The sequence below is a fragment of the Vulpes lagopus genome, chromosome 17, assembly GCF_018345385.1.
Source record: "Vulpes lagopus strain Blue_001 chromosome 17, ASM1834538v1, whole genome shotgun sequence".
Taxonomy (NCBI): Eukaryota; Metazoa; Chordata; class Mammalia; order Carnivora; family Canidae; genus Vulpes; species Vulpes lagopus.
This window is the reverse complement of record NC_054840.1, coordinates 403,621-475,709: the sequence shown is the minus strand read 5'-3', so window position 1 is coordinate 475,709 and position 72,089 is coordinate 403,621. Positions and strand designations below refer to the sequence as shown.

Genomic DNA, 72,089 nt, shown 5'->3' with positions numbered 1-72,089 from the left:
CACTGTTGGTGGGAATGCCAGTGGGCACAGCCACTCTGGAAAACAGTGTGGAGGTCCCTCAAGATGTTGAACTTGAACACCTAGACACTACTAGGTGTTTTCTTTTTAAGATTTTATTTATTTATTCATGATAGACATAGAGAGAGAGAGAGAGAGAGAGAGAGAGAGAGGAGAGAGAGAGGCAGAGAGAGAAGCAGGCTCCATGCCAGGAGCCCGATGTGGGACTCAATCCCTGGACTCCAAGACCACGCCCTGGGCCAAAGGCAGGCGCCAAACTGCTGAGCCACCCAGGGATCCCCACTACTAGGTGTTTACCCCAAAGATACAGATGCAGTGAAACGCCGGGACGCCTGCACCCCAATGTTCGCAGCAGCCATGTCCACAACAGTCCAACTGTGGGAGGAGCCTCAATGTCCTTGGACAGACGGATGGACAAAGAAGATGTGGTCTATATACATATACCATGTGGTATGTTTCTAAGCTTATTTGCACATGCACACACGTGCACACACACACACAGGAATATCACTCAGCCATCAAAAAGAAAAATGAAAATTTTGCTATTTGCAAGGACATGGATGAAGCTAGAGGGTGTTATGCTGAGTGAAATAAGTTAATCAGAGAAAGACAATCAGCATATGATTTCACTCATATGTGGAATTTAAGAAACAAAACAGGAGCTTACGGGAAGGGGAGGAGAATAAAACAAGAGGAAATCAGAAAGGGAGACAAACCATGAGAGACTCTTAATCATAGGAAACAGAAAGTGACAGACGTAGTGTTGCTGGAGAGGAAGAGGGTGGGGGCGGGCAGCTGGATGATGGACATTAAGGGGGCACGTGATGTAATGAGCACTGGACATTACACAGGGCTGATGAATCACTGACCCTGCCTCCGAAACCCAATAATACGTCACATGTTTATTAATTGAATTTAAATAAAAATCTTAAAAAAAGAAACCACAAAAAAATAGCCAAAATTTATGAGCTGTTTGCTGTAGGCCGGGGTCTATGTTAAATACTTGATATGTGTCATCTCATTTAATCCTTACACTGACTACAAAGACACGAAAGGCACAGAGAGATTAAATGAGTTGGTGGGGCCACACCGCTGAGAGGCGGGTGAGTCAGCTTCAAACACAGGTCTGCCTCCTTCCAGAGCTGATCACGTTAAATCATCATCTATGTCGATAACTAGGGAAATATGCTCCTTTTGTCTATTGGAAACTAATAAAAACCACCCTGTTGTCACCCATGGGAGACAGGAAAGGCAGTATGGAGGGGTGGAGGGAGTGTGGACTCTGGGGCCACTTCACTTGAATCCATATCCCACCTCTGTCATTTACGAGAAGTGTGGTGAGTTACTAATTGCTTACAACCCCAGTTTAAGACACATCCTGGGATCCTTGTCTATTGGTGCTCAAATGACACGTAGTCTGCGGCTTTTCTGCATTATAAACAGGTGTTGGTGAGGATGTGGAGAAAGGCGAGCCCCTTACACTGCGTTATGTGGCGTTTGGTGCACATCTCTGCTTCAGCAGCTGCATCATTTTATGCTTTTATGTATTTACTCATAATATCCATCCATTAGGCACCTGCCTGATGTGCCAGGCCCTATTCCAGATGCAGGGTCACAGTTGTGCAACTCACACAACAGCCCTGCTCCCATGGAATTTAGGTTCCAATAGAGAGAGAGAGTCAATAAAGCATAAATAAATGAAATAAGCATCTATATGAAATATGCAGCTTTAGGTAAATGTATGCAAAGAACTAAGATTGGACGTCAAGGGCCAACTTGGTAGCTATTTTAGATTGAGGAATTCAGAAAGGCTTCTCTCTCCGAGGGCAGCTGAAGCTGCTAACCGCATCGCAAGAAGGAACCAGCCTTGCAAATACTGGGGGGAAGGAGGTCCCAGGCAGATGGAAGAGCGCGTGCAGAGAACCAGGCTTCCTCCTTGCTAGACGTGAGCCACCCAGAACCGTTTTCATGTTTCTGGTGACTTCCCTGTGGATGATTTTAGCACGTTGCTCTGCTCCTTAGGCGGTGATGAGCCATCGATGCAATGACGCTATGCAACAAGTCATACAGTTTATCTGCTTAAATTCCTCCCGTGACGTCTCCTGGGACTCGGACTAAAATCCAAACTCTAAAGCAAAATCTTCACGAAGAAGAGAGTCACGTACGTGTGGCTTGCCCCATGGCTCCACTGCCCGTCTTGGCGCCTGCCCCGTGCTGTGTGGGTGGAGTGACAATAAAGGGAAGGGGGGAGTGAAACGGGGCTCTGCACCCAGCCCTTCCCTCCCTCCGAGAGGTTATCATTCAACTCTCTTCTTTATATTTTAGCCATTTCCTTACTAGCACTGGCCCTTTGGCCCTCAGCACCTGCCTTTTCCTAAGTAAGAACAAATATGAACAAAAACAATGAATGGCAACAGCAGAAAACCCTTCTTCGGTTCTTCAGCGGCCCACCCTTTGCCCTTGCAAGTGGCACACTCGTCGCTCACGCCCGGAACGCCACGTCCACCTGCTACGAACTGCAACCTGTGGGCTGCCCGCAACACGTATGATTGTTAGCCGACGGGCACAGTCTTCCCTCACCTTACCAGACCCCCGGACCTCCTCGGAGGCCGCGAACCTCATTTTCCTGTCGGTATCCCACCGGCCCCACTGTGGTCTCGGCCACCGCGGCCACCGGCCGGACAGAATGGCACGATGACCTGTCGGAGCCCCCGCCAGCCCCGGCTCGGTGACGAGGCCTTGCAGGGTCCCGGGTCGGGGCCCGCGGGGCCGTGTGCCTTCTCGGCAGCTGGGGTGCGGGGGCCCGGGAATCAGTGCAAGCCACTAGCAAAATGTTTTCCCCTGTTTTTGTCATTTTACATTCTTCTGCTGCAGACATTCTAGCTCCACAGAAGGTGGTAGTTCCACCGGGACACGCGGTGGTTCTGCGGAACGGGCGGCGGAGACTCCCGCCCGGCCACCTCGGGCTTCTAGGCCCCCGAATCAACAGACAAAGAAGGACATCGTGGTGTCGGCTGGGGACACGGTCCTGACCGCAGAGGTGAGAGCGTCCGGGATGGAGGCCACCTCCTAGAGCCCCCAGCCCTGTGGCTAAGGTCGATGGAAACCACAGCCACCCGATCCAGGCAACACTGCTCGTGGTCCAGACCCTTCCAGAATGAAGGTTTAAACCATCCCGCCGGGTGAAGAGCTGCCACCCGCTACGGTGCTTGTTGAAGGCAAAGGAAATGCAAAACGTGTGGCAGACGAAGGCGGTCATAAACGTCAACGAGGGCCACACGACCGGTTGCAGAAGTAGGGGCCGCACCTGTCGTGAACGTGTCTTGCTTTGTTCTGAACACACCTGTGCGTCTTTGGACACACATTGAAGTGGTCTTTGTTTTCTTACGACGTAACGCGAGCGGTAGTGACACTGTACCAGCCCTCCCCCCCCGTACTGCGGATTGTACATCAAAGCCTAAGCTATGGGGTATCGAGGGAAGAAGCCGACACCACTAAAGGACTTTACCTCCTTTCTGAGGAAAGGGTTGGTGCATCTTCAACTGTATGCAGAAGGGCCGACTCCTGTTAGGATGATCACCTTGTGCAGCGTCTGTATTTGGAGACTCAGTGTGGTTTAGCCCATGTACATGGGCGCCACGTTGACAGGGGGCACGTTGAAAAAGTTGATTTTATATGTCAGCTTGATAGGGCTAAGACACAGCTGGCAAACCTTTACTCAGGGGCGTCTGGCGGGGGTCTCCAGGATCGGTAGACAGAGTAAAGATCACCCTCATTCACACAGGCGGGCGTCCTCCGATCCCTGAGGACCTGAACGGAAAGAAAAGGTGGAGGAAGGGCTCATTTGTTCTTCTTTCTTGATCTGGGCCATCGCTCTCGTCCTGGCCTCGGACATCAGCATTCCCAGTTCTCAAGCCTTCAGACTCAAGCCAGTACTAATGCCATCAGCCCCCACAGTATCAGGCTTTGGGATTTGGACTTACAGTATCGGCTCCCCGGGTTCCCAGGTCTTTGAGCTCAGACTAAATGACACCACCAGGCCTCCTGCTTCTGCAGCTTGCAGAGGCCAGACTGTGGGGATTCCTGGCCTCCAGGATCATGTGAGCCGAGTCTTGTAGTAAATATCCTCATATATATTTAGTTCCTTCAATATCTTAATATACTCCCTCCTTCCTATGTTTCTAATTTTCTTTTTTTTTTTTTTTTCCAGCCACCCCTTGATCTTCCTCACGGGCTGTTTCCTCCGCATTCTTCTGCCTTAAATGGTTTATCCTCACCTCTCTGTTCTTTTTACCTCATGCATAATCCCTGAAAAAATAAACCTAAATTCGTGGCAATAACTAATAAATACATGACTATGATACTCATGTCTGAGCATTGCCCTAAATGTACCCCCGAGCATCACAGACTTATATAATTATGGATTACTTACCGATTGCTTATTACAATACAGAAACTGAGCTCAGAAGTTTACACGTTTGATTTATTCCTCCAAACTTTTGAAGCACACAATTATTTTCATTAGACAGGTTAAGTGACTTGTCCAAGGCCATACAACTGGCAAATCTGGGATTCGAATCCAAGTTGCCTGACTCCAGGGTCCATGATTTTTAATAATATACTGAATAATCATATACTGCTTCATTTTCAAGGGTTATTATAGCTAATTACTTAATTGCAGATGTTAGATATAATACATCAGGATCCAAACTGAATTTTATGTATTAAACAGAAGCGTTTTCCTAAAAAATATACGTACTGCCTAGAAAACCTTATGCCGTACCGTCCCCTTTGTTTTAAAATTGTTTATCTTTACCTCCCTTCGTGAAGATTCTTATGGAAAAAGAACCTTCGGGATAAAACAATATATTAAGACACAGAATGTATCTGCTTTGATCAGTGATTCAAGGCTAAAATTTCCAGCCTGACTCTTTGTTTTGCTTAGTTTTACTTTGATTTCGGTTAATGTTCTAATGGGCTATTTGCGCCAGGAAATGGTAGATAACCAGTTTATTAATGTCCGGATTTCTTTTCTCTGTCTAAGGGATTAGGTGACACGGGCATGTGAAGAAGAGATCCTATTAGACAAATGGATCAAATGTCTGGGGGCCAGGGGCAAAAAGGTGAAGCAGGTGATTCAGGACAGGAGTCGGATGATCGGTGCCCTGTGTCCATCTCACAACCTGCCCGTGGGGAAATCATGTAAACGAGCCTCCTAGTTCCCACTTGTAAAATAGAAATGACAGTCCTACCTACGTCTCGAGATTCTTGTGAGTGGTGACAAGTCCTGCTGTGGAAAGGACACAGATTTCCACCAAAGTCGGCGAAGTGATCATTCCCTGTGCTTTCTTCACGTCCCCAGCACCACGCGCCTCCTGGGAGGTCACCTGCTGGACACTCGGGGCCGCGGCCCGTAGCCTGGCATTGTACGAGGCATGACCCCCCCCCACCCCCCGCCTAATGACCGCAAACTACCCGAGGTTCCTGCACACTTGCCGACCTGCTACAACACGTGCCACCACCACGTCAGTCCCGCGTGGGGCTTGCGCTTGCTGTCTGGATGCGGACGTGGCATGGAGGCTGAAAGGCGAGGGCAGGGCAGCCTAGAACATCATTTTGTGTTTTTACACAGAATATTTAAGGCTTTGAGGAAATTGGTTGCGACAGACCCTTCCTAGCCCTTTGCGAGGGTGTTACAGGTAAACTACGATATGGAGATTAATTAGAAGCCGAGGGGAGACGCGTTGCCACTTTTCAGGTCCTAATTTAGTGGTGGGTAGTGACATGCAATTCAACATCACCTGAGTAATACTGTATCACACTTGTATTTACTGCGTGGGGAGATTTTTTTTTTTTTTAATACATACGAGCTAATTGGATCCTAAAGAAAAATTCTGTTGGTTAAAGAAGCTGTCATTTACCTCCCGCCACCTGACAAACTCTAAATATTGTCACTTTTGGGAGGTTGGTGCCATAGCGAGTGTGCCACAAATAGCGCTCACCCCAGAGCTGTCTCATTTAAGAGACTGACTTTCTTCCAGAAAATATTCATGGGTTGTAAAATCCGAAGGCGTGAATCTATCCGTTTACTGTGTAAGAGCGAGAATGACGTGAGGTTGCACAAATCCTAAATCTGCACCTTATGGGGAGTGAGGTCCTATCTTTCCATAGTATTTACACCCTACAGCCGCCCAGCAGCTTCGGTCAGGAGTGTTGTAGGACCACACCACAAGGCAGTCCTCGAGAAAGAAGGAAGAGGTAACTACTGGCTCAGGGAAAAGCCATCTAACACCCCCCCCCCTTTCTCCTCTTGTGACATTCTTTCTCATTTTGTATATACTTCACCTGGCAGCTGTAGAGCCGCCCTGCTAGACCTCCTCCCCACTTAGCTGCGATAGAAGATGCCCCCAAGTAAACGTCACTGATGTGCTCACACTTCTGTGAAACAGCTGACCAGGGACCAGGGGGACCAGGGACCACGGGGCAGGACCGGTAAAGGTGCTCCCAGCAACATGTTCGGCGTCTTGCCTCTGGATGTCTCTGGCATGTGACGTCCCCTCCTGAATGCAGCTCAGCTGGTCGGTCGCCGCGTGTGAGAAGGTTCCTCGTGACCAGCTGTTCATTCAGTGCTTCCCTGGCCTGGACCCGACAGACCAGTGAACGTCTCTTGCGTCCCTGACCACGTCCAAGCTCCCTGGCCACCTGCGTGGGACATAGTACGAACTCTCCTTTCGCACATTTAGGGCAAAAGTAAAACACTCAACTGTACGTATAAAAATAATGCAAATCTTCCTCAAATCTAACCAATGCAACTCTTTCTCAACTCACATACCTATATTTTAGAGAAGTAAATTCATCCAAATGGAAATATATTTTAAAATCACTTAATGCATATGTAAAGCTACTCTTTCCCCACATACATTCTAGTAAATGCCATCCATGATTAATATTATCCATGTCACTTTGAGTTCAAGTTCACTAATCTACTCTTTTACACAAAAGCTCACAGCCCATTCTGACAAAGTTGGAAGAACTTCTATAGAATAATCATATTTGGGGATGCCTGGGTGGCTCAGCGGTTTGGCGCCTGCCTTCAGCCCAGGGCGCAATCCTGGAGTCCCAGGATCGAGTCCCGCATCTGGCTCCCAGCGTGGAGCCTGCTTCTCCCTCTGCCTGTGTCTCTGCCTCTCTCTCTCTATGTCTATCATGAATAAATAAATAAAATATTTTTTAAAAAGAATAATCATATTTACATAAGGAAAATGAAAACATTAGAATGACATTTTCCCCTCTACTTGAAGCACGACTTTTCATATACTTGAGTGTGGCTGTCTCCCTTTAGGGATCAGTGCAAGATCCCACGTGATTCACACACGAAACAAGTATAGCATGCTTCAATTAAAAGGTGTTAAAATTAACGATTTTTTTTTTTAATTTTCACTCCATGTGCTAAGATACTAACGAGTGACCTTGTAGGATGTTTAAGGAAGCTTCCCATTTCTGATAGTCTTTCTGCTATTGCTACTGTGCTCACTATGTAAGCATGGAAGTAAATGGAAGGGGAAATCCTCGGTAGGGAGAAGCTGTTCTCCCTCTGGCTCCAGGACAGGTACCTACAGGGCATCAACTTTTGCTTTCCTAATAGTATCATCATGGTCTCTGCCTTCGGGAAAGCAATGCTGGGTCATCTCACAAGGAGCACCCCTCACCACCACCCCTACCCTTAATTAGAAAACCAGCACAGGGATCCCTGGGTGGTGCAGCGGTTTGGCGCCTGCCTTTGGCCCAAGGCGCGATCCTGGAGACCCGGGATCGAATCCCACGTCGGGCTCCCGGTGCATGGAGCCTGCTTCTCCCTCTGCCTGTGTCTCTGCCTCTCTCTCTCTCTCTGTGACTATCATAAATAAATAAAAATTTAAAAAAAAAACCAGCACAGGTACAACACTCTTATTTACAAATTGTTTTCATTTATATTGTTTGAAATCTCCCCCAAATCCTACAAGGTAAATACTTGAAAAATTAAAAGTCTCTTACTTTATGGTCCAGAAAATGGACTCAGGAAGACGATTTGTCAGGTCAGAAAGCACATTAGTGGTGGAGATAGAATTCAGAACCTCCAGACTAGAGCAAAGTCTATCTTCCTAAAGGCCCGGCCCTTCGTGCTTACACACCACACAGAACCCCATCACAGGATTTACTCCCCAACAAGCAGCCGACTTGCACCTATTAATTGTATTATCATGAAATATTTTTACCAAATTTTGAGCAAGTACAATCCTTTATGCCAAGTTAAACTAAGGAGCCGTCGTCAGTAAGTCTGGATCCCTCTCCACGCACCACCTCTCCCTCAGCTCTATCAACCCAGTTAAAGACTGCATTGAACAAAACTGAATTAGATCCAACCAGAAAGAGGAGAATGCTCTTTATATTTCTCAGATCGCTACATCATTGTCATTGTTTGCTTGGGGAAAGAGGAGAGATAGTGTTTGTTCAACACTTTTTAGTACAAATAAGACGCAATACCTGGCTCAATCGTCCTACTCACAGATAAAATTAAGCGGTAGAGTTCTTTGCGTGTGTTTTTTTTTTTTTTTAATTTCTCAAATGAAGGTACCTGAAGTTCAGGGATGCTAAATAACCTGCTCAGATTCCTCACATTCATGAGTGCCACAGCCAAGGATCCCAAAATGGGCATCTCCTCGGGCCAAAGTTACTTCTTTCTTACCGCAGCACAGGCCCGGACACCCCGCTAAGGGGGCATGAGGGTAGGACGGGAGCTAAAGGAATGGGGGAGGGCAGGCTTGAATCTTGAAAATCTGGAGCCAAGGCAGGAACTGGACTCCTGAATTCTCATCTCCTTTGTTGAGTTCTTTGTCTGTCCCAGCCTGATCATAGCAGCAGATCCTGGGGAAGGAATAAATGGAGGAGAGGTAGCAAGCTTTCAAGAGGCGTCTCTCTCAGATGACTTAGTATCTGGAATAAAGGGCAGAGGAGAGGTGCAGAGAGCTAGCTAAGGTGGCTTCCGTTGTCGCAGTAATTCTCATCATGTCTTCACTGCAATAAAGATACGGTCAGTTCCGGGGCCCCTGGGTGGCTCCGTTGGTTAAGCGCCTGACTCCTGATTTCAGCTCAGGTCATGACCTCTGGGTCGTGAGATCGGGCCCCACGTCAGGCTCCTCGCTAGCGGGGAGTCTGCTTAAGAATCTCTCAAAAAAAAAAACTCTTCTCTCTCTCTCCCTCTGTCCCTCTCACCCCTACACACTTGCTTTTTCTTCTTTGTCAGGAAAAAAAAAAGGTACAATCAGTTCTAAGTAGAAGGTTTGCTTTGATGCAAACACAGCTTCCACACAAGCCCCAGACATACTCTTCCTTCAATTCTTTCAACCAGGTTATCACCCCTAAACTTGTCCATATAGAAATGTTGAGACTATCCCTGTTCCTTTACACTGCAGCTAATTTGTCTTCAGTTCCTGGGGAAGGGTCTCATCCCACCCTGGAACCGTCCTCTATATGCTGCTTGGGTCCTTATGAGTCCGTGTAACATAGAGACCGATTCTCAGTTATGGACAAAGGAAACCCTATACAAAAATGAGAGTAAGAAGTTGAGATAGGAAAAGGGCAGACGAGAATTGGAGAAGTCATGGAGTATTAATAGAAAGTATTCCTAATAAAACGCAAACACAGATGTACAGGGTCAGATTCCAGAAGGAAAAACATCACTAGGAAAAATAAATCATTTGAGGGGGAAAAAAACAAAATTAAAAATGGCCTCATTACAGTGACAATCTGGGGCCAAAAAAAAAAAAAAAATCAGAAATGGAAAGAGCTAGCAGGCCTTCACACACTACAAAGCCCAAATTAGCTTTCGGTTTTGGAGAAAGCGCAGGAACAGATGCCAGGTTCAACAGAAACGCCTCTGGCAATGGCAGGAGCACTCACACAAGCAGCCCGCAGCTGAGAAACAAACTGCCAGGCCATTAAACAGAGAGGCCCACATCCTCCAGCCCCGGCTCAGTCAATAGGACCAATGTCTGTGCGCTGGGACGTCGTAGGAACTTTCCACAGAAAGTGCTCCTTCCTGAGATCCGCGGAGCTGCCACCATCCAAACCTCTGGGCCCTAGAACTATAAACAAGGTAAAAATAAAGTCTGTATGACACTTGGAGCTACCTAAGTAAAATTTAAGCAGGTTACGGTCATTTAACCTGTTGTGGAAGGATTTTTTCCCCACACATCTCAAGGAATATGGGCATATGTAGGAAAGAATTTAATTCTGTTAAGAAAACACAAACCTAGAGGAACTGGGTCTATTAGTAAACATGTTCTGTGCAATATTGAAAGATTGTATTATTAAAAGGTGCATGTTTCTAGAAATTATGAAATGTGTTTATCAATTGGCCAATCTAAGGAATGTTGATATAACGGACAGTTCACAACTGCTTACCGTCTAGTTTTACTCAGCTAAGATTTTTGAGGGTTAAAAATTCTAATTGGTACATGTAACTAAAGAGACTACAAATAATAAAGGAAATATCTTCTTTAAAAAAAAAGAAAACAAAAAAAAAAGAAAAGAAAACACAACCTACTTTTTTTTGTTAAGATGATCACGAAAAGCATCTAGTGCCTCATTAATTCATTTATGCCTTCAAATATTTTTTTTTGCCTTCAAATATTTAATAAGCACCTATTACGTACTTATTGAGCTCTGTGCTACACACAGGGAATATAAAGAGAAATATATCCAATTTTTTAAGATGATTCATCTCGCTGTACTCTATGTTGATTGAATCTGACTCAGAATTTGCATTTGGTTTGGAGCCGCAGATTCTGATAAACCAGAAAGGAAACATGGGAAGTTCTGAGAATAGCACCCTGGGAGGAGCAGTTACAGCCTGGAAATCCTTCAGGCGCTTGCTCTTTTCAAACATTTAAAGAGCTGACTTGTCAAAGAGTAGATGAGCGCTGCGGGGGCTCCGGAAGGTAGAACCACCGAAGTTACGGGAAGAGATATTTTGACCCAATAAAAATAGGGAGCAGAAGGGGCTGCCTTTGCAGGAGCTTCCGGACTCTGGAAATATTCAAATAGACACTGAACCTAGAGTTGGTTAGAGTTCTCCTAATGGGGTCTTCAGCTCTTATAAGGTATAAGGTTAGATTAAATCTATTAATCTGAGTGGTTTCAGAAGAATTAATCTTATTGGTCATTTTATACTGAAAAGTCAAAGTTAGCATTTTATAGTTTTTAAACTACACCATGTTGTCTATACTAGGAATTGTCTCTAAGGATAAGGTCATGAGAAGGCAGAGCCTTAGTAGGCAATAAATGTGCCTACGTTTGGGATTAGGAGGGAATAGATCTCTTTAGCTCCTGAAGCTCCTAGAGGAGTCTTGGTCTCAGATATTTTTTTGGAGAGTCCATTTCTCCCACCTGTGCCAAAGATCTCCCCCTGAACAAATAGCAAGGGCAACGACGGTGAATCCTCAAGTACAGGCCTGCCTCCTTGTATTTTAGGTGCCATATGGTCACTAGCTGTACATTCCTGTTTTTAGACAGAAATAGCTCATTACCACTGGTTGGTCATGAAATACAAGGTTTGAGGACCTTATGTCCGACTCTGCAGCATTTGTATGAATGTTACCTATTTTAACTGAACGTCTGGCCAGCCAATAGTTATTTTGGTCCTGGGTATTACAAGGCAGCTTTATGTAGGCTATCGAATTGCTTTCCAAATCTGTTGAAGTGGCAGTTGTTATAGGATTAACCGGATCAACAGAGTCTAGAGAATCTGAAGTTGAATCGGGGTCGGATTCCTCTGCTAGATAAGCTTTATCCTTTTAGAAATCATCCAGAAAATCTCTGATAAGAGATAGTTCTTTAACACTAAGACCTTTTGGTTGTTATTTTCTGACGTTTTGGTTTCTTCCTATAGTTGGATAAAAAGTACAGTAAAAAAGAAAAAAAAAGAATGATATGGTGAGGATATTATCTATCATATATTAGGGTAATTTAGGACTATCCTGTCTGGACAGTGTGGTACTAAGTGTATGAACAGACAGTTCTGAAATAGAAGCATGCAGAGAATTTAAATGTAATCCAGAAGATATCCCAATGAGCGGTATTGGGAAAACTGGCTATTTGGAAAGAAAAAGTTAGATTCCTACTTTTTACCGTTATAAATTTCATCAGGTTAAAAGAATTACATATAAAGAGAGTAAACCATCCTAATGGTAAGAGAAAATATTTGTTTACTTTGTATGACATCTCGGTGGAGAAAATCTTTCCATTCATGACACCAAAAGCAGAAACCGAAAGTAAAAGACTGATCAGTGCAATTACCTAAAAATCACAGCATCCCATGTAACAAAGGAAATGATCAACTAAACACAAACAAAAACTAGGGAAAGTATTTGCAACACATATGATAGAAGACATAAATAGCTCCCAAAAAGATTATGAAAAAGACACAAAAGCATCCCTTAAAATGACCTTAGGATATGAAGAAGTAACCAGTAAAGAAAAAATAAAAATGGCCAGCAAGCATTTTATTTTATTTTATTATTTTATTTTATTTTATTTTATTTTATTTTATTTTATTTTATTATTTTTCCACAAGCATTTTAAATGCTCAGTCATTAACAATCAAAGAAATAAAAATTATTAAGCCAAGAAAATTCAATATTAACCTATTGAATTGTAGGGAAAAAAATATACGTAATGTCCAAGAAATGAAGAAATAAGAACTTTCATACTCTGCTGGTAGGAGTATAAATTATTGAACCGTCCCTCGGTTTAAATGTTTCAGAATCTTTCTGGCATGCAGATTACAAAATATATTGAATCAGTTAATACATCTATATCCTTTGACGCAGTAACTCTCTTTCAAGAAGTTTATCCTAAAGAAAAAAAAATTAGACATACATAAATGCATAAAATGAAATAGCGCCCGTTAAGGACTACAATGTATGTGTACATTATTTGCATGGAAGATATTTATGTGCCTTCCAACAATTTCCTGTCTTAAGAGATAATGTAATAAATTTGCTTCCATATACACTGGTTTATCTTTGCTTCTGTATATATTGGTATATTTATTCACAAAGAGTTAGCTTCTTCCTTAGGTAAGATCCATCATCTCATGCCCTGACCTTCTCTCTATATATAGATGTCGCATTGGCCTCATGCAAGTTCCCGATGGCCTTCCCTTTGATCTGTCACTGCGGATAGCTAGCTGTCTGTCTGTCTATCTATATCTATCTATCATCTATCTATCTATCATCTATCTATCTATCTCTATCTATCTATCATCTATCTATCTATCTATCATCTATCTATCTATCATCTATCTATCTATCTATCATCTATCTATCTATCATCTATCTATCTATCATCTATCTATCTATCTATCATCTATCTATCTATCATCTATCTATCTATCTATCATCTATCTATCTATCATCTATCTATCTATCATCTAGCTATGTACCTATCTAAGACAGCTCAATCTAGAATTAATGGTTGGATCAGCATGCTGACCAGGGCCCGCCTGAACCCCAACCATCAGATGCAGAGCCAACAGAATGGTATCAGCATCTGGACCAATAAACCAGTCCAACCACACGTGCAAATACAGGAGGAACACCTCTACCGTCGTCTGCCATCACTTTGGACTATTTAAAGGGCACATCAAGAACATAGCTCTGTTCCTCCATCTAAATAATCAACAATTAGAGACCAAGATGACTTTTGCAGTTCCTTATATTAAGACTCTATCCCTTAAGGTTTATATCAGTCCCTTAATGCCTTACCTTCAGTATAACTCTTAGCCAATAATTATTTTCAGCTGTTACTGATGGAGGGGCTTAGAGGATTGGAGGAAAGTTTAAGAGAGAACAATGACAAACGTTTGCTCACCCTCCCACACTATCGGTAAAGCATCTCGGTGCCTAGGATTTAGGTTGGCGATGGTCCCCCTCCTTCACTTCTAACCTCTACTTACGTCACCTGGGTCTACCTGTACACTGGTACTGAGAACCTCTACACATTCCGTGCCTTTACCTCTTCACGTTACTCTTCAATCATCTTTGCCAAACCCCTTCATTACTAATCCTGTGTAGGGCAGCCGCAGGTGGCTCAGTGGTTTAGCACCGCCTGCAGCCCAGGGCGCGATCCTGGAGACCCCGAGATCGAGTCCCACGTCAGGCTCCCTGCATGGAGCCTGCTTCTCCCTCTGCCTCTGTGTGTGTGTGTGTGTCTCTATGAATAAATAAATTTTAAAAATCTTTAAAAAAATAATCTTGTGTATTCTTTGGTGATGGAGTCCTGTCTCTCCCTAGCTGGCCCACGAATGTGCCTTCTATATCCTACCACTATGAAGACTTTTGGGGAAAGTCAAGTTTAAGGGTAAGGAAACACCTAAGATAGATAATAACCTCAAGTGTCCTACTATTGATAATGGATTTCGCCATCAGAAAGCCAAGTGTGAGGGCAACTGGAATGTCTCTGGGATGTCTTCAGTAACAGGGTCAGGAAAAAGGATGCAAGCGAGGTACAAATGTGTCTGAATCTTAAAGCTAAGCAGGTGGGGTCTTCCTTCCTCTGACTTTATCTAGTTGAAATTCTCCCTCTCTGAGTTTTTCCTACTCTGAAATCCTTATTCTACTCTTCAAAGACAGAATTCTGGTCACATCTGAGAGGGAAGGCCAGTCCCTGCACAAAGCCTTGGCATGCAATACGTACTTGATAGCATTTGATGGATTAATTAATGTGAAGGGATAAGCTAACTTTACTTTCTTCTTTTTTGGGTCTTCCTGAGGAGACAAAGATCCAATTTTGTGCAGATAATTATAAAATTTGTATCTCTAGTAAGGAGTTCAGTTGAACCTAAAACCCACCTTTCTTTCTCTAAAAGTGAAAGACTATCCAAGCAAGACCCATGAGCCTAAGTACATTAGACCCTGCAGGTAATCTCAAAATTGTTAAAAAAAAAAAAAAAAAAAGGCTGTGTTGAGGAGGCGATAAAAGACAAGCCATTTACAGACACATACACAACACAGACAATATAAATAAAAGAAGAATATACAGAAATAGGTGTGTTCAGTTTCAGGAGACTGTTAGTGATCGGGGAAACCGGTAACTAGCAGGCTAGAGAGAAAGTCCACACGGCGCATCACTCTGGGCCCTGCTCCTTGGCTGTTTTCCACTGCAATTAGTTATCTGGCAACCTTGCAAGATCTTAATAAAAATAACTCATAAGGTTTAGTCACATCAGAAAGGCCATCAAAATGAGTGATCACAAATGTTTGGAAAGGGACATGAGCTAAGTCAGCATTTAGGACATGCTTTTAAAAATTGCGTATCTCTTTCATCTCCAAAGAAAACACCAGAAGGACATTGTCACAATTCTGACAATCTCACTCCACCCCCCCCCCAAGTCTATTAATATCACATTGTAAAGTTTGTGCCACTGTCAGGAGCCCATAAAATCCCTTAGCATTTCTTTCTCGTTTTCCTTTCTCAGAGGTACGACTTTTTTCCTAATCTTCTAATACACATTTCCACCCTTTCTAATGCAGTCCATACCAGACGTATTTTTACCTGTAATTACTTTAGTTTTCATGACCTGAAAGACTTTAAAAGGATGCAATCACACTATTTATATAAATAAGGACACTCAAGAGATCATGTAAAGCATCTCAGAGTTCACAAAACCCATTTACACTTAGTTGTCATTTAAAAGGTTAAAACCACCTATGACTTGTTTGGACAGATTATGGTGTGGGTTTTTTTTTTTTTTTTCCTCCCATTTTAGGGAGGAGAAAATTGCAGTTTAGAAAGGTTAAGGGAAATTCTCAAAGCTAACAGTACATTAAGCGGTAAAGCGATTCTCGAAAACCGCGTGTCTGCCTCTCAAATTGTGATAACCCTGTACTGGTATAAGGGATACGCAGCGAGCAAAAGGGGGGCGAGGTCAAAGTCCTCCCAGCCCCCCTCGGATGGAGGTCTGGAGGCCAAATGATTTACTAACCTCAACATACCATGATACCTAGAACTCCATCCATTACCTCTTCCTTGTTTTTGTACCTTTTCTCACTTTTCAGGTAAGACCAGTTAACAATTTTAGGATCCAAGGCCCTGTAGTTAGTGTCTTCTGATACAAAATTAAAAAAAGAGATAAAATACATTCTCGAGATTTTATTATTAACACTTTGAGTATCCTTCTCAATTTTTGGATACTTCTGCGCACCTCATACCCTCATACTCCCAGGGCAATCCACCTGAACTACCCTCTCTGGGAAGAACCCTACACGCTTACTTTTTGCCATCTTCCCCATGACATTAGAAAGAGGCGAAAAAATGAGTTCATGGTAAGACATTAATGATAGTAATTCGATAAAGAGAGATCTCTCCTCCAAAGGCAAAGGCATTTCTCTTGTGGATCTCTAACAGGGTCGTTTCAGACACCAGTGACAGGCTGTGAGGCGGACAAAGGGGAATTATTTGGAAACAGTCTTGGTAGCCACTGCTAGCCTTAAACCTCACCATAAATATTAATCTGGATATTTTCAAGTCTACAACCCTGGGTTTAAATAATGCATCTATATTGCTTTAAAACGAATGATTGCATTTCTAGGGTGTTTAGACTATTATACTGGATCCCTGGGTGGCGCAGCAGTTTGGCGCCTGCCTTTGGCCCAGGGCGAGATCCTGGAGACCCGGGATCGAATCCCACGTCGGGCTCCCGGTGCATGGAGCCTGCTTCTCCCTCTGCCTATGTCTCTGCCTCTCTCTCTCTCTCTCTCTGTGTGTGTGTGTGACTATCATAAATAAATAAAAATTAAAAAAAATAAAGAATTAGACTATTATACTGAAATATCATCTTATAGAAAATAATACTGTTATTCCCAAATAATTACTTTTACTTTCCCAAATAATTACTTTTACTGTCAACATGTTGAAAGAGAAGACTGTAAGGGGGAGAGCAAAGGGATTGGGTTTCGTGGACGTTCCCAAGGGATCTCCCAAGGGAAATATAACGGCTCCCTTCTCTGAGCCTTTTTAGGCCTTGATCCCATTAACTTTTAGAAAATGCAGAGAGGAAACACTATTTCAGAGAAGGCCCTGAAATTAGCATATTTCTTGGAGCTCCGGTCCTCACGGATGACAGCATACGTCAGTGCTCGCCTTGTGCTGTTTCTGAACCAGGGTCCAGCATAGCCTCCGAGGCCATCTGCTTTCTGTGGTTGTGAGGCCCAAAAACCCGACATGCCGAGTCCCGGAACACATTGTTCCTCCTGTTTTGATTAGAAAAGCGCTTCCCTCCCACCCCCCCCCCCCCCCCCCCGTAATCAATCTTTCTGTTTTAACTTGATCGTGTATTGGACAAACTTCCTGGGTTTGATTCCTTAGTAAACACGGAGGATTTCGAATTCCCAGGTGATATTTGGCACCGGGGCGTTTGCGGGCACGCGCAGTAGGGTGCCATCAACGTGCACTTGCTTCGCTCCCTGTTCACCGGGACAAGGATGTGTACTGAATAAAACTGAATAAAACCACAAGGGCAGGGCTGTTAGGAAGGCCTTGTGCTCGTGTTTTCTTTGAATTAATGCCTTCAGCATCCTCCTTAGTCATTTGGATGACTCTGGTATGTGATTCTCCTACATCCCATCCTACATCCCTTGCCTCTTCAGATGGCTCTTTGTGGCTCTGCTAATTATCTGCGTCTGCTGGTTGAGGCTCATCATCAAAAATGTGCTCAAATGGTGCAAACAGGGCATTTGCAAACGCAGAACTAAGGCACACGGATTTATGATTCAAAAGGGCCATCCTGGCCCCAATTACAGAGCCCACTTGAGGAAGGCGGCTGAAACGCTGTTGCCATAGAGAGACTGTTTTTTAAGGCCTCAAAGCTCAGAGAATAAGAACATAGCGGAACATCCAGGAAGAAGGTGACCCACTAAGTCACTGCGTTTGGAAATCTTGGAGCCACAGAGAATCGCTTGGCTTCGGAGCCGGACGGGGCCCCGCGGAAATCCTCCGGGCCGCCTGCCGCCGCCTCATGCACCGTCCTGTGGTTCTGAGGGCCCAGGCGGGACCTGGGAGGGCATGTGACCCGACCTCGGGGGTGCGCTGGGGCCGAGGCACCTGCTGGCCTCGCGGCAGGGCGGCCTCCGAGCTGGGCGGCCTCTGACCTGGGCGGCATCTAACCAGGGCGGCCTCTAACCAGGGCGGCATCTAACTGGGCGTCTCACCTGTCGCAGCTCCAGCATCAGGGCCTCATTCCCGTGGAAACGTCGACACCTAGTGGGTCGTCGCGTCAGCGCAGGGCGGCTGGGAGGCTGCAGAAGGGCTGGTCCTGGATCTCACCAGGGGTGCTCCCCGGCTCCCCCCGGGCCCGCTGGTCGCCCTGGGTGACCTTGACCGGCCCTGTGGGTGCAAGGAGATGACCCAGGAGACAGCGTGGGAGACTGTCCTGCACAAAGAGGCTCCGCAGAGCAGCCGCCACAGATGCTGGGTGCCCCCCCAGGGGGCCCAGGGAAGCCTGCCTTCCCCCCAACCAGGTGCTGGGTGCACCCCCCGAGGGCCCAGGGGAGCCCGCCCGCCGCTGGGCCGGATTCACCTGCAGCACCTGCTGTGCAGGGCGCGGCTCCCGGGGCAGCTCCTGCAGGAGCTCGTCGCCTGGTCACCACCTGTCCCCGTAGACGTCGCATCACTGACCCTGGTCACAGAAGGTGGGACAGAACCAACGCAGGGAGGTGAAGAGGCGCAGGGCCCAGGGCGGCGGGCGGGCTGGAGCCCGAGGCCCAGGGCGAGGGGCCGCAGCCTGCGGTGACCCCAGGGACCCCGGGGCAGTGGGACAGCACCCGGACCCTGCTCACCGCCCAGCCCACCGCTCCCGCAGGCCCCTGCGCACCCCCTGAGCCCAAAGTCACCCGGACACACAGACGTGCCGTCCCGCCCAAAGGACACGGGGCAGAGCTGAGGCCCGAGGCCCCCAAGCTCCTACTCCTGTGTCTGCAGCGTCACGAGGCTCCTCCAAAGGCCGCTTCTCGGCTGGACGCGCCTGTGGTCACCCCGGAGGGAGAAGCCCCGACGTGTGCTCCTGGCCTGCAGGTCCGCGGGGCTACCCTGTGAGGTCGGGGACTTAGCCACCACCCCCGAGGCTCCCTGGGGTTGCCAGGACAGGAGCAGAAAGGGGGCTGGACCGCTCCACATCCGTCTCAAGGAGCCCCCACCCCAAGGCACAGCTGCCAGAGGGCGGTGGCCCCCGAATCCTTCTCTGGCTGCAGGAAGGGAGTGGGAGACCTTGGGGAGGCTCGGCTCCCCCTGCGTCCCTCACAGACGTGGGCACCTAGCTCTCGCCCGGGGCGCACACCTGTCCTTGTAAGGTGCAGGGGGCCCTCGAGAGTGCCAGCCCCTCGTGGGGGGTTCCCCTTCCTCACCCTCAGCCCCAGCACTGAACCCGCTAGAAACAGCGAGCAGGTGTGCTGAGCGGCCCGTGTGACCTGGGGACAGGGGGCAGGCGGGAAGGCCCACGGCCCTGCTCCCCCGGGTGTCCCCGTGGACCCTAAAGACAGGCCCACGTTTCCCAAATAAGGTCAGGCCGGCCGGGCCCCATGGTGCAATGTCCGCCCCGTACCCCGGTGGGGACGAGCGGCCCAAAGCTCGTCGCCAAAGAAGACAACAGCTGTTTGTGTCTGTGGCCCGGCCCCGGCCTCCCGGAGCATCCCAGCGCCTCGCCCTCGGCGGTACCGGGGTGCCCCGGCCGTGGGCTGCTCGAGGCCCACCGTGGCCCGGCAGGTGCACCGCTCCGCACTCTCGGAAACACCATCCTCTGACCTGCGAGGACAACTCCGAGGGCTCTGGGGCACAAGGGATCCGTGATGCTCAGGGACGAACGTCGGGGCTTCCTGCGTCGCCACGTGGCCGCCAGTCTCAGCTCAAACACCCGCGTGTGGCCAGTACAAAAGGCTTCACAAAATCAGAATAAACTCCCTTCGCTGCTGCGCCTTTTCCTTATTCTTTTCTGAGCCGTGTGGGACACTTGCTCAATAAATGTGAAAAGTATAGACGGCGGAGAAACGGCGCCGTTTCTTTTGAAAGAGGTGCCGTGGGCAGCCCGGGGGCCCAGCGGTTTAGGGCCGCCTTCGGCCCAGGGCATGACCCCGGGGTCACCAATGTTTTCAAATTTGTTTTATTCAACAAGTAATAATACATATTGTAAAATTTGGAAATCCAAAAGAATATTTACTGAAAAATAAATTTCCCACCCGTCCTTGTTTTCAAACCCGAAACTAAGAATGGTTTATGTGTCCTTCCAGAGAAAACTTTTGCATATTCAAACAAATGCAATTTTTATTCATTTTTTAAACACCAAGAGTAGTTTTCTATGCATAGTTACTTATCTTGTTTTTTTGTTGTTGTGGTTGTTACTGTTGTTGTTTAACCTGTCAATACTCCTTGAAGACCTTTCATATAGAAGAGCTCACCAAAAGCTTACTCATACTTTTATTTTGTTTTTGTATTTCTTTATTTTTTTTAAGCTTACTCATACTTTTGAAAAGTTGTGTGAGATTATTTCTGTAGCTTAAAAAATTATCTTTGAATTAACATGGTGGAAAAAAAAAAACAAGTGAAAATATTCAAGACATTTTGAAAAAAGAATGGTAAAAAGAGAATCAGCCTCACCAGCTATCTAAATGTATCCTATAAATAAATAAATAAATAAATAAATAAATAAATAAATAAATAAATAAATAAAAAAAAAATAAATAAATGTATCCTCAAACAGTAAGTGAAACAGCACATGGGGCAAGACAGACCACAAACAGAAAGAACACCTTTTAATGATCTAGGATATCATTATCCTAAATTTGATAATCCTATCATTATCCAAAAATTTGACATATGATATTGTATATTTGGAAAAAAGTTAAGTTAGATAATTATCACACCCCACACATACATATTCCGGATGGATGGAAGAATTAAATATAAAAGAATGAAACACTAAAAAAGTAAAAGAAAATGTAGATCATCACCTATTTGATTTTGGAGTTAATAAGAGACACTTAAGCAAAAGAAGAAGCTATAGGAAAAGAAACTGTAGCAGAATCAAAAGGGGAAACAACCGAAAACTGATAGTTTTCTATGGTTTGTATTTCTATGATAAGCTTGATTATGCAAATAGTGAAAAGTGTATTACATCAGAAAAACTAACAGGCAAATTACAAAGAGAAACATTTTGGAACATATATGGCAGACAAGTGGCTGGCAGCCCTTCTGTTAAAACGGGCCTCGTTGGGGATCCCCGGGTGGCGCAGCGGTTTGGCGCCTGCCTTTGGCCCAGGGCGTGATCCTGGAGTCCTGGGATCGAATTCCACGTCGGGCTCCCAGTGCATGGAGCCTGCTTCTCACTCGGCCCATGTCTCTGCCTCTCTGTCTTTGTCTCTATGTCTATCATCAATCAATCAATCAATCAATCCATCTTAAAAAAAAAAAAAAAAGAACGGGCCTCGTTAATGGCAAAACCTCCCAACATAACTGTAGGTATGTGCGGTGACAATTCGCTAGAGAGAAGTTCACACAAATGGCCAATGAACACTTTTAACAGATATCTAAATTTCTGGTATTGCCAAATAGTAAGTACTGCTAAAAGAACACAGAAATACCTTTTTATTTTTAACTGTGAAGTTGGGAAATATAATTAAATGCACAATTGTCAGTGAAATCAATGCTTTCATGTACTCACTGCCATTCCGAAAAGTAGTTTGATACCATGATTCAAGAGCCTGAAAGTTGTGAATTTTTCCCTTTCCCTTGTATTTCTTTTGTGTAAGAAATTATTCTAATAAAAAGATTCATATACAAGAGGTTCTTAGAACATGGTGAAAAGTTTCAACTAACTTATATGTTCATCAATAATATGTTAGCACATACATTTTCTACATTCTATACCTGTTAAGATCACATTTTACACAAAATGTAATGACAAGGGAAGTTTCTCTTAACATATAGTTAAATGAAAGTCTTTATAAAATACATAATATAAATCCAATTTAAACATCTATGTGTGTATACATAAACATGTATGTGTGTGTGTGTGTGTGTCTATATCCTATAAAAATATAAGGTTTTGTGCTAACACTTCTCTGCGTAAATGATAAAGAATGGTCTCTTTTGGGACACCTGGGTGGCTCAGGGGTTAAGCACCTGCCTTCGGCCCAGGGCGTGATCCTGGAGACCCGGGATCGAGTCCCACGTCGGGCTCCCTGCATGGAGCCTGCTCCTCCTTCTGCCTGTGTCTCTGCCTCTCTCTCTGTGTCTCTCATGAATGAATAAATAAAATCTTAAAAAAAAAAAAAAGAAGAAGAATGGTCTCTTTAAACTTTTGCACAGAAAAGTATTATCTTTATAATCAGAAAAAGTAAATACATGTTATTTTTTCATTAGAATTAGAGAAAACATCTCTTAAATCCTTAACTATTATTATTTAAGTGTGTTACATTATTTGTACCAGATTTGAATGATGCTTAGATGTGAATTTTCTTTAAAAACATACATACAAAAAAAAATAAAATAAAAAAATAAAAACATACATACAAACAAACACTATTTCAGATCAGCTTCAGGAAATTTTTCAGCTCAAAAAAAAAATCCAAATGCATTCCCCGGGAAGACTTAACTATTATTAAAATATTACTAATGTTTCAGCTTTGTGTTAAGGCAATTAGTTAGATTAAAAAAATAATAATTGTGTGCACAAACACTGCTGAAGCCTAATTAGAAAGTCAAAATGCCAATCAGAGTGTCGGGCAGTAAGAAGGACCGAGATGGTTGGTGTCGTTACCTGCAGGCCTCAGCCCTGGGCCTTGCCCCTATGAGTTTGCCTTCGTCGGGGGGGAGCTATGACATCATCGGTTCAAATTCCACCCTTGGCACAGAAACAGGAGTTGGGCTGGTGATCTAGGTCAGGACTCCATTTCAGAACAAATCACAATTTTCTGTGTGTTTCAGTTCCTTTCTCGTGGTTTTCCGAGAAAAGTCCCAACGCCATGCTTTAGTTCCCTTACTTGAGTTGGCAACAACACTAGTCAGGCATGAGAAAAATCATCACTAACGTGTTTAAACGCCCTTCACTGTTTCTACTTCGCTTCTCCCGTGTTGGGAGGACAGTCAGCTGCACTCTGGTTTTCCAATGCTTCCAAGGGTTCGATTCCCAAAAGCAAATGAGAGTCAGATCTCCTTTAATTATCAAGAGATCTTCCTCTCCAGGCCTCTCGATGCCCACTCGCCCAAGGATGTGTCAGCACCAAGGAGAGGAAGGCTTGCAAGGCCACTCTACATAAAATATTTCTTCGCTGGCATTTCTCGATTGATCGGTAGCTGATAGATAACAGTATCGATCAATCCAAAATATACTCTGGTAGATTCACGCTCAGAAATAAGTGGGTCGATCATGACTCTGTTCACAGTATCTCAAGATTGGAAGCAACCCAACTACCCATCAATAGTCGACCAGGGGTAAGTAAATAGTAGTATTGACGGAACGAATGCTATTGGACAGTGAGAATGCACACACGTACAACGTGGATTAATCTGATGGAGAGCAAAAGAGTGCCTATGGCACAATTTTATTGACAAAACTTCCCCAAAACAGGTGAAATTAGCCAAAGGTGTTAAAAGCCAGGAAAAGTGGTCACTCTTAGAGGTCTAGCAGTTGTAAGGGAACAGAAGAGGACCTTTGGGGTATGGGTGGTGTCCGCTTGTGATGTGGGGGCTGGTCATATGGGTTTATTTACTTTGTGAAGTTCATTCTGCTACATTTTATTTCCACCCATTTTGGGGATGGAAAATTAAAAGTATGTATTGAGGGAGAGAATCCGCCCAAGGTAACTGTCAGACTGAGACGAGTGTCAAAATCTCAGGGCACAACCAGTTCATCTGTCGGACAGATCCAATTGATTTCTACCTCTGCGTCTATCAAACTACTGAACAAATATTAATTAAATACCTAATTGCTATGCTAGTGGGAAAAACTTAAGCAGAAGATACGATCTCTGGTGTCATAGTATTTACAAAGTATTTGCAATCTGGGGAACTATGATTAGAGACAAAATTAGCAAATAGAATTAGTTGAAGTCTGACCTAGGAGTTTTGAGCTGTTAGAGGGTGGAAATTTGCTCCAGCCACCAAAATACCTTCTGAAGATATTTTCTGCTCACAAAATATGATATTTATTTTCAACGTTTTTGGGGTTTTTTTTGGTTTGGTTTTGTTTTGTTTTGTTTTTGCATCTATGCTCATGAGGAGTATTGAATATTGCAGTTTTCTTGTAATATCTTTGGGTAGCACTGGCCTCATAAATTTGGAAATAACCCTCCTTCAATTATCTGGGGAATGTTTTGTCGCATATAAACATTTGGTAAAATTTATCAGGAGCCATCTCACTTAGAGTTTACTTTCTGCACCGGTTATTTTACATAAAACCATTTAAGTTATCTAATTTTTGAATTAGCTTTGGTAGACTGTGACCTTCTAGAAATGTGTCCGTTGTATCTACATTTCCAATGATTGAAATAAATGTGTTAATGTTTCCTTTTTAATATCCTCAAGGTCAGTATGATCTAAACTGATGTCCTTTCCTTCCTGATATTTGTCATCTGTATTTAGAAGTTTATCAGTTTGGCCTTTTCAAAGAAGCAACATTTGGTTTCATTGATTTTTCTCTATTTTCTTGTTTTGAATTACTTTTGCTTCAACTCATAAGTTCATTACATCTTTCCTTTTGCTTGCTTTGGATTTATTTTGCTTTTGTTCTGCTATTAAGGTGAAACCTTACATTTTTCAGTTCAAATCTTCTTTTCTAATATTTCTTTTCTAAATATTTGTTGCTATAGATTTCTCTGTAAACACTGTCTTAGCTGTATACCATAAAGTTCAATGCTGTGTTTTATCATTAAACTGAAGCTATTTTCAAATGACGTTTGGGATTTCCCCTTTGATACAAAAGTTATTTCAAAATATATGGTTTGATTTTCAAATGTATGAGAATTTGTATTTTTGTTATTTATTTCTAGCATTTTTTTGTATTTTTTGTTATTTATTTCTAGCATTAGCTCATTATGGAGATTTATCATACTTTGTTTCATAGCCAGGAACATGTTCTATCCCAGCAAATGTTCTGCATGCAAGTGGGAGGAATGTGTTCTGTGATGCTATTAGGTGGGTTGTTCCCTAAGTGTCCATTCGGTTCCTGGATGGTGCTTCTCAGGTTTTCTATGGTCTTGCTACAGATTTTGGAGACCTACTATAGATTTTTTTCTGATTTTCTATTTTTTTCTGTTAATTATTAACAGAGGTGTATTGACATCTTTGACTATCTTTGTAGATTTTTCTGTTTTAATTTTGAGAGTTCCACCTACCAACTCTAATAATGCAACTGGGTACATAAACTCTTAAGATTATTACATCTTCTTTTTTTTTTGCACTTTATTATTTTTTATTTTTTTTATAAATTAATTTTTATTGGTGTTCAATTTATCAACATACAGAAAAACCCCCAGTGCTCATCCCGTCAGGTGCCCCCCTCAGTGCCAGTCACCCATTCACCCCCACCCCCCGCCCTCCTCCCCTTCCACCACCCCTAGTTCATTTCCCCGAGTTAGGAGTCTTTATGTTCTGTCTCCCTTCCTGATATTTCCCACACATTTCTTCTCCCTTCCCTTCTATTCCCTTTCACTATTATTTATATTCCCCAAATGAACGAGAACATACACTGTTTGTTCTTCTCCAATTGACTTACTTCCCTCAGCATCATCCCCTCCAGTTCCATCCACGTTGAAGCAAATGGTGGGTATTTGTCGTTTCTAATGGCTGAGGAATATTCCATTGTACACATAGACCACATCTTCTTTATCCATCATCTTTCGATGGACACCGAGGCTCCTTCCACAGTTTGGCTATTGTGGACATTGCTGCTAGAAACATCGGGGTGCCGGTGTCCCGGCCTTTCACTGCATCTGTATCTTTGGGGTAAATCCCCAGCAGTGCAATTGCTGGGTCGTAGGGCAGGTCTATTTTTAACTCTTTGAGGAACCTCCACACAGTTTCCCAGAGTGGCTGTACCAGTTCACATTCCCACCAACAGTGCAGGAGGGTTCCCCTTTCTCCACATCCTCTCCAACATTTGTGGTTTCCTGCCTTGTTAATGTTCCCCATTCTCACTGGGGTGAGGTGGGATCTCATTGTGGTTTTGATTTGTATTTCCCTGATGGCAAGTGATGCGGAGCATTTTCTCATGTGCGTGTTGGCCATGTCCATGTCTTCCTCTGTGAGATTTCTCTTCATGTCTCCTGCCCATTTCATGATTGGATTGTTTGTTTCTTTGCTGTTGAGTTTAATAAGTTCTTTATAGATCTTGGAAACTAACCCTTTACCTGATATGTCATTTGCAAATATCTTCTCCCATTCTGCAGGTTGTCTTTGAGTTTTGTTGACTGTATCCTTTGCTGTGCAAAAGCTTCTTATCTTGATGAAGTCCCAATAGTTCATTTTTGCTTTACGTCTTCTTGATGGATTGACCCTCTTTGTGGCTTAAGACTTTTGTTTCAGACAGAAGGACCTGGTGAAGTGAGTCCTGTTCTTGCCTATCAGCCACTGGCATCCAGTCACTCCCCGTACGCCCATCCCGCCGTGGGTCTGAGTGGGGAAGGCTCTCTTGCCCTGCACACACCCTCTGTGTGAGGCCTTAAGGACCGTGGGGAAGAGTCTGTGACTGAGGCCAAAATCTCCTGTTTCTGGGGCTTTCTGTTTTTCTAAACTGAAATCCTTGCCCACTCTTGGCCTTTAAGAAGTATTTACAATATTAACTGAGTTTTTATCTTACATGCTTCTATGGTAGCTACATAGTTTTTCTATGCTTTGGCCAAGGTTGAGGTTGTGTCTGCCCTCCTCCTGCCAAGGGATCTGTCTCTTTATAGAATTCAGTTTTCTCGGTGTCTCAGCACCCTGATAGCTTTGAGATAAGTGATAATTTCGTAAATCATCTGGCTTTCTGTCATTTTTAGAATGGGAACAACATTTCTTTGCAGCTTTCAGAAGCAGAACTTAACTGCTAGAATTTTGATTGGGATTCAAATCTACAGATCAATTTTGGAAGAATTTTCATCTATAGACATCTTTTCATATATGATTTATTATAAAATTTTTGAGTGATTAATTTAAGAATAATTATTGTTTTTATAGTTGTGCTGATATAATATTGTAAGCATACACACTGACTAAGGTTGGAAAACTGCCTTAATTAAGTCTAGATTTCCTCTGGGGTGATAAGGTGGCAAAAGTAGGGAGCAGATATGGGAGTAAAAAATAGTGATACTCTCTTTTTTCTCATTTCATAGAACATCATAACATCTGTTCAAAGTCAAATAGCCACTGCTTAATTGCAGATATCAGACTAGAAACCTGGTCATATTGACCTTTAATTGGGGTCTTTCCAATACACATTAAACATACTGATGTATCTTTGAAAAGATCACTTGCGTTCTTTCTCTTTTTGTTTTTTTTTTTAATTTTTTTTTATTTATTTATGATAGGCACACAGTGAGAGAGAGAGAGGCAGAGACATAGGCAGAGGGAGAAGCAGGCTCCATGCACCAGGAGCCCGACGTGGGATTTGATCCCGGGTCTCCAGGATCGCGCCCTGGGCCAAAGGCAGGCGCCAAACCGCTGCGCCACCCAGGGATCCCCTCTTTCTCTTTTTAGGCAAATATATTCCACATATGAGTAAGATCATATGATAATTGTTTTTCTCTGACTTATTTCCTTCATATGTGGAATTTCGGAAAACAAAACAGGTGATCGGGGGAAGAGAGGAAAAAATAAACAAGATGAAATCAGAGAGGGAGACAAACCATTAGAGACTCTTAATCACAGGAAACAAACTGAGGGCCGCTGGAGGGGACGGGGATGGGGGGACGGGGTAGCTGGGTGATGGACATTAAGGAGGGCACGTGACGTAATGAGCACTGGGCGCTATACAGGATTGATGAATCACTGATCTCTACCTCTGAAACAGAGAATACATTATATGGCAATTAATTTAAAAATAAAACTAATTTCAAGAAAAAACAAAAATAAAAGAAATACAATTACAGAGATTTTTTTTAGAATGTCAAACATGCCGTAATTCATGACTTTTCACATTTCTAAGCTCTGTCTCTATAGCCAAAACTTTCAACCTTGGATATTTCTGTCGATATTTGGTGAAAAGAAGTGTTTACTTCTATAGAGTTTGCCCGTATTTACCTTTACTGGGGCCCTCACTGTACCTATCATTCTTTGTCATTTTGTTTCTTATAAATGCTTGTATTATAGCTTGTCTTGGGGATGTCACCACTAGATAAATTGTTATTTTTGTATCAAAATTAGTAAGAAGCCTTTACAATTACATAATCTGGCAGACAGTCATTGCCATTCTCTACTTGTATTTGAAGTCACTGAGATTAGAAAACTGAGCCTGGGTTGTAAGTGGGTTGGCTGAGTGTCTTATAACTCAAGTAAATACAACCAGTGTCATGGAGGAACCTCAATAGCATCAGCTAGAAATCAGGATTCAGATGGGCAGGAAAGGTCACGGAGAACCAGCGGTTGGACAAATTAAGGACAAATCCCTGGGAAGGGGTGGTAGTAACATCTGACGCCATGAAATACAGTAGCTGTTGTCTCAACACCTTCTCAGCTGCTGCTTTCTCTCAACATAGAAAATGAAAGTTTGTCCATCCTTCATTTATATTTATGGATTTCTGATGAACTTCTTAAAGGAGAAGAAGAGCTGAACAGAACATAACAGTAATTTTTTTTTTTTTACTAAGTTTTTTACTTAGTAAATTGCCAAACAAAAATAGTTGGTTATGGGACAAGATTTCAGTCAGGTTGTCTGACTCTACAGCGGGGCTTAGCAAAAGAGAATCTACAGACTAAATCTGCTCGGCCACTTATTTTTGTAAATAAAGTCATATTAAGGTACAGCCGTGGCTGTTCCATCTCCATGTGTATCCACAGAGACAGTTTAAGCCTCAAATTTAATCTTGTACTTGCTTGCCGAAAACCTTCCGAAGGCTTCCTGTTGCTCCAACCCTTTAAATGCCACGGAAAGCTATTCACAGTATGGCCCCTGCTCACTTAAGCCGACTGTACGTTTATCACTATTTTTTATATTCTGTATTTATTTCCTATATTCCGTATTTCAGTCATCCATTCACTACATGTATTCTTTTGCCTCGGGGACTTTGCAACATGCTCTTCTCTTTGGTCCCAGCTGACTCATCGCTTCTCATCCTTTTGGTCCCATCATATAACTCCTCCTTGGGAAAGACTCAGACACCCAAGAGCTCCTCGTGCTTCCAGAAAACCCAGAAAATCTACTGCTGATGGTGATCATGCCTTTGTGGGTTGTGTTTGTTATAAATCAGTGGTTGGTAAACTATAGCCTGTGGGCCAAATCCATACTTCTGACTGGATGGTCTATGACCTAAGAATAGTTTTTACATTTTTAAATAGTCTTAACTCAAAAGAAAATGGTATTTCATGACATACAAAAAAAATTATATGAAAATCGAATTTTATCCTTGATAAATACAATTTTATTGGAGCCCAGCCACGCTCATTTGTTTACATATTATCATACGCTGTGGAAGATATTATAGCTACAAAGAGAAAACACTACTCCATGCCCCACAGACTTCAATAACCACAGTACCTTCCCTAGTGTATGGCACATAGAAAACACTCACTAATTATTTATGACATGAATAATATGTGAATAAGTAAAACTATTTTGCCCAAAAATCAGTTACAATTAAGCATAGAAGCCAGCCAGGTTTTCCAGTTCCTAGCCAAGTACTCTTTGCTACTAGATTAGGCCTCCTTCCCTATGATTTTATTTATTTTATTTTATTTTATTTATTTTATTTTATTTGTTTATATTTACTTACTTTTTTTATAAATTTATTTTTTATTGGTGTTCAATTTGCCAGCATATAGAATAACCCCCAGTGCTCATCCCATCCAGTGCCCCCCCCAGTGCCTGTCACCCAGTCACCCCCACCCCCCACCCACCTCCCCTTCCACCACCTCTAGTTCGTTTCGCAGAGTTAGGAGTCTCTCATGGTCTGTCTCCCTTCCCTATGATTTTAGAACAACATTCTTAGAGGACTCATGGAATTAAAATTCCTTCCAGTTCCTACATAGGAAGAAATTGGATGGTCCCTGGGCTACGAGCTCTAATACGCTGAAGTATTCCTAAGAAACCTCTCCTCTTATGCCCACAAAGAGTAAATAACGATAGACAAGCACTTCTGCTCGAAGCTCTGCTTTCAAATAGCATTTTGATAAGTTCAGGCGCACCTCAAAGCACAGCTTATGGAAAAAGTATATCAAAGCAAGCACCGTGATTAACCATCTCCAGATGGGAGAAAAATGTGTTGACATTTCAGCAAGAATGGTTTCAATTCAAGCCCCCCAAATCCCCATTTATACTTTCAAGTCAGCCAAAATTTCCAGCTGCACAGATTCTCTAGTGAACAAACAGGCCAGCACGTGGAATAAGGTCAGTGAAGAATGTGCCAGTAATCACAAACTGTAATTAAGTGGTAATGGCCTCGACCTGAAGCTTTCTTCGGGATTAATGAATACCCGAGAAGCTGGTAGCCTGAGGCAGCACTCGTTCTGTCCAGGATGCCCTGGGATAATGTGAGTGCTATAAACAAATGTGTTTCCAGCTTAAATCATCCCCTAAAATTACCTTTTCTACTTCTATGTCACAGTCAGATTTTTTTTATGACATTCCTTGTGGAGGAAAAAAAAAAGTTTAAACAAGAAAAAAGACTGAAATGCAAAAACACTAGGTAATTTCTTTCTGGTGTGGCCGTGGGGGTGAGTGTGAATTATATTTAGAATATTCAGCCTTAATTTTCAGATTTGCTATGAAATATAAGGGTAAGGATGTTTATTATGTGCCAGATGATGCCCATAAATTTTGCACTCTAGTAAATGTAAAGTGAGAATATAATTATTATCAATAACTGTTATACTCATTATTACTATGGCTTTTAGTACCTTGGCTTTACTAATGAGAAGAGACGGAGCAAGCCAGCCATCGGTTTATTTATTTATTTATTTATTTTTTAAATTTTTATTTATTTATGATAGTCACAGAGAGAGAGAGAGAGGCAGAGACACAGGCGGAGGGAGAAGCAGGCTCCATGCACCGGGAGCCTGATGTGGGATTCGATCCCGGGTCTCCAGGATCGCGCCCTGGGCCAAAGGCAGGCGCCAAACCACTGCGCCACCCAGGGATCCCTATTTATTTATTTTTAAATATTTTATTTTTTTATTCATAGAGACAGAGAGAGAGAGAGAGAGAGGCAGAGACACAGGCAGAGGGAGAAGCAGGCTCCATGCAGGAGGCCAACGTGGGACTCGATCCCGGGACTCCAGGGTCATGCCCTGGGCCAAAGACGACGCTAAACCACTGAGCCACCCGGGCTGCCCCTAAGTAAGGTGACCATCACACCATTAGCCATCACTTACCTGCTGCTTACTCTAAGGCAGGCAATCAGTGCCTCTTCCCAGGTAGATGGAGCATCATTATCTCCCTTTTATAGGTAAAGAATCTGGGAATCAGGGACATTAAGTAACTTGTCTTGGGTGTTCTAACCAGTGAAGGGGTTAGGATTCAAGTCTAGGTTCCTCTGACCTTAAGACCCAAACCCCAAATCACTATGTACTCTAACTTCACTGACTTGAAAGGTCTCTGCCAATCGTTTGAAAACGATAAGATAGATTTGTCAGGATGAGATTTCCAATAGAGAAATGGAGCTAGTGGTAGATGACCAAAGTCACTGATGTGCTTTTAAGGGGAAACTGCTGTGTGTATCAGGAGTATTAACTGGGAAAAGCGCAGGAGCGACAGAGATTTTGATGTAGGAGTCTGCTGTGTGCCATCCTTAGGGCTTGGTATTGCTTCTGCCTTTTGATATGAATGTAGAGACCCTTAAACAACCATAGTCTCCAAAGTGTACCCCACGTTCCCACTAACCCCACCTGAGTCCCCCATGTCTGAAACTTCTTTAATAAAAGATAAGGTTTGTTTTTTAAAAAATAAGAGGTTTAATGTATAAACATGTCTGAGAGAGGTACCCATTGTGTCTCAAATTCATCCTGAGATGGGAAAAACTGCTATTAGCACCTTTCTTAAAGGAAAGTATAGGAGGCTAGTTTACAGCACGAGGAACTGAGTAATGGGTTATAAGCAATTCTTTATATTCTAAAATAAAGTAGGGAGTGGTAAGGAAGGAGGATTATTTATTTGTTGCGGAAAAACATGGAAAAGATAAAGTAGCCTCATATCTGCTTCCCTATTCTCATCTCCCTGGTCCCAGAGTGGGTGGCCAGGCATTTCTTCTTCCTTAGGATGGATGGTCTGATGACAGAAGGGATGCGAAAGATTCTTTCGGCAGCTAGTTGACGGCCCTGAGCCTTTATTTTCAGATGTGTCTCGTCTTTTTAGGGGAAGTGGCAGGTTATACTGAGGTCTCAGAGCCTCCTCCAAAGACACAAAATGTGAAGAGTCCATTCCACCTCCAAACTTCCTCTAACCCCGTTTCTCTGGCGAGAAGCAGACCTGAGGCAAGCGGTCCCTTCCTCTCAGGGTTGTTACGTTACAATCTCGACTGAGGTAGCTTACCTAGAAAGACAACCCTTGACGATATTCAAGCAAACAAAACCCTTTCTAGGCGGGTCTCACATGCTAGAGTATAAGTATGGTATGTTTTATAAGCCAAGATATGCTCAGATTCTAAACTAAACTTGATATGACCTGTGCCTTCCTTTTTCCAAGGGGAGAAAATTTGAGAAGAAATTATCAATACAGCTGAGACTTCACCTTCCTTCTTTTTCAAAGTCAGGTCACCACAAACACAACTAGAAAAACCTTCGATTCAAGCATGAATTACCAAATCAGGAGAGTAAAGCATATTGAACACAGAGGGAAGAGTGAAGAAGTTATGCACATGGGTGACTACCTTTACCTACCCAAATAAGAAGTCTGGCAGAGTTTTCCAAAGCAGATTGTCATCTTACTTTTCAAGCACGATGGCCAAGATGGCGGGACAGAAGAGTCGCAACTTTTTGGAATGAGTAAAGCCTGTTTGGAAAACTGATGCTGAGGTAATAATGAGAGAAGAGGAGTGGAGGGAGGGAGAGAAAGAAAACTTAAGGAGTCCCTGGGTTTCATATCTTGAAACACATGCATTCTGAGGTCAGACCCCAGCCAAGCCCCATTGCCAGTCCAGATCCGTCCCACCCCCAGGGCCTGGCTCCCCTGGTACAAATGAGTGTCGAAGGAGAAAGAGAAAGGGGATAAGAAAATCCCTTCTCAGCCTCTGGTTGTAGAACATAGAGGAGAAGCAGCGCAGTAATTCTGCCCAACAATATCCACCTCAGCATCGCAGCCAGTCCGCTCTGCTGACAGTGACCTACAGAGCACTGCCCTCAGCCACAACTGCTTAGCTGTCATTTTTGGATAGAGCCAAGGACCCCAGGTGGAAATTCATCCACCGGTTTCCCAGGATTCAGAGAGTAAAACTGCCATCTTTGCAATTGTAGATGGTAACATCCCACTTACCTTTTTTCTTTCATCTGTTTCTAATTTGATGATTCTTAACTAGAGTTATGCACTTGAACCACCTGTAAAACTTTGGGAAAAATGTGTATCCTCTCTTTATTCCAGATCTAAGGGATAAGAATCTTTAGAAATAGGGTTATCTGTAGATGTATTTAAAAAACAACAACAACAACAAGTAAGACTCTGCAGCACATGCCAAGTTAAGAACCATTGTACTAATTTCTTTAGTCCTTTGACTGATAAAATCCAAAATATCCTCTCCATCCCTTCTAGTCTTTGTGGTATATTGGTTTTCAATCTTGCTTTTATAATAATGACACCTAGTAAGGAATATAAAACCGCAAATATTAGAAAACTGAACTATCACCTCCCTATTCTGTTAATGCAGCCTAACATAGCATTTCTTCTCCTCTGAGCATTAGCAAAACCTCGGTAGACTTTTACATATCTCTTTCGGTTGTTTGATCCTGTGCTGCTTTATGGGACAAGGTTCTCCCAGAGAGATCCTGTGATACTTTCTGCAGTAGACTGCAGAGCTCACTGCTGAAGACCAAGCTGCCTAATGCCGCATCCTATCTGCGCTCCTTTTACTTGCCTCGTGGCTTCTGGTCTACCACAAACTCTTGCTTCTAAGTCAGGCTGTGTCGTTTATGGCTTATTCTTATATCTTTTGTGTGCCTTTTTGTGAAAAAGAAGAAAACTGCATCACAATTCCAATCTACTGAGATCACTTTGGATCAAGATTAGAGAGTTAAAAAAAAAAGATTACAGAGCATTCACAGTATTTTCCAAATCCATGCTATTTGCATATTGATCAGCCTCTCATAAATCTCTTGATCCATAATTTTGATTAAAATGTTGAGTGAGGGAATGTTATTATCAAGCCTATTTCAGATCAGTAGTTCCTTAATACTTCACCTCCTTCCAAAATGTGATATCAATAAAAGAATTCACAAGGAAAAATAGGCATCAATAATTTGGAAACTCCATAGGTCAGAATCACAGAGTCACCTTACCCTCTATGATGCATCCTCTTGATATATAGTGTTTCTCCTTTGTAAAAAGTCATGCTAGACAGAGTTTATAGCTCTTGAAAGAAATAGTTATGAGATACTATCATAAGCCAGTTTATATCAGAGCCCTGCTGAAACTATAGGTAAATAATTTATTATTGAATTAAAATAAAAATGATGCTATAGACCTTAACATCCATCCATCCATCCATCCATTCATTCAATTAATGGATACTTACAGAACACTGCATCAGACGGGCACTGTGCTAAGCATGGAAAATAGAACGATGACCAAGACAGATCTATTGCCTTACTCCAAAGAGCTAAGAGTCCAATAGGGGAAGAGAGATTATCAATGGAGAAATAAAAAATCATCCTCTATATAGTAATGAGGAATCCTTCTACTCCATCACCATGACACCATATGATGAGAAGTATTTACATTGTTGAATTTCAAAAATGCTTGTGGATACACACACTTGAGAGGAACACAAAGCAACTAGAATTGTTGCAAGGGAGCACACCTGGGATGCTGAGGTGACCTGAAATAATGCTATGCGAAGACCAATTAGAGGAATAGAGATAATTGATCTAAAGAGGGATGAACATTTTAGTCACTAGACTTCTAATGGCTGGAATGTGGCAAAGGAAGATGATCTAGTTTGTAAGGTCTTAGGAAGTTGAATATAGAGCAATGTGTAGAAGCCAGAAAGAGCAGATTCCATCTCAAAATAAGAAACATCCTTATATCGGTCCTATAATTCATACCTTATAAACCTTTTGATATATAGAGAATAAAATCCCGTCCTTTAAACATATTTACTATCCCTTAATTATAATGCCAAATTTCTGTTATTTCCATTTAAATGACTATTCAATCTTGTTATTTTATAGTATGCAGATACATTTTAAATTATAAATTAAGCTCTAATAATCCACTTTTAATGTGAAATTATGTGACTACTTTAAACATGTTTTAAGAATAGGAAAAGCCCGGGATCCCTGGGTGGCACAGCAGTTTGGCGCCTGCCTTTGGCCCAGGGCGTGATCCTGGAGACCCAGGATCGAATCCCACGTCAGGCTCCCGGTGCATGGAGCCTGCTTCTCCCTCTGCCTGTGTCTCTGCCTCTCTCTCTATCTCTCTGTGACTATCATAAATAAATAAATAAAATTTAAAAAAAAGAATAGGAAAAGCCCAATGACAACACTTTTAATAAGGAGGAGGTAAAGGCCAAATTTCTCAGATTATTGGTGGGATTTAAATGCAACTGGTTTACCTTGAGGAAAATAGTGAATTTTGAAGAAAGGTCCTGTGACTTGGCAGAAGAAAATTTGAAGAAAGGCATATCTAACTGTGTGAAGCTATTATTAGAGTCTTTAACATCATTCTGTGAAGATGACCGCCAGGCCCAGGAGATCATTAAATAGCTGAAGAAGAATATAATGTTCCAAAGCCAGTCCATGGCGTGAGCAGCCGGGAGGGCTTAGCTCTCAGAAGCTATTAATCAAGAAAGCCAGGTTAGTCCAAGCAGCTGAAACGATGACTCAGCAGGAACAAAATCTGAAGAGAATGCATGTTTAAAAAGCATACTGAACCAGAAGAGCCAAAACAGGTTCTTTTACAAAATGAAAGGTCTTTAACTTTCTTGTAGATGAAGATGACTACCAAGTTTTTAAATAGTTCAACTTTTCTAAACACCAAGCCATTTTCTCTTCAAAAAGTGTCCGTTGCTTCATTACCCAGAAATATTGGAAATGCAGGAATGGTGGCCGGGGTGATGATGCAGTTGGTGTATTTTGGGGTCACAGCAAAGTAAACACCATCCCTCATTACAGGGATTTATGAGCTCCTACTCCCAGGCAGATGCTGAAGAAGAAAAATGTAAACTAAACACTAAAGGAGAGTAAGAACTATCTGGAGAAGAAACAGCATGAAGGACAAGAACGCCAAGACAAGTCTTTCTGAAAAGAGAAATAACCCATCAAAATGGGATTTCTCTTTGATTTATGACATAGTAGCAGCTTCCTGGGCAACAGGACTTCCATCAGAAAGGCTACCCGGGCTTTCTGTTGTATTAATTGTACTGTTTGTAGCTTTGATGAGCCAGTTTCCCCCAAATGTCCCTGGATGCCATTCCCATGCAGGACAGGGACTCCTGAATGTCCCTAGAACATATTTTGCAGACATTTCTCAGACTTCGACACAACAAGCCATCACCAGTGTGACTACAGCACATTCTAATATGCGTATCATCATTTTTAAAGTTTCAGTAAATGAATTTCATAAATAAGTAACTTTCAGTTGGGAAATTATAGCTTGGAACCAGAGGTTCTCAGAATTGCTGTGGGATATTTTACATTTCCCTTGAGATGACTTCCCCAATTAAACTACAATGGGGAAAAAGCCTGCCTGTGGGTTATTTTTTTTTCTGTCTCTGATCTTTTCATAAGCTTTTCGAGGAAGAGATATATAAGATATAAATTGTTTACTAAAACTTATTGAAATAAAGAACCATTCAAATCTTTTTTTTAAAGGAAGAACTCCTTTGAGACCTGTGTCAGATCCATACAAGTTAGCCCTACCCTCTTCCTTTGAGAAACTGCACAAAGTCATCATCACTCAATTTCTGAAAGTCTTATTTAGAAATTACCTCCAACAGCCTGTAGCACATTCTACTGAATAGCTTCAGTGGTAGTAAATTATGATTCTCCGAGGTGCATGTTTTAAAATAGCCAAAAGTCATTCAAAGTAACTTCTGAGAAATTAAATTAGGATATCATATTAATAAATCATAACCTATTTTCCCAGCCTTAAATGTGATTTCTTTCTATAGAATTCCCAGGTAATTCTTCGCCTGTGGCTATGTGTTTGTCCCCTCCAAGGACAAGTGTCCTTGTCTTTCTATCCAATAGAATCCAAATGTTTTGTTAATATTTCATTTCAGAAATTGCTTAACCCTGTTCCATAGAAAGGATGAGTCTAAATCACCCGGGAGCCTCTAGAATACAACTGGGCATCTCAGGAGATCCTGGGAAAGCTGCTTCTAATCACTGAGACGCTTGACCAAGTGAGGGACTCCCTGCTCTAACATCTTATTTTCACCCACACCTTTGTCCTCATCCCACCACTTTTCTGACAACAGATTCTTATAGGGAAAAAGCATAGAATTGCAAATCCTGAATATGTGGACTTAAGTCCCAGATCCATGGTTAACCAGCCAACCATAGTCAAGTGACAATATCTTTGAGGCTCTTATCAACAAGGACATATTAATAGTTAATCTGAAGGGCTATTGTAAGAAGTAAATTAGATCATATTTGTAAAGTACCCAGCATAGTCACTGGCACATAGGAATTTAACAAAAAGCAGCAAATACTGTCAATGTATCATTGCTACTCAATCTACACGTGTCAAACAACATTTCTATAATAATTTATTAAATTATAATTGCACTTGAGGACACCACAGATATCCACAGAGGCTTCAAGCTCTTGTTATCATTCTTAACAACACTGGCTCCCACCTAAGTGAACTTGGTCCCTTGAAAATAATCAAATATTGTTGGGAAATAGGAGAATATTGTGCTGGGATCCCTGGGTGGTGCAGCGGTTTAGCGCCTGTCTTTGGCCCAGGGCATGATCCTGGAGACCCGGGATCGAATCCCACATTGGGCTCTTGGTGCATGGAGCCTGCTTCTCCCTCTGCCTGTGTCTCTGCCTCTCTCTCTCTCTCTCTCTGTGTGTGACTATCATAAATAAATAAAATTTTAAAAAAAAGGAGAATATTGTGCTTCCACAGGACAAAAAGAGAACTTTTAGCAGATAAATAATTTATTTTAACTTATAAAAAGCATAAGAAAAAATTTGAAGATTAAATTAATAGGTAACAATATCACAATCTAACTTTAATCTTATTCCTTCTGAATATGATCTTTGAGTTCTAAAAATAGCCTCTTTACAGGAAAGGCTACAGTTAATGCTCTGCCTAAATTTGGAACTTCCATTCCTTTAATCCTATGGGGATATTTTTTTTTTTCAGAAGAACGTTTACTGCTTAAGTTTCTGACTCTCCTCAAATAAATATTAAGTTTCTGAATTTTGGTATTCAGAAACTTCTAATATGGGATTTCTTTTAAAAACTTCAACTTAATCAAAACAAACTGAGTTTCTTTTGTGTGTGTGTGTGTGTGTGTGGTTGGTTGGTTGGTTGGTTTTTGTCTACCTCCACCAGCAATCTGATTGTAGAACAATCCAGAATGTAAGTGGCTGGTCATAATTCTTGCCATAGCTTTCTTGCTGGACACCTGCAATCCTATTTCTTATGGAGTTGCTCTATCATGGTTTCTTGCTAATACCCAACCTAGAACAAAGTGTGTAATAAATATCTGTTGAATCTATAAATGAGTAAATTGCCATTATGGAAATATAGGGAACAGGTTTTCAACACAAGTTATAAAAGTGAAAGAAGAACTTTGGGAAGAGATTAAATAAGAACTGAGTCCTGAGTGATGAGTGGAACTGTGCTGGGGAAATGTGGAATGTTGTGAGAAAATAGGCAGGGAGTTCACAAGAGTTAAGAAACAGAGAGAAGTCCAGCCTCACTGTAAGAACCTGCAAAAAAATTTTCAAAGCATTAGTTGGAAATAAACCTGAAGAAGTAGGCAGGATCCAAGATATAAATGATTTTGATGTCACACTAAGAAGTTTCAACTTGATCCTCTAGGTGATGAATAGTCACTTATATAGTAGGAAGATTTTAAAGAATGGAATAATTTGATCAGATAAATATATGCTTAGTTTCTTATGGATCACTCTGTTAGATATGTGTAGGATGGCTTTGAGGAGAATAAGGAATGAGATGAGCGCAGAAAAACGTTCGATATATATTTGTTGAAATAATGATGGTGAAATGAGGACAATAGTGATAATAATAATTACCAGCATAATATAAAGTACTTGCACAACTCAACAGCAATAATAATAATAATAATAATCCAATAAAAAATGAAATGGGCAAAACACCTGAACAGACATTCCTTCAAAGAAGGCATCCAGATGGCTAGCAGACACATGGAAAGATGTTCAACATCAATCACTTACTATCAGGGAAATGCAAATCAAAACTGCATTGTAATATCACCTCACACTTGATGCTTCTGTGTTGTTGCTTTCGGCCATTCTGACAAGTGTTGGTGAGGGAGGAAAAGGAACCCTCATGCACTGATGATAGGAATGCACACTGCTACAGCCACTATGGGAAAAGGTATGAAGATTCTTCAAAAAATTAAATATAGAATTACCATATGATCCAGCAGTTCCACTACTGGATATTTATCCAAAATAATACAAAAATACTAATTCAAAAAGTATATGCAGAATGGATTGATCTAGAGGGTATTACACTAAATGAAATAAGTAAGAGAAAGACAAATACCATATGATTTAACTTAGGTGTGGAATTTAAGAAACAAAACAAAGGAACAAAAAAAGAGAGAGGTAAACAAACAATAGACTCTTAAATATAGAGAACAAACTGGTGGTTTATCAGAGGGGAGGTGGGTGGGATGGGGGTTAAATAGATGAAGAGGACTGAGAGTCACATATTGTGATGAGCACTGAATAATGTGTAGACTTGTTGAATCACTATGTTGTATCCTCAAAACTAATATAATGTTATATGTTAACTATACTGAAATTAAAAAAAGATGCTCACCCTGAATGTTTTTTAATTAAAAAAAAAGAAATACTTAAACAAATTAGGATATTAAACAATACTAAAGATTACAATTTAGTGAAAATATATTATGAGGTATCAAATTTAAAACACAAATTATGCGGAATTTAAATATACAAAAGCCATGAAGAATGGTTTCATATCTTTCATCTGCATCAAAAGGTTGATTTTTCTAACAACAAACTTAGAAACTGATTGCATATATTTTCACTCTATAATGTGTAATTATTGGGATATTTAAAATTTTCATTCTAAAATTTGTGTATTTTAGGTTCTGGGTTTTCACTTGCTCTTTAAGAAGCTAAAAAGAGGGCAGTGGTTTAGCATCTGCCTTCGGTCTGGGGTGTGATCCTGGAGACTCGGGATCAAGTTCCACGTCGGGCTCCCTGCATGGAGCCTGCTTCTCCCTCTGCCTGTGTCTCTGCCTCTCTTTCTCTCTGTGCATCTCTCATGAATAAATAAATAAAATCTTTATAAAAAAAAAAAAGCTAAAAAGAAGCAGTTGGAGAAAAAATTTTAATTAAAAAATTGTCAGTACAATTATAATAATGATGATTATATACTTAACATTAGTCAAAACCTTTATATGCATCAAGTCTTACACTGAACATGTTATTTTATTGCCCCTTTCATTATCGCATCAGACCTTTGAGGAAGGTATATGTATTATTTCATTTTACAGATAAGGAAACTAAGGCTCAAAGAGTTTTGTTTTTTTTCTAAATGTGCCTTGTCACTCCTGTGACTTTTTTTTCCTAAAATATATAACCTCAGTCTTAGCACAAAGTGTATCAAATAAACCCAGATTGAGGCTAATTCTACAAAATACTTCCTTAGTACATTTCAAAAGTGTCATGTTCATGAAAGATAAGGAAAGATGGAAGAAATACCTGTTTCGCTTTGACAATTGCATTATTGTCATATAAAATGTTAACATTAGGAAAAGCTGCATGCAGGCTATAGAGGAATTCTCTATTATCTTTGCAAATATTTTGTAGCATAAAAAAAACTTTTTAAAACTTTAAAAAGTTTTTAAAATTTCTATGTGTCTATAGAACATGACAGGTAAAATATAAGATGAGCCTGAAGTATTTTGTATTACTAGAAAGTAAAATAGTAAAATACACACACACACATGCACACGTGCACAAATACAAGAGACAATCCGAAAGAACTCCCGACAACCTGAAACAATCTGAGCAATGCAATAAATAACAATAATGATGGATTAAAGCATAGATTAAAACAAATGAGTCCACACTAATATACAGAAATTATTGAATAAATAGCTAAATGGGGTTTAAGAGACAAATTTTCCTTATAGAAGAATTCCAAATAATAAATGTAGATGAAGTGGGGGAAATAGAAAATCAGCATTGGGACACCATGTGATAATTGCTACCTTTAGGCAAATGCTAAAATCATTGAGCAAAACTGTAAGGAGAAACAGGATATTTTCATATCTGCAAAGTAATCTCTATAAAAATATTTTTAACTACTGTGCTGGTTTTAACATGTATCCGCTGACTGTTTTACAGTTTCCCTTCAAAAGGTAGAATGTGATCCTCCTTCCCTTGGGTGTGGGCTGAACTCTGCTCCTCGGTGTTCACATGTGGTAGGGAGGGGAGTAATTTATAGCAGACAGACCTGAGAGAAACTGCCTTCGCCAAGTGACCAAGGTTAACATCATCAGTTACAAGTCATGTTGATATGATGCAATGGGAAGGAATTTCAGCTCTGCGGTATTTTTCCAAAAATTTATAACGCAGTCTAATCACGACATAGTATCAGAAAAACCCAGGTCAAGAGGCATCCTACAAAGCACTTAACCAGTACTCTTCAAATGTGTCAAGGTCATGAAAAAGGACAAATTCAGAAACAGTTACAGGTTGGAAGACAGATTAAGAAGACATGACAGTTAAATGCAAGGTGGCATTTGGGTTGGATCTTGAAAAAAAATTAATACTATTAGTGGGGAAAACTGGCAAAATCTGAGTTAAGTCTCCATTTCAGTGAATAGTATTGTACCAAGGTTAAATTGTTAGCCTCACTAAATGTACCATGATAATGTGAAACGCTAATATGTAGGAAAGTAAGCAAAAAGTAGATGGGAACATTCTGCACTATTTTCATGACTCTTCTGTATGTCTTAGTTTTAAAAAATAAAAGATAAGGGCTCCAGGTGGCTCAGCGGTTAAGAGTCTACCTTCCGCTCAGGTCATGATCCCAGGGCCTGGGATGGAGCCCTACATCGGGTTCCTGCTCCCCAGAGACTATGCTTCTCCCTTTCTCTCTCCCTCTGCTTTTCCCCCTGTTCATGCTCCCTTTCTCTCTCTCCTCATCAAATAATAAAATCTTTAAAAATATATATAATTTTAATTACTTAAAGTTGAAAGACATTAATAAAGTGTTCACAGAAAATAAAACAAAAATACTCATGGTCCTTAAAGGGTTAACACCACTCAAAATAACAGAAACTCAAAATTACATAGAGATATCATTAGTTAACTATCAGAATGGCAGAAATCCAAGAGTTTGGAAACTCATTTTGTTGGTGAAGTTATAGAGAAACAGGACTTCTTATACATCAATGGTCAATGTAATTCCACAAAGACTGAGCAACATATGCATAAGGTCCCATTTATAATAAGAAAATTGTATTTAATTCTAACTAATAAAGCATATTAACAAAGGGTATACTGAATAAACAGTGGTGCAATAACAGGTCTATGCCATAGAATCATGAAAAAAGAGCAAGAAAAATTTCTCGGCACTAAGATGGACTGATTTACAGGAAATGTTGAGTGGGGAGAAAAAGCAAGACACACTGATTTATTCTTACACAAAATTTAGTATACTCTGAGGGTTTTTTTATTTGTTTATGTTTCTAGAGGTGGGAAGAGGGAGAGAGAGAATCTTAAACAGGTTCCATGGGAGCTCGAGGCACACGGGCCTGGATCTCACAACCCTGAGAGGATGACCTGAGCTGAAATCAAGAGTCGAACGCTTAAATGACTGAGCCACCCCGGTGCTCCTAGTATACAGAGTTTTATAAAGCACATAAATTTTGTGTAAGAATAAAGGTGAAATAAGTATTTATCTATCTATATGCATATTTGCCTCGTTTTTCTAAAAACACAGGAAAGAAAAACTAGAAAGGAACAATATTTATTACCTACGTATGAATATGGAAATGGGGTGGAGCAAATAGGGACGGAATCAATATTTCTTTAAGTAAACTTCAAGTTAACTTAGTTTTGACTTAAAATCAAGAAAATATTTTACATATTATAAAAATATAAAAAGCAAAAAAAAAATAGCAAACCCTGAAATCAATCACAAAGAGAAACAAATAAATCTAACTACACATCAAATTAACAACTACACAGAAAAGAAGTATGACACGAGATGACTTTCGGGTACAGTGCTCTCTCTACACGTCCATCCTTAACAGGATGTTACCTGCAGACCACAAAAAGAAATTGTAGAGACACTTTAAAAATCCAAAGTCATATTTTATTTTCAATGATAATACACTGGTAATGTGACACTATTTATGGATATAGAGAAAGGAAGCATTCAAATAAATATACTGTAACCAGGGAAAAAAATTTTTCCATGTAAAAGGAAAAAGATAAAAAGATAAAAGAAGTTATAAAAATAACTCCAGATAATGAATTTGAATCCGAAGTATGAAGGCGAATCCATGGTTTCTAACTGTGTTTCCCAGCTCTGTGGCCCGAAGCGCCCTGGAGGTAGTGGCCTCCTCAGAAACAAACGCACCTGCACTAAGGTCTTGATTTCAAGACGCTAATCCTCCCTGAACGGAACTATGTGGAAATGTCAAGAAATGGGGACGTCCACAGCTAGAGCTCACAAACTAGAAGGTGAACCTGGGATATTCTGTTGAAAAAAAAACAAAACAAAACAAAAGGCTTTAAAGATATAGATGTTCTGCCTTCCGTGGGAGAGATTGGGTTGTTTCAGTCAAACCACAGGGCAAGTGTAACTGGAAAAATGGGACGAAATATAATAATCAATTGGAAAACATTGGAGAATTATTAATACAGTGAGACATTGCAGAGCCAGGGTCAGGAAGATTAAATAAATGGAAGAGGTGAGCCTGGGGCGTGGCAGTGGTCTCTTCCTCGGTGTGGGGCTGCTGACTCCTAAAGCCAAGGCGCAAAGTCTGAGGCTGAGCAGAGCTTTTGGCAAAATGAGGGGAAATGGGGGTCAGTCTCACTAGAGAGGAGATCCAGTACACATTCCTGGGTCTCTTGGGAGCGTGCACTCTGGGGCACAGGCAAACTGAAAATAGACCCAGTAAGGACCGAAACCCAGCTTCTCATGATCTCATTTCTCGAATGGAATAAGGTGGCGTTCCCCTGCCAAGCTGTCTAGCAGAGCCAAACAAACCCTCTCAAGAGAAAAAAGGCATACGGACCTTCAAGACATCTCTGAAATATATCTTGTAAAAACGTCTGTCCTTCAATAAAAATATATTCAGATATATAAGAATAAGATATTTGGAAAAGAGGAAAGGATGGGGGAGCCGCAAAATTGAAATGGATCCATGGGAGATCCTGACCATGGAGGAATCAGGCAAGGTGAGGGAAACTCAGTGATTAATATATTCAGGAAATTAAAAGAAGAAATGAGAAATATTCATAAAAAAGAGAAAAAACAGAGGAGGTTCATATGTAAATTCAATACTGGAAAAATAATTGAAATTAAGTATTCAATGGAGTGATTTAAAAATAGATTAGAAACAGATGGAGAGAATTTGCAAACTGGCGGATAGGTCAAATAAATTAGCCATACTGAAATAGGGAGAAAAAAATGAAAACTATGGAAAATGATGAAAACTATTTGGCATAATTGTAATGGGAATCCCAGAAAAAGAAAAAAAAAGAGAAAATGAGGAAGAAATTATTGAAAGGAATACTGACCACGAATTTCCCAAAACCAGTGAAAAATAAGAAATCAATTGAAAGATTTTACAAACTCCAGGCAGGATTAAAAAAAAAAAAAAGCAAAATATTAAACAAGAAACAAACCACAGATGAAAACCAAAGACAAAGTTTGAAAAACACACAGAGAAATATAATACACGATCCTAGAGGAGCAACAGTAACATTAGCAGCTTATTGTTCGCCAGAAACAAGGGAATCTAGAATATAAAAGTGCTGAAAGAAAAATAACTCGCCCAGAATCCTATTCCTGGAAAAAAAGAATGAAGACAAAATAAAGACGTCAGAGAAACAAAATGGAGTGATTCTATTACCAATGAGAGCTCTCTATAAAGAAAATCACGTGGGCATGTTCTAGGCAAAGGAAATGAATTCAGATAGAAGTTCAGAAATATAGATTGAAGGGATGAAGCATGAAGATCAACAGACCATAAATATGTGGGGAAGTTAACATAATTTATTCAATTAAAAACATAAAAAGTGAATGACTGAGTTAGAAGATCACCACTGACAACCCCCGTGTAACAAGCTCTTCAGCCAACGGTCATCGATGGTCACAAAATCATCAGTAAAGGTTATTCTAGGAACAAGGTAGTCACATGATGCCCATGGTCATTGGGGTAGAGGAGTAGTATTTACCCCATAGTATTTATTTATCTATTTACCCCATAGAATACTACTTAAAAGAAGGAAAATAAGACTTTATTATGGAGAGTCGCTCGAACGATCACATTTAGCCTCCTTAACAATGGAGCCACCTGGTATCACACGCCTCTTTATGTTACACGACATGAGCATCGTGCCTATATTTTGCCCGGGTGTTTACTTTGAACCTAATCAAGATTAACTTCCGATTTACTGAGAATAAAGAAGGCATAGGAGCTAGTTAACCGACACAACGGAGGAACAATCCAACAACTCCGGAACTTGGGGCATCTAAGAAACAACGGGCTGGACTCAAATAACTCAAAACAATGGAGGGAGGAGTCGAGCATTCTCGCTTAAAGGACTCTATAAAGAGACAGACCAAAAAAATGCAATATGAGCTTCCTGTCAACCCGAGTTTTTTGGTTTCTTCTTCTTCTTTTTTTTAAATAGCGTAAGAAGACATTTTTGGTACAATTTGAGTAAACATGTATAAGGACTGTACTTTAAATATTATTTAATTATTTTTCTGAGGTTAGATAATGGCGTTATAGTTGAGGAGACTGTCGTTATTTGGGGGAGATTCCTGATGAAATATTTAGGGGTAAATCCGCTTGATGGCTGCCACTCCATACAAAACGGCCAAGCAAAAGAAATAGAGAAATAAACCAAGTTGGCAAAACGTTAACCACTATGAACCGAGATGTTAGATATTTGGAATTTTTTTGGTAGTATTTTTTTAACTTCTCTACGTATTTGAAAACTTTCCAAATAAAAAGTTGAGGGGAAATATTCTAAAGCTGACTCCCATCTATACAAAGGTTTGGCAAGAGCAAAAACGAAGGCCTCTAATCGCGTCTAAAAACGTGAAGCTGTAAGTCGAGCGAGCCAAACGTGGAATGTAGTATCCCTACACCCAGCTGAACAAGTGGACCTTCACGTATTTTCAGGGCCAGGTTGACATTTTAGCTGCTTTGGCCCCTTGGCGTTATGCACGTGTAAGGTCAGGGAGCCTCCGCCTCTACCCCCCAGCTCCCTGGCTCCCCCCTTCTCTTGTCACCCCAGGACTCCAGCCCAAGGGCAGGGGGTCAGGGCCCTCCCGCCCTGACCATGCTGCACCACATGGCTCACAAGGGACCGCCCCTGGCCACCGCTCAGGCCCACCCAGTGGGGCAGGGGAGGTGCCCCCAGGCGTCCTGGCAGCAGGCGCAGAGACGCGCCGAGGGGAGCTCCTAGGACACTGGGCGCTGGCCTTAAGCAGGGACCCAGGTCACGGCCTCCTCTAGTTTCCAGGTGTTACCGAAAACGTCGTTTCTCTTGCACTGAGAGTGTCAAGCGTCTCCACACGGAAATGACTGGGGGAGACGGCTCTCACGCCACCCACACATACCCACGTCTCTAAGTCTTAAGTCTCCAAGGGTCACCCTCCTTTGTGGTGAAGCACAGAGTGGCACCCGCCGGCCGGGTCCACTGGCCACCCCACGAGCTGAACCCTGGGCTCCACGGCCACATCGGGCTGTGCCTCCGTCTTCCCCAGACAAGAGAACTAAAGGCTCAAAATAATTAATTAATTAATTAATTAATTAATTAGAAAACTAAAGGATCTCATGCATGAAAAAGAAGGCAAACGGACCAGCATCTTTACTGATAAATAAAATCCATCAACTGATTGGTCTTTGGGGGATGAGGGAGACAGAACACGGTCATTTAGATTCCAAAATAAAATAAAAATGGAAACGTAACGGCATTATTTTGATGATGTCTTTCATCTATTTCCAGCGTAATAAAACATTTTGAGAGTCTTTCCGTTGAAAATGACATGCAGGGTGTTTAAAACAATAACAAAAAAACGAAAAATCCGCAGGCCCGAAACGGCAGCCCGTAGGCCACGCCACCGAACCAGGTGAGCACCTAACCTAATCGCACTGCTAACCTGTGGCCAGAAATGTGGCTTTAACCTGCAAATGAGGGATTTTCTGCTTACACCCCGGAGGTGCTCCTCTCTCGGGCTCTCGTCTGAAGGAGGATGGCGTCGCCACCTGGGGAGACCCTCTGCCGACCCCCGAAGAGACGGAGGCCTTGCCGGGACCCGCTGTCCCTCCTTCTGCTAGTGAGTCCTGCCCGCTCTCCCGCCCCCTGCTTGCTCCGTGGAACGCGGCCCAGTCCACGAACTGCCCAATAAAGCCCGTTACTAGCCCTCCAGATCCACGCACTTGACTTCTGCTTTTTGCCGACAGGGATAAATCCACAACAAAAATGCCTTTTCCTCCCTAGAAGTCCACGCGCCGCCTCTCCAGCTCAGCACGCACGCGTGGAGACTTGGAAGATGCCAGGGACGTCACCACCGTGAGACTGGCCCGTTTCCTTACTGTTGGGCCAGCCGCCGGCACGCGTCCTCTCGTTCCCAGGCCGTTGGTGCCAGAAAATGCCATAAAAGTGGGCCTTTGAGGAGGTTGCTCTGCTCACAACTTGAGTTGAAAAAGCGAGGGAAAGCGCTTCCAACGGCCATGGACGCAAGCGGGGCACGTTGCACGCTCCTGCCCCTACTGGGTGCAGCTCAGAGGCGACCGCAGGCCCTTAGCTCTGCCCGTGGCAGGCCGGGCTGTGGCCAGGCTGGCTGGTGGGCCGGGGCACACCCACTCAGGACGCCTCGGGCTTACACCCGCGCTGCGGCGTCCGAGATGTGTGAGCGCGTGTGAGCTCTGTGCCAACGGGCCACACGGCGTGATGTGGAGAAGGGCAGAGGAGGCCCTGTGCCCGCTGCCCCGTCGCCGCCAGCCCCGTCTTCAGGGCACATCTCTTCTCCTGGGGTCTACGTTTGTTGTACTCACTGCTTCGCTCGTCTCCTGCCGAATAGCCTTACGAATAAGCCAGAAAAGGCTCAGCACGGAAGCCTCCCGGCCACCCGGGAAAGGCGAACTTTCCCTCCGAACATCACACGGATGCCGCCCGGTCAGCATCTTTAAAAATGATTAGTCGAGTAATTTTTAAAAGAGGTCACGTTTCTGACTTACAAGGTGTTCCCGTTGGGACACCGGCCTGCCGGTTGCCACTTCCCGAAAGGAAAGTGTGACTTGACCGTAGCAGCAAAGCAAAAAATGGTATAGGAGCGTTTGGTAAAGTGTTTTCCCCTTTTATTTATGTAGGAAAGTAAAAAGCCTATGAAAACGTAAAGGCAATCAACGTTATTAATTACTTACACCCCAAAATTACAAGTTAGCCGTTTAACCTTGTACTTACTGTTCTACCCGGTGAGACTACCTGATGAAACAAAAAAAGTTGACTTTTTATCCCAAGGTCTTTCTTGGGAGCTGATCCATTAATAGCAGGAACAGCCGGGGGCTGGGCCCGAAAATAAACCCATGTTATTACGGAAGCGCTGCCCGTTTTAGTGAACAAACATGTCAAAACATGACAAATACATTTCAGAACAGGCTTCCTTGAGCAAACTTGCTTTAAAATTATTGTCCTCTGATTTATTTTGAATAATATTTGACACCGTGTTGAGAAGCTCATGAAGTGGATGAAAATACAGACAAATAAGCTCACATCGAAATTATGTCTTTCTTTCCAGTCTCATGAACTTAAAGGCAGAAAGCGGCTCAGAACGGGGGAGAATGCGTGGATTCCAGTGGCCGCGGGGAGTGGAGAGCACCGCTGCCCTAGGCCGCACCACCCAGGCGGCAGTGAACGGGGCCGTGTGGCGGAGCCAACGCTGGAGCAACACGCGGGGAAGTCGGTGCCTGCGCTGAAGGTGAAAATGGGATGTGGGCGTCGCCTCCAGGCTCCGGATAACCCACAGCCAATAGGAGCAGACAAGATTTGTACACGTTTTCTTGTGAAGCGAAGTGATGAAACGGGTCACACTTCTAGACCTCGCTGTTTATGATGGAGTAACTTGGGCCCTCCAGTGCTTAGTGCACAGAAAAGGAGAAAATGCCAGAAGCTACCCCTCCCTTATAACCCGAACGCAAAGCAGTTTCCCGACAGGTGGCTTACGTCCTCAGGTGATGCACAGGAAAACTAGGTAAGCATCTCCTGAGGCTTTAGAAATATTTTCCCTTTCTGCACCTAGGTGCTGTTTTTTGTTTTTTGTTTTTTGTTTAAAAAAAACAAAACATTAAAAATGTTTTGTTTTTTTTAAAACAAAACATTAGAAATTTTTGGGTTTTTTTAAAACAAAACATTAGAAATGTTTTGCATAAAATGTGATAGTATTTTCCATAATATTTTTATTTATTTTTTTAAAAGATTTTATTTATTTATTCATGACAAAGAGAGAGAGAGAGGCAGAGACACAGGCAGAGGGAGAAGCAGGCTCCATGCAGGGATGTGGGACTTGATCCCGGGACCCCAGGATCACACCCTGGGCTGAAGGCGGCGTTAAACCGCTGAGCCACCTGGGCTGCCCTCCATAATATTTTTAAAGTGCCAAATGAATAAAAGTGCTAGATAAGATTTCCAACCTGTCTCTTATTTCTACTAAGAAGTCTATTAAAGAAAGTGTTCATAAATTTACATCTCCGGTATAAATCCATTCTAGTTTTAATGTTTTAAGTTTGAGCTAATGTTCGCCCATAATGGATCTTGAGATATAACCTCTTGTGGAAACAAATTCATGCATCGTCAAACGCCTTTAAAAAATCGGGTAAAATGCAGAAAACAGCGCTTTGCTTCAGTCTTACGGCTTCTTTCCTGGAAAAGCAGAGGCCTTGCCCAATGCTGACACTTAAAAGTAATACTAGATTCATACTTTTTTAAATGACAGGTTAGTCATATAAACTGGACATTTAATCCAGAAAATCCAAACCCAGACAGAGTGTGTGTAGATTGAATTCTCCCTAAACTGCAAACTGAATCGACTTTCATTAGTTAATTTATTTTCCGGCATGCACACTTCCTCTGCCATCAACGCCCCCCGTTTTGTTTTGTTTTTTTCGGTTTCATCCGTATTTTTTGTTTTAAATAAGTGAAGCAAAATAAATAGATAAATAGATAGATAAATAAATAAATAAATAAATAAATAAATAAATAAAAGTGAAGCAAAAATAGTCATCGCTCACACTCTCCTCAAGTACTTGGGAAGAACAAAAGAGGGTTCATGATGGTGCAGGCTGCTAATCATGCACAAAAAGAGCATCAGGAAAGAGCAGCGCCCCGTATTTAAGGAAACGTGATGATGACACACAACATGAATTCTTTTATAGACCTGAAATCCTACTTGGGGTCTAAACCGATCAATTGCATTCAACCGGAATGTTTGCTGCGGCAACACTGTGCGTACTTTTGGCCACGCGCCATCCCTTTCTCTTGCCTGCGGTGCGTGTGGGAGGTGTGTGTCCATTTCCCCCTGAGCACTAAGTCCCAGAGTCACCACCGTCATAATCATCGGTTTAGGATTTGCCGTATTCTACCCTGAATTATCTGGTGGGACATTCCGCAGAAATCACAACCGCCTTTTAGCAGAGTGCACGCCTCCCTCTGAAAAATCCATGTTTACCGTCAGAGCTGGCAGTTACGAACGTGCGACTGCACGGTAATCGTGACAATCAACACGCACAGAAAGGATCAAAAGAATCTAACGGACACGGACTCCGTCTCTGCGTCTGGAGGTGGGTGCCAAGGAATACAAAGCGAGGTCTGCGGTGTTTGAGAGTTTGTGGCTTCATCGGAGGCGCTGAGCAAACCCCCAGGGAACGGGGAGGCGCAGGCCAGGAGCAGCGCCCAAGCTAGAGATAACCATAGGGACTTGCAAGGGAGTTATGAGAGGTGACAAGGGTCGGTTGACACCGCGATGGAGGCCCGGGGCATTTGAGAGGCCTGGCGCCACTGCATGGACGCCCGGAAGGATCTGGAAAGATCAAGGGGAAGGAGATCTGTTCAGATGTCGCCTCCACCGCCTCGGCTTTCCTACCTGCCGCGACCACAGCTCTGGCTTCTTTCTGTTCCCGTTAGACGGTCACAAGCGGTGGCACCTGTTGCCGCGAACTGCGATTAACCGCGTGCCTTCCTCCTTCCTTCCCTCTGAGCTCTAAGGGCAAGGCGGGATCCTCTGCATCTTTATGTTCCTCTTGCCTTGAAAGTGCTCAGTAAGTGTTTATTGAACGGCTTTTTGAATGATCGGGAAGCATCTTAAGCAAAGGGACAGGGTGAAACGAGCACAGCACGTCCAAGTTTCGTGCAAAGAGCTGGCTGTGCACAAGAAAGAGTGTTGTGCTGAGGCTAATAAAGCAGGTTAAACGTTCAGGGAGAAGACCCGGGAGGGCCTTGTTTGTCTACACTGGCATCACCTTCTCTTGGCTGGACGCACAACCCTGGTTCCTCTTTGTCAGATAGGCCCGCGGCCGCCCGGCCTGCCGTGATCTCAGGATGGAACTAACGAGACCTGAGATCCTTCAGGGTTGGCCAATTCAGCCTTCATCGTCCCCAGTACCGACCCCTGCAGAGTCCTGTGGCCCGTACGGGATGAATGTCATGAAGGTTAGTCTAGCTCAGTGCAGGGCGAGTTGAAAAAACTAAGAGATTATTGCAAAAGTCCCATCTAGGAAAGGGAAGCAGGAGGAGCTTACAGAAAGGGACCGGGTGCGAGACAGCGGCCACATGCCGACGGTGGGGCACCGGGGCCTGCGAGGGGCGAGTGTCACGGAAAGAGAGGAGAGGCTTGTTGGCTGGTTCCAGACGCGGTGGGAGCTGGTGCCGCGGGTGTGGACAAGGGCTCTAGACTGGGAGCCGCGGGCGCAGGAGGGTGTCTGGGTGAGTCACTCGGTCCCTTTCCTTCTAGAAAAGGAGCTAATGCCACACCCTTTAGGTCAGAAGGAACATACATACGGAGCCTGCCCAGAGAGAAGGCACCCAGACAGCAGCAAGGACCCGCACGGCCTGGGAGACACAGGCAGCAACGACCGAGCGTCTCGGCGACCCGCGGAGAGGGAAGCCGGTCACCTGCCGGCGCTGGGTGACCCGGGACGGACCGGCCCCGACGGCAATACGGCCCTTTAAGTCCCCGCCATTGGAACCCCCCCAGAAGCTGCAGTTAGTCACCGTGACACTGACTCATTATGATGCCACTGGAAGGGAAAACAACTAAATGAAAAGAACCAGAGCCAAGCCAGGTAAATAGCCATTAAAAGAATAAAATAAGAGGAAACAGAGTAAGACCAGTGAGGGAGACAGCAGCTCAGAGCGTCCTCTTCGGGGATGGTCAGCAACAGCATCCGGGAGAGCTGCCCCTAGACGCGGGCCGCAGGGCAACTGCGCTGCCCGCCCCCCACCCGGGACAATACTGGGCCACCGATTGTCATGCATTTACCCCACAGCCGAGGGGCTGGAGGGACTCTGTCCCTGCCCTTCACTCTCCTGTTACTGTGGAACTGCTCTCAGAACTTAAGCCTATTAATTAAAAATTTAAAGATTAGGGCCATCCTAAGGCCTCGGTAAGCCCCAGGGCTATATCAGATCCATTACAACGTCCCCACAACCTACAGTAAATATTATTTTCACTATAAAATATTTTATAGAAATTTTTACACGATTTTTTAGGTTTTTGCATTTTAAGTTACTTGAGCATGGCTAACTCTTCCCATTTAGGATCATTGATCATGTAGCTAGCAATCACGGCGCATACGCAAGATGTCTTGTGCTGTAAACGCATTAACCCACAAATTGATCAAATAAAATAAAATGTTTATGAATATTAATTACCTACGGACCAAATTCACATAATGTCATGTTTTAAGACTGAGCACTGGGTGTTATGCTATATGTTGGCAAATTGAACTCCAATTAAAAAAAATATGTAAAAAAAAATTATATACCTCTTTAAAAAAAGTTTACTTTTGCCCCAAATTTTTCATATTTGGGGGCCTGTATATTTTATCATTCAACTCCCAAACATTTTTATAGATCAAAAAATCCCATTATCCATACTTGTGTATAAAATGGACATACTTCAAAGACGTATATCTATATAGATTCAAAGCAGTAAGGCTAAGTTACACGGGTTGATGCACAAATATATTTATTTTTGTATTTATTTTATATTATATTTCATTTTAATACTTAACCTGGTCTCAGTAACAAATCTCTAATCTTAGGGAAAACAGGATCCGGGCATGCTATGGCAGCTTTCTTCCCTACGTCATGCAACATTGGTAAACAAGACTTGATCTTGTGAAAAAAAATTTAAAAAGACTTGATCTGTGTCATCTGCATGACTCTGCATGGGGTCATATGACACATACGGGGAGGGGGCGTCATATTGCTTCTTTCCTACACAAAGCATCAGGAATTAAAGGGTCTCAAAGTGCTCATTAAAAAAAACAAAAAAACAAAAAAAAAAAACTAACTAAGATGAAATAAAGTGGAATAAAATAAGAAAGGCGACCTTTTTCTACTTTCCACAAAGGACAATGTCAGGCATCTTGGCTGCAGCCTCCCCCCATCGCTTTTTTCCAGAAGCCCAGGAAGGAGACTCTAATGAGGAGGGGAATCTGATCTAACTCTAAATGAGGCTGAGTCACGCCTCACTACACATCTGAGCACATTTTGTGGAGGAGGCGCTTTTCTCAAGGAAACACCTTATTTAAAATATGAGGGCCCTTCAGTGTGAACACTTTAGTATCTTCGGTTTAATCTGAAAAGCCAATTCTCATAAAACACCCAGGAAGTCAGGGTGGAGACGGGCATCACAATCAAGGCGTGGATGGACCTGGAGGGGATGATGCTGAGCAAAATAAGTCAATCGGAGAAGGACAAACATTCTATGGTCTCATTCATTTGGGGAATATTAAAAAATAGTGAAAGGGAATAAAGGGGAAAGGAGAAAAAACGAGCGGGAAATATCAGAGAGGGAGACAGAACGTGAGAGACTCCTGACTCTGGGGAACGAACTAGGGGTGGTGGAAGGGGAGGAGGGCAGGGGGTGGGGGTGACTGGGTGACGGGCACTGAGGGGGGCGCTTGACGGGATGAGCACTGGGTGTTATTCTGTATGTTGGCAAATTGAACACCAATAAAAAATAAATTTAAATCAAAAAAAAAATCAAGGCGTTAATGTTTTTTTTTCTCTTCTTTCCGGTTGTTCCAGTTTGCTTCTAACTCTGAGCCAAAAGGAACAATAAAAACAACACTGGGGTGTCGGCTAAACCGTTCCATCAGGCTCGTACTCAAGCTGTGCAAGGTGACTCGGGGTCACGTGGCCGATGGCGACCCAGCCAGCAGGGCTCCATCCACTGGCCGCACGCTGGCCGTGAGAACATGCTCTGCTCTGGCCTCGGGGAGAGCGGGTCGGGGAGGGACCACGCACCTCTGCCCGCCGAAGCCCCGAATCAGGCAGGAAGCTGTGAACAGCCACTCGTGAACGCCACCACCACGTTACAATAAAGAGCGATGGATGAAGCGCAGACGCGCGTCCCCAGTCGGGCGGTGGGGCCAAGAGGGGGAGCCTGGGCCACCTCCCGCAGTCGGAGGTGGCTGGCTTGGTTGCTGGGGTTTCCTGCTTTAATGTGGCCCAGGAGCGTGTAGGGCCACATGCTGTGTGGACAAGGCCGTCCTCGGGCGCTGAAAACGAGGAACTGAATGTAAGAAATAAGGCTGGGGCCGTGCTAGAACGTAGGCTCCAGCTGCTCTTTAGGAAAACCCCACGTAATAGTCACAGAGCAGTCGCGGGGGGTGACACAGTGGCGACTGCAAGGGATGTGGCGGGGGTAAGAAAAAGTAGGGATAGGAAAGGGGATAGGAAGGCCCCGGGGAGGAGCAGGGGACACAGAGGCGAGGCTCCAAAGCCGCCTAGAACTGGGGCTACTGGAGGACCCGAAGTCTTAGGTAGAGCAGAACGGCCCAAGCCCTGAGCTGGACCCGAAAGCAAAGCAATGATGCAGGTGGTCGGGCCGCACCTGGGGGGGGGGGGGGGGAGGAGGAGGAGGAGGAGGAGGAGGAGGATCGGCCGGGCTGGGCCCCGCAGCCCTTCACCAGGGCCCGCACCACAAGCTCCCCCACCCAGTTATGGGGACGGGCTGTTGCCCTACGGAGCCAGGAGATGGAGCCTGCTGCCCGCGACGTGTGGGCCATGGCTTCACTCAATGACCACCCTTCTGTCATTTGATCCTTGGCCTGGGAGCAGCTGCGATATGGGCTGTGACCTTGTCTGTCGTGTCCTCTGGAAATAAGCCGGGAATTGCGGGAAGTGACGTTTTCCGGGCAGCAGGTGGCACCCTGTCCCCTGCATGGGAACGGAGCTGAGCCGCTGTCCCAGCTACAGCGCGTGGCAGGGGGCCTGGGGGTGATTAAGCCTCAAGTCCGACCCACTGAAAAGCGTTCACGTCCAATTCTAGAAATGCGTCCTAAGGACATGGTTTGAGGAAACCAGAATATATAAAGATGCGCGCCGCGGCCTGACTCATGCCAGCAGAAGCCACCCGGCGCCCGCAGGTCGGAGAATGGACGGTGTTTTGTCCCCCGGACTAGAGATCGCAGCTCAACCATGAGACGGTAGACGCGGAGCGATGCTCGTGGCCGAAGAGCACACGCGTGTGTCCGGGGCACAGCCTCTGCTCCGTGAAGTACGTACAGGGCGGCCCGGGGGGCTCAGCAGGTGGCGCCCTCAGCCCAGGCCGTGACCCCGGGGTCCCGGGATCGAGTCCCGCGTCGGGCTCCCTGCATGGAGCCTGCTCCTCCTTCTGCCTGTGTCTCTGCCTCTCTCCATGGGTCTCTCATGAATAAATAGATAAAATCTTAAAAAAAAAAAAAAAGGTTCGTATCAACATACAGACACGTGGACACTTGATAGTCCTTGCACAGCGATGGAGACATCGTTTGGGGCGCTGGGGCTGGTGGTGCCCGAACTCGCCTCCCCCCATAGGAGCTGCTGCAGCCGCCTACCCCGGACCTGCCGGCTGCCCCTCCCGAGACGGCCTCTCTGCGGGGCCCACCCAGCCGGAGGCCCCCAGGGGTCCCTGCGGGGTGGCACCGGGCTTCGCAGGTGCAGGGAGGGACCTTCAAGAAGGCAGGACCCGGCTTTTAAAACAGGATTCAGGGGGCGCCCGGGGGGGCTCGGTTGGCTGAGCGTGTGACCCTTGGCCTCAGCTCGGGTCACTGTGTCCGGGTGGTGGGACTGAGCCCCGCGGGGGGGCTCTGCACTCCGCACGGGGGCTGCTTGAGATTCTCTCTGTCCCTCCCCTGCTCACATTCCCTAAATAAATAAGTAAATCTTTTTAAGCGATAAATAACATCAGAAAGAATAAGCCTAAAGCCATGTTTGTGCAGAGCTCGAAGCGCGAGGGCTGTGGGACGCGCCGCGCCTCCTCCCAAGTCCGGAGCTGAAGCCACAACCCCCCACGGCCCGGCCTGTGCCGGCGCCTGCAGACGGGGCCTCCAAGGACCCGATTCCCTTAGAACGTGCCCCTCCGGGTGGCCCCGATCAGGACGACCAGTGTTCCCAGGGGAGGGGCAGTGCGCACACGGACCCAGCGGGGAGGCCTCGTAGGGACCGAGGGTGCAGGACAGAGGCCCCCAAGGAGCCGGCCCTGCGGTCGGGGGCGAAGGCACCCAGGCAGCCCCGCAGGCTGACACGGCCACCCCTCTTGTCTTAGGCCCTTAGGATAGCGCTGGAGGGGACGCTGGCGCCATCGCTATTACTGTTTTACGGACAGAGAACTCGTGGCCTGCAAAGAGGAGGCCAAAGTACTTGGGGCCCCGACACCCAGGTCCATTTCCGCACAACAGGACGCCCCACGACGTGGCCCACAGACCAGTCTACGTGCGACTTCTTTCCTCCGTCCCCTGAGGCTGCCCAGGCGAGGGGCTGCGTGGTGGGCCCAGCGCCCCCCAGAAGGGTTCCTGAGGCCACCCTCCCGTCTCATGGGTGAAGGACCAGAGCCCCCCAGGGAGCCCCGTTCGTGCCTATTGCACGGGGACCCCGTCCTTCCTGCTGTGAAACCGCGGGGCCTGCAGGGCGGCAGAGCCCCCTCCGGCTTTCCCCACTCCAAAGAGACACGCTAAAGCAAAATCTCACTCTCGCGTCTCACCTGCTCATCAAGGACAAGGGTTGATGAGATCTCGCCCCGCAGGATCATATGGGGAGAGGCCCATGCTTCCAGCTCCCGGTGCGGGTCCTCCCACCAGGTCCAGCAGGTGACACCGGGTAGGCCCCGCGGGAACAGGGCCGGGCAAGGCTGGAGAGCGGGGCTGGGGCCGGGCCCGGGAGCACCAGGGGCCCTGGGACTGGCCAGGAAGGCCCCGGCCGGCGGAGTAGGGATGTCTAGGCCGGGGGCTCCCCAGGACCCCCAGGACCCCCAGGCCTCCCCAGGACCCCCAGAACCCCCAGGAGACCCAAGACCCCCAGGCCTCCCCAGGCCTCCCCAGGCCTCCCCAGGACCCCAAGGCCTCCCCAGGACCCCTAGGACCTCCAGGACCCCCAGGACCCCCAGGACCCCCAGGACCTCCAGGACCCCCAGGCCTCCCCAGGACCCCCAGGATCTCCAGGACCCCCAGGCCTCCCCAGGACCCCCAGGACCCCCAGGCCTCCCCAGGCCTCCCCAGGACCCCAAGGCCTCCCCAGGACCCCCAGGACCTCCAGGACCCCCAGGCCTCCCCAGGACCCCCAGGACCTCCAGGACCCCCAGGACCCCCAGGCCTCCCCAGGACCCCCAGGACCTCCAGGACCCCCAGGCCTCCCCAGGACCCCCAGGACCTCTAGGACCCCCAGGACCTCCAGGACCCCCAGGCCTACCCAGGCCTCCCCAGGACCCCCAGGACCTCCAGGACCCCCAGGACCCCCAGGCCTCCCCAGGACCCCCAGGACCTCCAGGACCCCCAGGCCTCCCCAGGACCCCCAGGACCCCCAGGCCTCCCCAGGACCCCCAGGACCTCCAGGACCCCCAGGCCTCCCAAGGACCCCCAGAACCCCCCAGAACCCCAGGATCCCCAGGACCCCCAGGACCCCCAGGGCCCCCAGGGCCCCCAGGCCTTGCCAGGACCCCCAGGACCCCCAGGAGATCCAGGATCCCCAGGACCCCCAGGCCTCCCCAGGCCTCCCCAGGACCCCCAGGCCTCCCCAGAACCCCCAGGAGACCCAGGCCTCCCCAGGACTCACAGGACCCCCAGGCCTCCCTAGGACCCCCAGGACCCCCAGGAGACCCAGAATCCCCAAGACCCCCAGGCCTCCCCAGGACCCCCAGGACCCCCCAGGACCCCCAGGCCTCCCCAGGACCTCCAGGACGCCCAGAACCCCCCAGGCTGTCCAGGGGGACTGTGCTGCCGGCAGCCTGTGGAAAGCGCCAACCAAGAGGACCACAGGCAGCAGGTTGGCACGGGGGGTGGGGGGCAGCCATGCCCAAGGCGGAGGTAAGGGAGCTGCTGTGCACCCCAGCCCACCCGGCCCGGCCCACAGGTGCGATGCTGAGAGTGCAGGTGGGACCCCAGGGAGCCCGGCCCATAGGCCCCGGCCCACGTCCACGGCAGCCCCCGCGGCACCGGCTCGTCTGCCCTCTCCCTCTATTTTTATTTTTGCAGACAGACAAGGAAGCGGGTTCTGAAGTTCCCAGGTCGTGTGAATAGCAGGTGAGTGACCAGTGGGCATGCGGTCACCTAGTCTGGACTCCAAAGCCTGGGAGTCACTTCCTCATTGCCCGCTTGTGGGATCAGTGGGCAGAGGCCGCCCCGCTTGTGGGGTCAGTCGGCACAGGCCGCCCCACTAAATTCCAATCTCTGCTGCACAACCAGCGGGGCTGGCTGGGGTCCCGGTGTCGTGGTCTGGTGAGGCCCCGGAGCGGCTGCACACCGGCCTCGGCTGCCACACGACCCCTCGGGGTGCCAGGGGTCCCCCACGCACCTCACCATGCCCGCGTTAGGTCTCCGGGACCCCCCCCACCAGGTCGGGGACGCGGTCACAGCCCCTTCTAGGCCTCCGGTCCTGCGACCTGATGAGACAAGATGCTGTGAGACAGGTTGTCGGGTTTTGTCTGTTGTTTGTTTCCATTTCTTCCTGAGACGCTGCTGTAAATCCGCGTGGGGCCGTGAGAAATATGGGAAATCAATAAATCTTTCATCTGCAGAATTCTAATTTTTTATGAGGTTTCTAGGACAGGAGTAACGCGGAGCAGAATTTTACCGTCAGTAAAGTATCCCGAAGAACGCCTTTGGTACTGGATGCAGGCCCGGGCGCGGGTCGCGGGACGTCGCAGCAGAGGCCCCCGGCAGAGGCCCACGCGCTCCCTTAGCCACGACGTCAGATACGAAACCCGGCGGAGGACGCGGCTCCCAAGTGATGCTTGAACCCACTTTTCAGTGTTTCCTGAAATACCTGCGGGACGTGGAAGGCCTTCTGGCCTCAGGACGCCGACCGGCCGGTGGGCGCCTGAGCTGGGGCCTGAGCCGGCCTCGGGGTGCCTGCAGCCCGCCTCCCGCACCCACAAATCCACCAATGCGCTCGTTCAGCCAACGCGTCTTCACGTCCTGCTTTGTGCCCGGCTTGAGGGATGGGGCAGGGGTGCAAGACAAGGGCTGGCGGGGGTCCAGGCCCGAGGCTTGAGGGATGCTGCAGGGGTGCAAGACCTGGGGAGGCGGGGGTCCAGGCCCGAGGCTTGAGGGATGCTGCAGGGGTGCAAGACCTGGGGAGGCGGGGGTCCAGGACCAACGCTTGAGGGATGGGGCAAGGGTGCAAGACAAGGGGAGACAAGGGTCCAGGCCCGGGCAATGACTCAGGAGACGATGGGTGAGTGTGCAGCCCGGTCCTTGAAGTGAGGGCAGGGTTGGGCATGCAGGAGGCCGGGGGTGCGGGGGTGCAGGCGCCCGGGGTGCGGGGGTGTGGGAGGGGAGCCTCTCTTCCTCGTCCACCTCGCTTCGGAAAGTAACTGAAGGCAGTCTTGCCCGCAGGCGGGACACACGTGTGCGTGGACGGCAGCTTTTATTTTATTTTTTTATTTTAATTTTTATTTTTTTAAAAGATTATGTATTTATTTATTCCTGAGAGACCCAGAGAGAGGCCGAGACCTGGGTGGACGGAGCAGCGGGATTCGTGCGGGGGGCCCCATGGGGATTCGATCCCAGGCCCCGGGGTCACGGCCTGGGCTGCAGGGGGCATGAGGGCAGCTCCGAGACCCCGGCTGGCATCTCCCCGCCGCCCCCGGCCCCGCGCCCGCCCGGGTTGCGGCTCCCCGTCTGCAAATGACGTGCTCTAAGCCTTGGTTCAGTTGGATAAATACGTGGAGAATTAGAGACCACAGCTTGGAGCCATTCCACCCAAAATCAGACCATTCGGGGGACCTAGAATCTCAGTCTCAGTGGGAGGGGATCCTTGAAGACCTTTAGTAAAACTCTTTCCATTTATACTTCATTCAATTCTAGAAAAACTATTACATGAATTCTGTATCAAAATAATTTCATTTTCCCTTTTTTTAACATTTTTCCTACAACTCACCAGGAAAAAAAGCAAAAAACGCTACAAGAACAGTTCTAAAATTTCAAACTGGTGAAAAAGCACTTGACGGGATGAGCACTGGGTGTTATTCTAGATGTTGGCAAATTGAACACCAATAAAAAATAAATTTATATTAAAAAAAAAAAAGCATGTTATCCCAGTACCACATAAGGAGAGACTTAGGTGAAATGTTTCCTTTTCTTTTTTTTTGTTTTTGTTTTGTTTTGTTTTGTTTTGTTTTGTTTTGTTTCCTTTTCTTAATACGAATGATGACAACGAGTGAAGTAGGAGGGGATGCTGATGCTCGGTCTCAGGGGATGAGCTGGGGGACCGGGGCCGGGGGGATGGGACCACACCAGGGCGACCCAGCCGAGGAGACAACCCGGGCAAAGGCCCGGAGGTAAGCGAGTCATGTGCCCTAGGGTGTTAGACGGTTCAGAATTATAGGAGCATAGAGGGCAAGGAGAATTAAGGAAAACAGAGGGAAAAAAAAAAGCTGAACGCCTCTACTGTCCACCTTTGGGGACGATCTGCTTCTAACCGCAGGCCCCGCTCTCGTCCCGGCAGGTACCTGCCAGCTCTGGGCTGCGCGGTGGCCACAGTCGGTGACGGCCGCGCTCAAGCCTCCAGCCACGCTCAGCCCTCGGGGATCCTTATCTCCACTGCGTCAGCGGGTACTTGGCACTTGTCGTGCCCCAAGCGCAGTGATGAGTGACCCCATCAAAAGCCTAAGTGGTTTTAACTTGAATCAAGGATCGTTATGAGCCAAGGTCGACGCACCTGGCGAGCAGTCTCCTCCCGCTCGTCCCTTCCAAGCCCTGTTGTTCGATCCTCCCCCAGGACGTCCGACCCTGCCTGGCACCGGCCTCGATGTGCCACAAGGAAAAATCTGGTCTCTGGGCTGATGAAAGTAACTCTTCACAGGGGGAGTTTACGGACAATCCGGCCCCTCCGTGATCCACATCAGTGACCCCCCACAATGTTCTCCTGCAAACAACCATACGGATATAAAATAAAATGCTGCTTCTACTAATGCGGCCTCAAGACGGGTTACCTGCCATTTACTCTTGCCCCACAACCAGGTTGTCCTCTCTAAGCTTTCTCTGGGTAGAAGTGCGACTTAATAGAATTTCTGCCTAACGTACACCTTTATTTCCAATAGGAAGGCTTCGAGGAAGGGGAAATGGTCTTAGAAATTAGAATAAAAGAAAAATGTATATATTTTGTTTGTATTAGTCAAATATTATTTTCCGTATCAGAAAGGGAGATGGAACATGAGAGACTCCTGACTCTGGGAAACGAACTAGGGGTGGTGGAAGGGGAGGAGGGCGGGGGGTAGGGGTGACTGGGTGACGGGCACTGAGGGGGGCACCTGACGGGATGAGCACTGGGGGTTATTCTGCATGTTGGCAAATTGAACACCAATAAAAAATAAATTTATTAAAATAAAAAAAGAATTACTTTCCAACTTGGTAAGTATGTTTAAAAGTACTTAATAAGAGAAGGAAAGCCCATGCTTAGGAGACTCCCGCTCTTGCTTTTATTTTTTTATTTTATTTTATTTTATTTTTTCCGCTCTTGCTTTTAATGCCTTCCTATCGCCACTTGGAAATTCTTAATGATTTCTGAACCAAGAGCTCAATTCGTTTGTTACTGGGTCCTGCAAATTATGCTCCTGCTTTTGCCTGTAAGTGACACAGAGGCTGTGAGATGGGCGGGCACTGAGTGAGCAGCAGTCGGGAGCCAGTGGGGAAGGCGGATGCGTGCTTGGCTTTGAATACTATTTAGAAGTTGGATAACTGAAGCAAAGGTGGAGGCTTAAAATCCTGCATTAACATACTTTCTGGGAAAACACTAAATAAGTAAATAATACCAAAAAATTAATATTAAATTAAATATTGATTAATTTGGAAGAAATAACCTCCCAAGATGGCTCTAAAATGTAAATCCACTTTTGCTCTGTCCATTCTTCTCCCTCAGGTGGCCGGTATATACCCCCCAACCTGCTTCCGCCTCCAGAAAAGAATCGGTAACATACAGACCAGCAAGTAAGTTTTTACTTGTCAGAGAATTTCCACAAGGTGTCAGCCTTGGGCTAAAATGATAAAACCAACACCGGGCGATAGTTTTCACTTAAAAAAAAAAAAAAAAGTTCCAAGCTTCCATTTTGAAACCTATCGGTCCGGATTTAGGGTCTTATATGAGGTCCCATTTGCTGGGTGCCTAGGATGTGCTGGGCGTTTAGCACACATTATTCGCAATCCTTAAGATAACCGTCTACTAATGTAAATTCCCATTTTACAGTTAAAAAAAGCCAAGATTCAGAGAAGTTGAAGTCAATTTCCCAAGGCGGCCAACAGAAGCCAGAGCTAGTGTTCAACGACAGAACTACCCGAGGCTCATATTTTGCTCTGAAGACATCAGGCAAAGACGATAGGCAACAGGGTTCCAAGAGTGGAGGCCAAAGCTTCGGGATCTCTCCCCCGCTCCTGTCCAGGATCTAGTCTACGTCAGCTAAGCGCGGCCTGAGTGCCACACTCGGTCCTAGCAGCTGCCCTGAGTTTATGAGAACAGCAGAGACACCCAACAAGGCCGTTCCCAAGGAGGTCTAATCCTGCAAAAGGACATTCCAGTGAACTCTGTTGGTCCTGATCATCAGCTATTATTAATGTTATATGGCATGAGAGTCAAGGCAATGTCCAGGATAAATCAGGGACATTAATCCTGCCTAATGTCAGATGTTCCTGACCGGGACGTCATCTGAGGGTTTCCTGCTCTCAGGAACCTCTCTGTACGTGTAATTTCTTAACCAGACCTACCAACTCAGCCCCTCCCCTCTAAGGCTCTGGCCCGTTCTTCACTCATTTAGGAGGTGAATCAACATTAAGCTCGCCTTGCTGCCTCTTCTGGTCGCGCTGTAGCTGGGCCTCACCCCCAAGACAAGACCCCCTCCTTGTACCAGACTCTTGCCAGTTGCAGTCATTGTCTCCCTGTCCTGAACCTGAATTCCTGGCCTTTGAAAGGCAGTAAGAAGCAAGAGAATTAATATGTCAGGCTCTGAGTTTGAGTCTGGTTCCACCACTTTTAGGGTAACCAACCCATCCTGGTTTGCCTGGCGCTGTCCTGGCTTCAGCTTTCAACGTCTACAGTCGTGGGCAATCTGCAAGTTCGGGGCAAACTCAGCTAGTTGGTCACCCTGACTTCGCTTCCTAACTGTGCAGCTGTGAACCATGCCTGATGTGTTAAATGGGCAAACTTTAGTATTTATCCTATTAGATCATTTTGAGGATCAAATGAGGTGTGCATGGTGTTTAGCATAGGATAAGCGTGTAATATACTTTAGCTAATATTATTACTCTTGACCCACTCAGCCCACAATTCTTCCAGAGTAGCCAGGACTGGAAGACACCTTTGTTTTTGCCAATCCCGTCCCCAAGAGAGAAATCCCATCACGGATCCTGAGACAGAGTCCTTCCAGACCTCTACCTTCCCTTGTTTGTCCCAAATTGCTTGTTTCTAGGCCATCAGCCTTCCTACCTAAGAAACCTAACAGATCTCTTTGTTTTTAACTCTCAGTAAGTATCCTAAGAGCACACACTCCCCAAAGCCTCAGGGACCAGGTATGACACTGTCCCCCTCAAGAAGGCTTGGCCAGTGATCATGGGGGGACAGTGAGGAAGGTGTACCAGCAGCCTCAAATCTGAGTGTGGCCGGAAGTGTACATCTTGATCTCATTCACTGGAATAACATGGATTTAGCCTCAAAAAATAATTTTGTTGACTTGGCCAATAATCCTTTTCAACCCAACTGTATCTAATGTCCTGTGTAATTAAAGATCTTTCTCCAACCAAGCATTTAATGGCTGTCATGTTTGACTACACTTTGACACATCTATCTTCATCGAAACTGCAAATACCGCTTTTCACTACTCTATAGAAACACAAGGCATAATCAGATTGTTCCATCTTACAAAATATAATTATTTTTCTTTGCAACCAGAAAAAGGAAAGCATGGCTAAAAGTGGTGCCTGCTTTATTGTCTTCTTCCCTCTTACGTACGCTCATGTTTGTGTTCAAAATCATTAAAAATATAAACACATATTACTTCTTGCCTCACTTAGGAAATCTTGCCAAGATATTCTGACTATATGTTATCTGCTATTTATGAAATAATAACCAAGAGTCTGGAAGTGAAAACAGTAGGCTTTATTTCTACTTTCTAAAGAGAGAATCAGAGGTTATATTTCCTTTTCATAGGATACCATCTTCTACTAAATTTTTAGACTTTGTCATTTTAAGTAAAATCAATACTTTAGGATGGTGATACCTATTTTTCATCCTTTGTCACCTCATCCAAAATCTCTTAGTCATGAGCTGAATGCCCGGCTTGCACAGGAGAGCGGGTGTGGATGATTTTCCACCCCGATTTCTGCGTAACTCAAGTCTACCTTCTTGACAAAACTTGACTGAAGTCCTCACATCCCCACACAGTGGATTTCTCTCCTCTCTAATCCCTCAATGAGAAGGGGATACAAAGCAGCTCTTTTGAGATCTGTAGTCGCTGCTGTCTCTGGGGGAGAGGGAGACTCATCTATCAGGCCTGCTCTTCCAGCTAGCTGCATGCACCCAGTCCAAAGGAGCATCTGAGGGTGGTTTTTTTTGTTTTTTGTCTTGTTTTTTTGCTTTGTTTTTTTCAGTTCAGTTGGAGAGGCTTGAACTAAAGTATGTGCTTCTGTGGAGACATCTGAATCTGGGTCCCTAATCCACATGCCACAGAATCACATGCTAATTTAACAGAAACCCTCAGAGAATTAAGGTTTGAGGGTAGATCTGTCTCCTAACTTCCAAGCTTCAGATTTTACGACTCGGTGATTTAAATTGAGTGGACCTAAACTACCGAGTCACGTTGTATACACAAATGAATCATAGACTTTTAATAGTGTGATCTTTTGACAACGAGACTCTGCTTTCTGGAAGAGTCAGTCAGGAAAATGCATAGGGCAGATGATGGTGGCAGGGGCTTGGGGGAGGGGAGAGAGAAAGAGAACTTCAAAGTACTTTCCTTTGACACATTCCAAGGTGACTGTCAGCATTGCTCAGTCATGGAGATGGTCAATACACTGTCAGGAGCACCAGAGGCAACAGAAAGCACCCACCTGATGAAAGGCTACAGTCTGATAGTCTTATTCTAAGTCAATCAATCAAAGACTTGGTCCTATTAAGGTGAGTGTGTCAATGTCGTGCCAATGCATATCATCCTTGTGAACACGTGTTCTCCAGGTATCCCTGCAAATGGAGCTTTATGGGACATAGAATCCTAGACCCAGGCATCTGTCCAGCTCTCTCATTTTACAGATGAGAAAACTGTCCAAATTGTGAAACACATGCTTATCCAGGTAGGGCTTAACCCCTCCAGCAGGATTTTAGGAATATGAGTTTTTGTTATCAGAAAGAACAGAGGTGGGAAATTACAGGTTTTAAATGTAATCATCATTGGTAAAAAAAAAAAAAAAATACTATTGCTCTTGATCTCTGAATTATTGGGCCAGTTCCAATGAACTAAGCTGTCCATTAAGTTTGAACTGAAGCCCAAAAGAGATCAAGAAAAGTATATGATCTCAGAAAGAGAAATACATGGAAAATTTCCCAGCTCATCATCCATGATTTTTGTACTATCATTTGTAAATCCTAATTTTACTTCTGTCACCCATATCAGCACACTCCATTTGAAGTGACTCTCATTATCATCTTAGACCCAGCACAGAGCTCCAAGGGACTTCTATTTCTGGAGGACATGAGAACTTTCTGAGGTCAAAAAGTCCTGTGCAATCTCAGATTGGTCTATCAACACCATTGCTTCAACGCCAGGGAGATAAATCAGCCAATTTAAGATGTTTATGTATACAAATAGGTCCTTAACTGTCCGCTCAACCAGGTATATGGAAGAACCACTGATTTATTGCCTAGCACCATCTTATCAATATGCACAGGAGCTTCAACCTCTTTAAACTATTGTTCACAAAGTACTGGCATCCTGCTTGTTATTTTCCTTCTGACACAGTTCTATTCCATCCATTCAGAAATTCAGACACTTTCATGAACTCATTGAATCTTAAACTCGCCCCTGCCAGGAAAAACCATTTACTACAAAAATGAGTTGATGACTCTAAAGAACAGCTTAAAGGTCTGGCAACGTCAATGTAGCAGGTATCCCAAACTTTAACTCTGGATTAATCACCACCAAGATGAAACACAACCCCATACTGGAAAACACGGGACTAAGAATGATACAAGGATCCTCCATTTCCAGATTTGCTTCATGACATATTTCCAATTCAGAAGATTGTTTCTGCCCCCAAAATCAGGGTTGAATGCTTCCCAAGTAAAGAGGAACATAAAAAAATTTAAAAAGACTTACTTGGATCTGGATCCCTCAAGAGTATTAGGGTATTAATGGAATGACAAGCTCACCAAGAGTAGAACAAAACTTGCCACCCCAGAACCCTTATGTGACTTATAGAAAATCCTTCCTCTCGGGGACCCACTTATTCATTCTTTAATTCATTTTATAAACTCATAGTGAGCACCTACCCTATGCCAGACACTAGGCCAACAGCGGGGATTCAAAGACAAGGAAGCTATGTTCCTTCTCTCAAGGAGCGCACCATCAATCGGATGGGTTAGCAATAACCACACTGCTTTATTCTCAGCCACACCTACAGTGAACGCCTGCATCGTTGACGAGCAGACGCCCAGGTCAACCTCCGACCCTTTCTGTACTTCGTAGTGAATTGGTATTATCATCTCTGCTTATCTCCCCAAAGCCTAAGAACTTCACACTTTAGTCGACTCTTCCAATAGCTCCTAGCCTTCTACTAAAATGTCCTCAGTTACTGACCGTCCAATTTCACATCTTATAGAAAGGTCTAAAGCCCCTCCATGTGCACGCACACACGCACACGCATATACAGGTGGAGCCTTTGCCTCACAGCCTGCCTAGTGAGTGGATATCAAGTGCTTTGGGTTGCTTTATCCTTCAGATACCGTACCAAGGATGGAAATAGGCAATGAGTCTACTTACCACCCAATACTCCTGATAAGATTCGGAAACATCAGGTAGGCCTGATGACATCAGGAAGACAGGCAGTCACTAAACCAGAACCCAGGCATAGGACTGGGGGTTAGAGGCACAAATCTTCTACCTACAGAGATGTTACAAGGTCTAGAAAATAGTTATTGTTATTGAGTTCCTACCAGGTCCCAGGCACTGTGTTAAGTATTTAACAGGTATTACTTAATTCTCACAAAAATGCTGGGATCCCTGGGTGGCTCAGCGGTTTAGCTCCTGCCTTTGGCCCAGGGTGTGATCCTGGGATCGAGTCCCACGTCGGGCTCCCTGCATGGAGCCTGCTTCTCCCTCTGCCTGTGTCTCTGCCTCTGTGGGTGTGTCTGTGTGTCTCATGAATAAATAAATAAAATCTTTAAAAAAAAAGTCCTCACTTTAGAGATAAGCCAACTGAGGCCAAATTACTTGCCCAGGACCACATAGTACTAAACGATGAGGCCCTGATCAAAACCTTCTCAACAGTCTGACTATAAAATCCACTGTATAAGAGGACACAGCTAAAAAAAAAAAACCTGGAACCCAAGAGCTTAGGGTAACACCTGGCTATTGAACTCAACTTCTGTTTTCCTGGAGGACAAGATATTAGTGAATACCAGATGTGACGGAAAATGTCCATTAGCTACACAATTTTGCCTCCTGGTGGAGCCTGATTTGCACAGTTTGCTTCCAAATTCTACTGTTTCTGCTGTGCCATGATGCTTGTTTATAAAGCTTATCTGTGACATAGACGTGGAAGACAGTAAAGAGCTCTGAGAGTACCAAATTGGACTCTAATAATAGATGTTCAAGCTTCACCATCATTGGCTTATTCGAGTCGGCCATGTGTTCTCGGGTAGGTGTACAATGGCTGGTTACACTGGAAGGACCTTTTTATTCTGCTTCAGAAGCTTGTTTATTAATGAGGAGATTGTTTGCGGTGCCTTATGTTCAAGCTAGTAGAGGGCTCCCCACTCACAGCCGGAGCCCCAGGACAGCACAGAGCCCACCATCTTTAACATCCACAGACAAGCCTCCGAGACACATAGAAGTATGTCTAGTTGGGAGTCGTGTGGCAGAGACAGCCACGGGGCCCCACCATGATTAATGATGCCAATATGAAGTCCCACATCTGCCATCTGGGGACAATGCTTGTGATGATGCCATATTCTTCCTTTCAATTCTCATTTTCTTCTTAAGGAAGACTGCTCATTTATATCCTCTGAGGATGCTCCTAACAAGATGGATGTACCATTTTACGTTTAAGGAGGGAAAGAAAGGCAATTGCAGGAGTTCAAGAAAAAAAAAAAAAAAAAAAGAAGGCTGAATCATCCTCGGTAATCTCCCAAATTTATATCTCTCAGTATCACAAACTGAATTATCTCCATAAACATTCGTTTAGAAAAACAACTTTCCGCTTACAGCTGCATGGTGAAGAACCACATCACACCCATACAGTAAGGATTTTATTTTCAATCTAATGTGCCAATGGCGGTTTCCAATAAGAAAAAGCAATTTGCTAGTCTAGCCAATTATGATTTGTCCTTGGATGGAGATGACAGCAAAGTCTGTTCCTCTGGTTCATTGGAAACATCAAAAAGATATCCCCAATACTCAGTCTGTTTCTCTGTGAAGTTAAACATTAAGGAGGTGATTAAAATTCAGCTTAACTTTGGTACCAAATCAAAGGAAAGTCATTGCTATCTGATGGAGGAGCAGGTTTTCAGAATTGTCCAAAGCAGCAATGGCTTGCATATCAATTACAAGCTCTGTGCGGCTCAGTGCCTCCAACTACACCTTCCCCAGAGAGCCTCTCTTCTGGACCTTAGAAGTGTGGGGCTACTTGAGGCATCTACACCGCGACACACAGATTTATTTAAATATAACAGCCCCGGCTTCATTTGATACCTCTCTTGCCAAAAGATGGCCCATGGCTGTGCATGAGAGGTTTAGGAAAGAAGGACTCCTGATGATGCATCTGATTTCCACGGTCATACGCAGAAAACCCTTTTGCTTCTTTTCGCCCAAGCTATAATGTTAGAACACAGCAAAGAGCTGATTTATGAGGTTGCTATGATGACAGGACCAGATAAAAAAAATAAAAAAGGATCAGAAATATCTGCTGTGTTAATAGGCTTTTAAAGATGAGTAAACCGATGGCTCCTGAACAGTCACATCCAAGAATACTTTTGAAGTTGATTGACCACTATCATATCCATGCAACACTGGATTATTAATGTGAGGATTTAGAAAATTGTACTCAATAATTAAAGGCAGTTCTTATAACATGGCTTTGTACTGATGAACAGGAAATTAAGCTTAAGTTATTTCCTCCAATTTAAGCAACAGACACAAAAGTCTTGGGGACACACGTGTTCTGGTCGTTTATTTATTAGTGTAGCAGACCTTCCCTGAATGTTTACTCCATGTCTGGCTCGGTCGTGCTAGAGGCACAAAGATGAGTAAGACTTGGCTCCCGCCTCAAAGGATTCATAGAAGCATGAAGGGCACTCACCCGTTCACCCCCATGTTTAGATGCTCAGACTCCCCATGTTTGTGCAGACCCATTCTACTCCATCCTTTACCTAATTAGGTCCTACTCATCACTCAGGTTTTACCTTCCTGCCCAGCCCACAGTATTTGCTCAGTAAGAATTATTGAATTCATTATAATACAATATGAGAAGTTCTCCAAGAGAAGAGGCAACAACTATCACTGAGGGCCCTAGGCTGTCAAGGGAAGCTTCACAGAAGGCATGTGAGTTTGGTGATATTTACGGTGGATTTTGAAAGATGAATAAAGACGAGGAGTGAATAGGGACAACATGAGAAGAGGGCTGCTAAGCAAAGAGAAAGCAAGGAGAACACCATCTGCAAAGGCATGAAGGTATCAGTGAGGAGGCGTGTTTCCCCTGGTAGCAGGCTCAGGGCGATGGAAATGTGGGGCGCCGTGAGGACAGCATAGACTGAAGGGGACCCTGGAGCTGGATGTTGAAGGCATTGCATGCTAGGTGAAAAGTATGGATTTTTTTTTTCCTGAAGGTGATAAGAAGTTATTAAAAGTTTGTGGGCAGGTGTATCAGTTGAGGAAATGAGAAAAAGTAAATGCTCTAGATTAACGGGGGGAAAAAAAAGAATTTATTAAAGGATATTAAGCAGTTCAGAGAGAGATACTCTGGAAGGGACAGAGTCCGGGCTTGCAGGCTCTAGCCAAGTCTACCGTCACCTCCACTGAGCGCAGACTCTGGGAGACACACCAAAGCCCCTGGGCATGCATTGGCAAAACCTTACCAATCCCTCCAAGAATGCCATTTCTGTCACTTCACACAGAACTGGACTCCACACTCTACTTCCTTCCACACATCGCTATCTTTTAAGTCAAAGTCTTACACGTATTCTTGATTGGTAGAGCCAAAGTCTCACGCCAGCACCATCACTGCAAGGGAGGCTGGAGATGTGAGTTTCTAGCCTCTACTTGGGCAGTAAAAACCCATAATGTGGGAAATCCC

At 44.6% G+C, this 72,089-nt stretch overlaps 1 pseudogene; it reads left to right on the top strand.

Moving 5' to 3' along the window:
• The first annotated feature begins 22,810 nt into the window (after nucleotides 1–22,810).
• Nucleotides 22,811–48,764, top strand: LOC121477596 (annotated as a pseudogene).
• Nucleotides 48,765–72,089: the final 23,325 nt, after the last annotated feature.